Source organism: Triticum urartu, chromosome 5A, assembly GCF_056163025.1.
Source record: "Triticum urartu cultivar PI428250 chromosome 5A, HENAU_Tu73, whole genome shotgun sequence".
Classification (NCBI taxonomy): Eukaryota; Viridiplantae; Streptophyta; class Magnoliopsida; order Poales; family Poaceae; genus Triticum; species Triticum urartu.
The window spans coordinates 307,309,183-307,381,271 of NC_141877.1; the positions used below are offsets into that span (position 1 = coordinate 307,309,183).

The 72,089-nt window shown below is 44.7% G+C and overlaps 2 protein-coding genes, 1 long non-coding RNA gene and 1 pseudogene across 15 annotated transcripts; 2 read left to right on the plus strand and 2 right to left on the minus strand.

Moving 5' to 3' along the window:
* The first annotated feature begins 18,372 nt into the window (after positions 1-18,372).
* Positions 18,373-20,699, plus strand: LOC147971168 (protein MAINTENANCE OF MERISTEMS-like; annotated as a pseudogene).
* An 8,306-nt stretch (positions 20,700-29,005) lies between these two features.
* LOC125508665 (uncharacterized) lies at positions 29,006-37,633 on the minus strand. Of its 13 annotated transcripts, none has more exons than XR_015604564.1 (9): positions 37,119-37,633; positions 36,927-37,033; positions 35,943-36,266; positions 35,649-35,761; positions 35,457-35,563; positions 33,599-34,796; positions 33,038-33,429; positions 30,131-32,930; positions 29,006-29,570 (listed from the first exon to the last, which is right to left on the minus strand). It is a non-coding gene; the product is annotated as an uncharacterized LOC125508665 (long non-coding RNA). The 13 variants fall into 13 exon arrangements; XR_015604562.1 differs by having other exon boundaries at positions 30,131-31,209; positions 32,544-32,609; positions 32,843-32,930; positions 35,457-36,266; XR_015604560.1 differs by having other exon boundaries at positions 35,457-35,761.
* Positions 37,634-38,045: 412 nt separating this feature from the next.
* Positions 38,046-43,846, plus strand: LOC125508620 (U3 small nucleolar ribonucleoprotein). The gene is made up of 12 exons (XM_048673377.2): positions 38,046-38,835; positions 39,144-39,202; positions 40,678-40,825; positions 40,895-41,005; positions 41,116-41,253; positions 41,413-41,481; positions 41,573-41,614; positions 41,719-41,787; positions 42,539-42,610; positions 42,697-42,750; positions 42,834-42,975; positions 43,275-43,846. The coding sequence occupies exons 1-12, from the start codon at positions 38,134-38,136 to the stop codon at positions 43,328-43,330; spliced, it is 1,662 nt and encodes a 553-aa protein (XP_048529334.1). The 5' UTR covers positions 38,046-38,133; the 3' UTR covers positions 43,331-43,846.
* A 17,183-nt stretch (positions 43,847-61,029) lies between these two features.
* Positions 61,030-61,419, minus strand: LOC147971169 (uncharacterized). The gene has a single exon (XM_087523848.1). It carries the CDS (start codon positions 61,417-61,419, stop codon positions 61,030-61,032), a length of 390 nt encoding a protein of 129 aa, XP_087379974.1.
* Between the last annotated feature and the right edge of the window lie 10,670 nt (positions 61,420-72,089).

A 72,089-nucleotide genomic window follows, 5' to 3' on the forward strand; every position in this document is an offset into this window, starting at 1 on the left:
TACAGTAGGTATAACACCAATATAAATAAAGAATGAGTTCATTAAAGTACCTTGAAGTGGTCTTTTATTTTCTTTCGCTAACGGAGCTCACGAGATTTTCCACTTTAAGTTTTGTGTTGTGAAGTTTTCAAGTTTTGGGTAAAGATTTGATGGATTATGGAACAATGAGTGGCAAGAGCCTAAGCTTGGGGATGCCCATGGCACCCCCATGACCCAGAAGTATAGGGGATCAATTGTAGCCTCTTTCGATAAGTAAGAGTGTCGAACCCAGCGAGGAGCTAAAGGTAGAACAAATATTTCCTCAAGTTCTATCGACCACCGATACAACTCTATGCACGCTTAAAGCTCGCTTTACCTAGAACAAGTATGAAACTAGAAGTACTTTGTAGGTGTTGTTGGATAGGTTTGGAAGAATATAAAGAGCACGTAAATAAAAACTAGGGGCTGTTTAGGTAAAGAAGCAATAAAGTTAGTATAGCGAGTGTGGAAAAGTGGTGGTAGGAGTTGCGAAATTGTCCCTAAGCAATTGACTACGTTACTAGACCGATAGCAAGCTTTATGTGGGAGAGGCCACTGCTAGCATGTCATCCCTGACTTGGAATTCTATGCACTTATGATTGGAACTATTAGCAAGCATCCGCAACTACTAATGTTCATTAAGGTAAAACCCAACCATAGCATCAAGATATATTGGTCCCCCTTCAATCCCGTATGCATCAATTTCTATGCTAGGTTGAAGCTTCGGTCACTCTTGCCCTCCAATACATAGTCCTATCAACATACAACTAACCCTATGGTGTGATCCATGCGCGTGCTCATATGATGGGCACCAAAGGACAGCAACATAACCACAAGCAAATTAAACCAATCATAGCAATTCACCAATTACCGATAGGACAACAGAAATCTACTCAGACATCATAGTATGGCAACACATCATTGGATAATAATTGAAGCATAAAGCACCATGTTCAAGTAGAGGGTATAGCGGGTTGTGGAAGAGTGGACCGCTGTAGATAGATGGGGGAAGGTGATGAAGATGTTGGTGAAGATGATGGAGGTGTTGGTGTAGATTGTGGTGACGATGATGGCCCCGGCGGCGTTCCGGCGCCACCGAAAGAGAGGGGGAGAGAGCCCCCCTTCTTCTTCCTTGACCCTCTCCCTAGATAGGAGAAGGGTTTCCCCTCTGGTCCATGGCCTCCATGGCGGCGAAGGGGCGAGAGCCCCTCCGAGATTGGATATGTCTCTCTGTCTCTCTCTGTTTCTGCGCTCCCAGATTCTGCCCTTTCACCGTTTCTTATATTCTCGGAGATCCGTAACTCCGATTGGGCTGAAATTTGAACACGATTTCTATCCAGATATTGGCTTTCTTGCGGTGAAAGAAGGGCACCAACCGCCTTATGGGGTGAACACGAGGGTCAGGGGCGCGCCCCCTGCCTTGTGGGCCCCTCAAGCATCGTCTCGCGTTGATTCCACTTCCCAAAATACACATATATTCCAAAAAAATCTCCGGCAGTTTTTATCCCGTTTGGAATCCGTTTGATATGGATTTTCTACGAAACAAAAAACATGCAACAAACAGGAACTGGCACTGGGCACTGGATCAATATGTTAGTCTCAAAAATAGTATAAAAAGTTGCCAAAAGTATATGAAAGTTGTACAATATTGGCATGGAACAATCAAAAATTATAGATACGACGGAGACGTATCAGTCGACTAGAACACATACCACACTAGATTAGTATGGTAATCCTGTCGTGGAAGTCATGTTGCTAGTCAACGGCGAACCTAGGAACTATGAAGAAGCTATGATGAGCCCAGATTTCGACAAATGGCTTGAGGCCATGAAATCTAAGATAGGATCCATGTATGAGAACAAAGTGTGGACTTTGGTGGACTTGCCCGATGATCGGCAAGCCATTGAGAATAAATGGATCTTCAAGAAGAAGACACACGCTGATGGTAATATCACTATCAATAAAGCTCGACTTGTCGCGAAAGGTTTTCGACAAGTTCAAGGGGTTGGCTACAATGAGACTTTCTTACCCGAAGCGATGCTTAAGTCTGTCCGAATCATGTTAGAAGTTGTTGTATTTTATGATTATGAAATCTGGCAAATGGATGTCAAAACTGCATTCCTTAACGGGTTTCTTAAAGTGTTGGGGAACGCGGTATTTCAAAAAAAATCCTACGATCATGCAAGATCTATATAGGAGATGCATAGCAACGAGAGGGGAGAGTGTGTCTACGTACCCTCGTAGGCCGAAAGCGGAAGCGTTAAGTAACGCGGTTGATGTAGTCGAACGTCTTCACGATTCAACCGATCAAGTACCGAACGCATGACACCTCTGCAATCTGCACATGTACAGCTTGGTGACGTCCCTCGAACTCTTGATCCAGCTGAGGCCGAGGGAGAGTTTCGTCAGCACGACGGCATGGTGACGGTGATGATGAAGTTACCGACGTAGGGCTTCGCCTAAGCACTGCAATGATATGACCGAGGTGTGTTTCTGTGGAGGGGGGCACCACACACGGCTAAGAGAAACTTTGGTGTGCCTTTGGGGTGCCCCCTCCCACATATATAAAGGGGGGGAGGAGGAGGCCAGTCAGGGGGAGGAGGCGCGCCATGGGGGGCAATCCTACTCCAAGTAGGATTCGCCCCCCCCTTTCCTATTCCAACAAGGAGAAGGGGGAAGGTGAGGGAGGAGAGAAGGAAAGGGGGACCGACCCCCCTAGTCCAATTCGGTTTGGGCTAGGGGAGGCGCGCGCCCTGCCTTGGCCTGCCTCCTCTCTTCCACCAATAGGCTCATGAGGCCCAATAACCCCCGGGGGGTTCCGGTAACCCCCCGGTACTCCGGAAAATACCCGATACACCTCGGAATTGTTCCGGTGTCCGAATATAGTCTTCCAATATGTTAATCTTTATGTCTCGACCATTTCGAGTCTCGTCGTCATGTCTGTGATCTCATCTGGGACTCCAAACTTCCTTTGGTACATCAAAACACGTAAACTCATAATACTGATCATCATCGAACGTTAAGCGTGCGGACCCTACGGGTTCGAGAACTATGTAGACATGACCAAGACTCATCTCCGGTCAATAACCAATAGAGTAACCTAGATGTTCATATTGTCTCCCACATATTCTACTAAGATCTTTATCGGTCAAAACGCATAACAACATATGTTGTTCCCTTTGTCATCGGTATGTTACTTGCCCGAGATTCGATCGTCGGTATCATCATACCTAGTTCAATCTCGTTACTAGCAAGTCTCTTTACTCGCTCTATAATGCATCATCCCGTTACTAACTCATTAGTTACATTGCTTGTAAGGCTTATAGTGATGTGCATTACCGAGAGGGCCCAGAGATACCTCTCCGACAATCGGAGTGACAAATCCTAATCTCGATCTATGCCAACTCAAAAATCACCATTGGAGACACCTGTAGAGCATCTTTATAGTCACCCATATATGTTGTGATGTTTGATAGCACACTAAGTGTTCCTCCGGTATTTGGGAGTTGCATAATCTCATAGTCATAGGAACATGTATAAGTCATGAAGAAAGCAAAAACAATAAACTAAACGATCATAGTGAAAAGCTAACGGATGGGTCATGTCAATCACATCATTCTCTAATGATGTGATCCCGTTCATCAAATGACAACTCATGTCTATGTCTAGGAAACTTAACCATCTTTCATTAACGAGCTAATCAAGTAGAGGCATACTAGTGACACTTTGTTTGTCTATGTATTCACACATGTACTAAGTTTCCGGTTAATACAATTCTAGCATGAATAATAAACATTTATCATGATATAAGGAAATATAAATAACAACTTTATTATTGCCTCCAGCGCATATTTCCTTCAGTCTCCCACTTGCACTAGAGTCAATAATCTAGATTATATAGTAATGATTCTAACACCCATGGAGTCTTGGTGTTGATCATGTTTTGCTTGTGAGAGAGGCTTAGTCAACGGGTCTGCAACATTCAGATCTGTATGTATCTTGCAAATCTCTATGTCTCCCTCCTTGACTTGATCGCGGATGGAATTGAAGCGTCTCTTGATGTGCTTGGTTCTCTTATGAAATCTGGATTCCTTTGCCAAGGCAATTGCACCAGTATTGTCACAAAAGGTTTTCATTGGACCCGATGCACTAGGTATTACACCTAGATCTGATATGAACTCCTTCATCCAGACTCCTTCATTTGCTGCTTTCGAAGCAGCTATGTATTCCGCTTCACACATAGATCCCGCCACGACGCTCTGCTTAGAACCGCACCAACTGATAGCTCCACCATTTAATAAAAATACGTATCCGGTTTGTGACTTAGAGTCATCTGGATCAGTGTCAAAGCTTGCATCAACGTAACCGTTTACGATGAGCTCTTTGTCACCTCCATAAACGAGAAACATATCCTTAGTCCTTTTCAGGTATTTCAGGATGTTCTTGACCATTGTCCAGTGATCCACTCCTGGATTACTTTGGTACCTCCCTGCTAAACTAATAGCAAGGCACACATCAGCTGTGGTACACAACATTGCATACATGATAGAACCTATGGCTGAGGCATAGGGAATGACTTTCATTTTCTCTCTATCTTCTGCATTGGTCGGGCATTGAGTCTGACTCAACTTCACACCTTGTAACACAGGCAAGAACCCTTTCTTTGCTTGCTCCATTTTGAACTTCTTCAAAACCTTATCAAGGTATGTGCTTTGTGAAAGTCCAATTAAGCGTCTTGATCTATCTCTATAGATCTTGATGCCCAATATATAAGCAGATTCATCGAGGTCTTTCATTGAAAAATTCTTATTCAAGTATCCTTTTATGCTATTCAGAAATTCAGTATCATTTCCGATCAACAATATGTCATCCACATATAATATCAGAAATGCTACGGAGCTCCCACTCACTTTCTTGTAAATATAGGCTTCTCCAGAAGTCTGTATAAAACCATATGCTTTGATCACACTATCAAAACATATATTCCAACTCCGAGATGCTTGCACCAGTCCATAAATGGATCACCGGAGCTTACACACTTTGTTAGCACCTTTTGGATCGACAAAACCTTCCGGTTGCATCATATATAACTCTTCTTTAAGATATCCATTAAGGAATGCAGTTTTGACATCCATTTGCCAAAATTTCATAATCATAAAATGCGGCAATTGCTAACATGATTCAGATGGACTTAAGCATCTCTACGGGTGAGAAGGTCTCATCATAGTTAACTCCTTGAACTTGTTGAAAACCTTTTGTAACAAGTCGAGCTTTGTAGACAGTAACATTACCATCAGCGTCAGTCTTCTTCTTGAAGATCCATTTATTCTCTATGGCTTGCCGATCATCGGGCAAGTCAACCAAAGTCCAACTTTGTTCTCAAACATGGATCCCATCTCAGATTTCATGGCCTCAAGCCATTTCGCGGAATCTGGGCTCATCATCGCTTCCTCATAGTTCGTAGGTTTGTCATGGTCAAGTAACATGACTTACAGAACAGGATTACCGTACCACTCTGGTGCGGATCTTACTCTGGTTGACCTACGTGGTTCGGTAGTAACTTGATCAGAAATTTCATGATCATCATCATTAGCTTCCTCACTAATTGGTGTAGGAATCACTGGGACTAATTTCTGTGATGAACTACTTTCCAATAAGGGAGAAGGTACAGTTACCTCATCAAGTTCCACTTTCCTCCCACTCACTTCTTTTAAAAGAAACCCCTTCTCTAGAAAGGATCCATTCTTAGCAACAAATATCTTGCCTTCGGATCTGTGATAGAAGGTGTACCCAACAGTCTCCTTTGGGTATCCTATGAAGACACATTTCTCCGATTTGGGTTCGAGCTTATCAGGTTGAAGCTTTTTCACATAAGCATCACAGCCCCAAACTTTAAGAAACGATAACTTGGGTTTCTTTCCAAACCACGGTTCATATGGCGTCATCTCAACAGATTTTTGATGGTGCCCTATTTAACGTGAATGCAGTCGTCTCTAAAGCATAACCCCAAAACGATAGCGGTAAATCAGTAAGAGACATCATAGATCACATCATATCTAATAAAGTGCGGTTACGATGTTCGGACACACCATTACGCTGTGGTGTTCCAGGTGGCGTGAGTTGTGAAACTATTCCGCATTGTTTCAAATGAAGACCAAACTCATAACTCAAATATTCATCTCCACGATCAGATTGTAGAAACTTAATTTTCTTGTTATGATGATTTTCCACTTCACTCTGAAATTCTTTGAACTTTTCAAATGTTTCACACTTATGTTTCATCAAGTAGATATACCCATATCTGCTCAAATCATCTATGAAGGTCAGAAAATAATGATACCCGCCACGAGCATCAACACACATCGGACCACATATATCAGTATGTATTATTTCCAATAAGTCCGTTGCTCGTTCCATTGTTCTTGAGAACGGAGTCTTAGTCATCTTGCCCATGAGGCATGGTTCGCAAGCATCAAGTGATTCCAAAAGCCCATCAGCATGGAGTTTCTTCATGCGCTTTACACCAATATGACCTAAATGGCAGTGCCACAAATAAGTTGCACTATCATTATTAAACTTATATATTTTGGCTTCAATACTATGAATATGTGTATCTCTACTATCGAGATTCAATAAAAATAGGCCACTCATCAAGGGTGCATGACCATAAAAGATATTACTCATATAAATAGAACAACCATTATTCTCTGATTTAAATGAATAACCGTCTCGCATCAAACAAGATCCAGATATAATGTTCATGCTTAACACTGGAAACAAATAACAATTATTCAGGTCTAACACTAATCCTGAAGGTAGATGTAGATGTAGCATGCCGACCGCGATCACATCGACTTTGGAACCATTTCCCACGCGCATCGTCACCTCGTCCTTAGCCAATCTTCGCTTAATCCATAGCCCCTGTTTCGAGTTGCAAATGTGAGAAACAGAACCAGTATCAAATACCCAGGCGCTACTGAGAGCATTAGTAAGGTACACATCAATAACATGTATATCAAATATACCTTTCACTTTGCCATCCTTCTTATCTGCCAAATACTTGGGGCAGTTCCGCTTCCAGTGACCAGTCCCTTTGCAGTAGAAACACTTAGTCTCAGGCTTAGGTCCAGACTTGGGCTTCTTCACTTGAGTAGCAACTTGCTTGCCGTTCTTCTTGAAGTTCACCTTCTTCCCTTTGCCCTTTTTCTTGAAACTAGTGGTCTTGTTAACCATCAACACTTGATGCTCCTTCTTGATTTCTACCTCCGCATCTTTTAGCATCATGAAGAGCTCGCGAATTGTCTTATCCATCCCTTGCATATTATAGTTCATCACGAAGCTTTTGTAGCTTGGTGGCAGTGATTGAAGAACTCTATCAATGATACTATCATCAGGAAGATTAACTCCCAGTTGAGTCAAGTGGTTGTGGTACCCAGACATTCTGAGTATATGTTCACTGAAAGAACTATTCTCCTCCATCTTGCAGTTGTAGAACTTATTGGAGACTTCATATCTCTCAATCCGGGCATTTGCTTGAAATATTAACCTCAACTCCTAGAACATCTCATATGCTCCATGACATTCAAAACGTCGTTGAAGTCTCGGTTCTAAGCCGTAAAGCATGGCACACTGGACTACCGAGTAGTCATCAACACGCGTCTGCCAGGCATTCACAATGTCTGCAGTTGCTGGCGCGGGTGGTACACCTAGCGGTGCTTCCAGGACGTAATTCTTCTATGTAGCAATGAGGATAATCCTCAAGTTACGAACCCAGTCCGTGTAGTTGCTACCATCATCTTTCGACTTAGCTTTCTCTAGGAACGCATTAAAATTCAACGGAACAGTAGCACGGGCCATTTATCTACAACAACATAGACATGCAAAATACTATCAGGTACTAAGTTCATGATAAATTAAATTTCAATTAATCATATTACTTAAGAACTCCCACTTAGATAGACATCCCTCTAATCATCTAAGTGATCATGTGATCCATATCAACTAAACCATGTCCGATCATCATGTGAGATGGAGTAGTTTTCAACGGTGAACATCACTATGCTGATCATATCTACTATATGATTCGCGCTCGACCTTTCGGTCTCAGTGTTTCGAGGCCATATCTGCATATGATAGGCTCGTCAAGTTTAACCCGAGTATTCTGCATGTGCAAAACTGGCTTGTACCCATTGTATGTGAACGTAGAGCTTATCACACCCGATCATCACGTGGTGTCTCGGCATGACGAACTGTAGCAATGGTGCATACTCAGGGAGAACACTTGTACCTTGAAATTTAGTGAGAGATCATCTTATAATGCTACTGCCATACTAAGAAAAATAAGATGCATAAAGGATAAACATCACATGCAATCAAAATAAGTGATATGATATGTCATCAACTTGTGCCTTTGATCTCCATCTCCAAAGCACCGTCATGATCACCATCGTCACTGGCTTGACACCTTGATCTCCATCGTAGCATCGTTGTCGTCTCGCCAACTATTGCTTCTATGACTATCGCTACCGCTTAGTGATAAAGTAAAGCAATTACATGGCGATTGCATTTCATACAATAAAGCGACAACCATATGGCTCCTGCTAGTTGCCGATAACTCTGTTACAAAACATGATCATCTCATACAACAATTTATATAATCACGTCTTGACCATATCACATCACAACATACCCTACAAAAACAAGTTAGACGTCCTCTACTTTGTTGTTGCAAGTTTTACGTGGCTGCTACGGGCTTAGCAAGAACCGTTCTTACCTATGCATCAAAAACCACAACGATTTTTCGTCAAGTGTGTTGTTTTAACCTTCAACAAGGACCGAGCGTAGTCACACTTGATTCAACTAAAGCTGGAAAAACACACGCCCACTAGCCACCTGTGTGCGAAGCACATCGGTAGAACCAGTCTCATGAACGCGGTCATGTAAAGTCGGTCTGGGCCGCTTCATCCAACAATACCGCCGAATCAAAGTATGACATGCTGGTGAGCAGTATGACTATTATCGCCCACAACTCTTTGTGTTCTACTCGTGCATATAACATCTACGCATAGACCTGGCTCAAATGCCACTGTTGGGGAACGCAGTATTTCAAAAGAATTCCTACGATCACGCAAGATCTATTTAGGAGATGCATAGCAACGAGAGAGGATAGTGTGTCTACGTACCCTCGTAGACTGAAAGCGGAAGCGTTAAGTAACACGGTTGATGTAGTCGAACGTCTTCGCGATTCAACCGAGCAAGTACCGAACGCACGGCACGTCCGCGATCTGCACACGTGATGAAGCTACAGGCGTAGGGCTTCGCCTAAGCACTGCAACGATATGATCGAGGTGTGTTTCTGTGGAGGAGGGCACCGCACTCGGCTAAGATAAACTTTGGTGTGACTTTGGGGTGCCCCCCTTCCACGTATATAAAGGGGGGAGGGAGGAGGAGGCCGGCTAGGGTGAGGAGGCGCGCCATTGTGGGGGGGGGGGCAATCCTACTCCAAGTAGGATCCGGCCCCCCTTTCCTATTCCAACAAGGAGAAGGGGGAAGGTGAGGGAGGAGAGAAGGAAAGGGGCCGTTCCCCCTAGTCCAATTCGATTTGGGCTAGGGGCGCACGCCCTGCCTTGGCCTGCCTCCTCTCTTCCACCAATAGGCCCATGAGGCCCAATAACCCCCCGGGGGGTTCCGGTAACCCCCCCCCCCCCCCCCGGTACTCCGAAAAAACACGATACACCTCAGAACTGTTCCTGTGTCCAAATATAGTCTTCCAATATATCAATCTTTATGTCTCGACCATTTCGAGACTCCTCGTCATGTCCGTGATCTCATCTGGGACTCCAAAACTACCTTCGGTACATCAAAACACATAAACTCATAATACCGATCGTCATCGAACGTTAAGCGTGCGGACCCTACGGGTTCAAGAACTATGTAGATATGACTGAGACTCATCTCCGGTCAATAACCAATAGCGGAACCTGGATGCTCATATTGGCTCCCACATATTCTATGAAGATCTTTATCGGTCAAACCGCATAACATCATACGTTGTTCCTTTTGTCATCGGTATGTTACTTGCCCGAGATTCGATCGTCGGTATCATCATGCCTAGTTCAATCTAGTTACTGGCAAGTCTCTTTACTCGTTCGGTAATGCATCATCCCGTAACTAACTCATTATTTACATTGCTTGCAAGGCTTATAGTGATGTGCATTACCGAGAGGGCCCAGAGATACCTCTCCGACAATCGGAGTGACAAATCCTAATCTCGATCTATGCCAAATCAACAAACACCATTGGAGACACATGTAGAGCATCTTTATAATCACCTAGTTACGTAATGATGTTTGATAGCCCACTAAGTGTTCCTCCGGTATTCGGGGGTTGCATAATCTCATAGTCATAGGAACATGTATAAGTCATGAAGAAAGCAATAGCAATAAACTAAACGATCATAGTGCTAAGCTAACGGATGGGTCATGTCAATCACATCACATTCTAATGATGTGATCCCGTTCATGAAATGACAACTCATGTCTATGGCTAGGAAACTTAACCATATTTGATTAACGAGCTAGTCAAGTAGAGGCATACTAGTGACACTCTGTTTGTCTATGTATTCACACATGTACTAAGTTTCCGGTTAATACAATTCTAGCATGAATAATAAACATTTAGCATGATATAAGGAAATATAAATAACGACTTTATTATTGCCTCTAGGGCATATTTCCTTCATAAAGAGTTGTATATGATGCAACCAGAAGGTTTTGTCGATCCTAAAGGTGCTAACAAAGTGTGCAAGCTCCAGCGATCCATTTTTATGGACTGGTGCAAGCATGTAGGAGTTGGAATATACGCTTTGATGATGTGATCAAAGCATATGGTTTTATACAGACTTACGGTGAAGCCTGTATTTACAAGAAAGTGAGTGGGAGCTCTGTAGCATTTCTGATATTATATGTGGATGACATATTATTGATTGGAAATGATATAGAATTTCTGGATAGCATAAAAGGATACTTGAATAAGAATTTTTCAATGAAAGACCTTGGTGAAGCTGCTTATATATGGGCATAATTATCTATAGGGATAGATTGAGAAAGTTCTGAAGAAGTTCAAAATGGACCAGTCAAAGAAAGGGTTCTTGCTCGTGTTGCAAGGTGTGCGACCATGGCAGAAGATAGAGAGAAAATGAAAGTCATTCCCTATGCCTCAGCCATAGGTTCTATTATGTATGCCATGTTGTGTACCAGACCTGATGTGTGCCTTGCCATAAGTTTGGCAGGGAGGTACCAAAGTAATCCAGGAGTGGATCACTAGATAGCGGTCAAGAATATCCTGAAGTACTTGAAAAGGACCAAGGATATGTTTCTCGTTTATGGAGGTGACAAAGAGCTCGTCGGAAAGGGTTACGTCGATGCTAGCTTCGACACAGATCCAGATGACTCTAAGTCACAAACCAGATACTATTTATATTGAATGGTGGAGCTGTCAGTTGGTGCAGTTCCAAGCAGAGTGTCGTGGCGGGGTCTACGTGTGGAGCGGAGTACAGAGCTGCTTCAGAAGAGGCACATGAAGGAGTCTGGATGAAGGAGTTCATATTCGATCTGGGTGTAATACCTAGTGCATCGGGTCCAAGGACAATCTTTTGTGACAACACTGGAGCTATTGCCCTAGCGAAGGAATCTAGGTTTCACAAGAGAACCAAACACATCAAGAGACGCTTCAACTCCATCTGTGAAAAGGTCAAGGATGGAGACAGAAATTTGCAAAGTACATACGGATCTGAATGTGGCAGACCCGTTGACTAAACCTCTTCCATGGGCAAAACATGATAAACACCAAGACTCCATGGGTGTTAGATTCATTACTATGTAATCTAGATTATTGACTCTATTGCAAGTGGGAGGCTATTGAAAATATGCCCTAGAGACAATAATAAAGTGATTATTATTATATTTCCTTAATCATGATAAAAGTTTATTATTAATGCTAGAATTGTATTTACTGGAAACTTAAATACATGTGTGGATACATAAACAAATACCATGTCCCTAGTGAGCCTCTACTAGACTAGCTCGTTGATCAAAAGATGGTTAAGGTTTCCTAACCATAGACATGTGTTGTCACTTGATAATGGGATCACATCATTAGGAGAATGATGTGATGGACAAGACCCATCCGTTATCTTAGCATATGATTGTTTAGTTTATTGCTACTGCTTTCTTGATGTCAAATACATATTCCTTCGACCATGAGATCATGCAACTCCCGTATACCGGAGGAATACCTTGTGTGCTGTCAAATGTCACAACGTAACTGGGTGATCATAAAGATGCTCTGTGGGTATCTCCGAAGGTGTCTATTGAGTTGGCATCGATCGAGATTGGGATTTGTCACTCCATGTATCGGAGAGGTATCTCTGGGCCCTCTCGGTAATACACCATCACAAGAAGCTTGCAAGCAAAGTAACTAAGGAGTTAGTTACAAGATGATGTATTACAGAACGAGCAAAGATACTTTCCAGTAATGAGATTGAACTAGGTATGGAGATACCGACGATCGAATCTCGGGCAAGTAACATACCGACAGACAAAAGGAACTACGTATGTTGTCATAAAGGTTTGATCGATAAAGATCTTCATAGGATATGTAGGAACCAATATGGGCATCCAGGTCCCACTATTGGTTATTGACCGGAGAAGCGTCTCGGTCATGTATACATCATTCTCGAACCCGTAGGGTCTGCACTCTTAACATTCATTGATTATATAGTATTATATGAGTTATGTGAGAAGTGACCGAATGTTGTTCGGAGTCCCGGATGAGATCACGGACATGAAGAGGAGCTCCGGAATGGTCTCGATATATAGGATGATACTATTTGGTCATCGGAAAGGTTTCAGAATGCACCGGGTATTTATCGGATCACCGGAAGGGGTTCCTGGAAGTCCATGGGGAGTTATTGAACTTACTAGGCCAACGAGGGAAGCACACGAGCCCACAAGGGCTGGTGCACCCCACCTCTAGGTCGCCGGCCCTAGGGAAGGAAAGGGGGAGGGCTAGCCCCTCCTGCCTTCCCCTCCACATGAGAGAAAGGACAGGGGGCGCCTCCCCTCCTGCCTTCTCCCAAGGCGCCAAAGAATGAAGGGGGGGCAACCAGGGCAGGAGCCCAGGGTGGGCATCGGCCCTCTTGGGGGCGCCCTAGGCTGCCTCCCCTCCCACCCCACCTATATGCATGAGAGGAGGGAGAGGGGCAACACACACCACAATCCCCAAGCCGTGTGCGGCGCCCCGTCTCCCTCTAGTTCTATTTCCTCCTCCATACATGTCCGTTGTGCTTGGCGAAGCCCTGCGGATAGTTTCACCACCACCGTCACCACGTCATCATGTTGCCGGAACTCATCTACTACTTCGCCTCTCTTGCTGGATCGAGAAGGCGAGGACGTCATCGAGCTGAACGTGTGCTGAACATGGAGGTGCCGTACGTTCGGTACTTGATCGGGACGGGTCGTGAAGGTGTACGACTACATCAAACGCGTTGATAAACGCTTCCGCTTAGCGATCTACAAGGGTATGTAGATGCTCTCCCCCCTCGTAGCTATGCACTTCCATGGATAGATCTTGCGTAGAAATTTTTTGTTTTCCATGCAACGTTCCCCAACATCAACTTTATCCTTTATTTATTCTTCTTCATCTCTTCTTTTCTGCAAACGACTTTCCCAATCTGAACAGATCCACTGGCATAGGAATAAAACAAATCCGTTGGCCCGTCCATGATAGAGAGCTACTATTTTTCTGGACACCTCGAACCGCCACGAAGCGTTTGCACCATGTGTTCCCAAGTAGCAGATGGCACGACAGCATGGGCATAGGATAAACGTAAAAATACTCTGCACAACAATCTTTTTCCAAAGTGAAAAATAGCAAAATACAATGTGTAATTTTGATTTCACCTTTGAACCACTTCACTGTGTACGGTTTTTCAAGATGCGCCATATTCAGCCCAAATTTTCTCACCACCTCGATGCTCATCATGTTGACCGCAACAAAATGTATATACATGAAAACACACACATATAGATAGATGGGATTTGTGCAACTAAGGAATGAGCAACCACGAAAAAAGCCCGTGCTACACAAACACAAGAGAGACGCTAGCCTGATTGCTCAAATGGCCTAGATATGTACTCGTGCACCAACCTATGAGAACAAACATGTCATCTTCTATTCCGAGTATGCTTGTATGTATGATCTAAGAGGATATACACTCCAAGGTAATGGATGTGAAATGCCACGACTATTGCTATCGAAGCTCTTTTATATCTTTTTCTTTTGCTTAAAAGTTCTTTTTATATGCTTCATTTACCGCTATGTTTGATGCTTGAACCGATATGCAAGACACGCACGCAATTGTTGCTATGCGGGGATTGTATCACTAAATGCACAAGTAGCGTGGTCCGATAATTCTGAAATCGCTAGTCGCAATGGGTAAGGAACACAACATGCTTGGGGCTATCAAGTGTAATGGAAAGGGAAGGTGAATGGTGACGAATGGATACCTTGGTCGAGGTCGGAGAGGTTACCAGCCTTGCTTCCGGTTGTGGTGTCAAAGAATGAAGTGATCGTTGTCGTTGAAGTATTCAATGATGATGCTGTCGATGTCTTAGTCATCCCTAAGTAGCCGAAAAATGTTAGGAAAATGCAAGCCGCGAACTCTAAAACCGCAAAAGGAAAAATGGGTAAAAAAATTGGGTTTGGTAGCGGAAGGTGGGTTGTGGTTACAAAAGCTTAGGCGTGGTTTGCCAAAATTGGAGTAGAGCCGCAAAAGAGATGGTGGTAAGGCGTGCTGGGGTTTTCTTTATTTTTGCTTTCTTTTTGTTGGACAGGGTTGACTCGATGTCTGGTGTGTCGATCGGTACGGGATGTCCGGTGGCTGGGGAAAGTCCGTGGTTGAATTGGAAAATCTAGATCTCGCCAATTTGGTGGAAGAAGAAAAATTGCAGGGATGTGTGGGGTGGGTTTTATGGGGGAAAGCGGAGGGAAGGTGGAAAAAAATATCTAGATCCACTCATAACACAAGAAATCCATGGATCAAATCCAACAAAATCTCATCAAAATCAAAAAATTGCAAGATTTTTGGTATGACTATTTTTGGTGGGGATTTTTGAAGTTGGGTAAAAAACAAAATTGGCTAGAAAAGGTGAAGAGGGAGAACTCCAATATTTGCTCGACGTTGCTCTGATCCAACATAATGTAGGGTAAGGTACACTAGTGCGCAATCTTCCAAAACTTGGAGGGGACTCGAGAGGAACACAAATCATGAGGAACACTCAAGACAAGTCTGATCACACATCCACTAGATAGACAAACACATGAGTTCCACAAGCATACACAAACAATCCGAGGAAAAAGAGGAACACGGTAAAGTTCATCCCAAATCCAAGAGGAAGTGGGGTCTTGATGGTAGGTAGTTCTTCCTAAATCTCTAAGAGAGATGGGGGCTTGAATCCATGGCGGAACTTCCCTTGCAGGGGTCTTGAATCCACTTAGGATCTTTTCCAATGGAGGTCTTGGCCTCCAAAGATGGGTGGGGGGTAAAGGAGCAAAGATCTCTCTAGTTCTTCATCATACTTTGACAACCTTAATTCACCCAAGGGGAAGGATATTTATGGTCTTGGGGGGAGGGAGGTACATGGGCCGAACCCCTTGAATCTACGCGCAGGCGGTACCGAATGTTCGGTGGCTATCGGATGCCCGGTAGCTTTGTGGTACCGGATGTCTGGTGGATCACGAGGGACCGGACGTCTCATAGGCATCGGACTTCTGTTAATTTCTTCTTTGGACATTCTGGACAGTGGCACTGGATTTCCAGTCGCTCAGGACCTGTCAGATGTTCGCTACTTGTCGGATGTCCAGTCATTGTAGGTTTCATCTACGAGTGGTTATTTCGGTCGTTGGTCTTCATGTTGCACCAGATGTCCGACAGATGATGCAGTTCAATGACTCCTCTGCTTGTGTTACTTGCCCCGCTTCCACGCCGTCTTGTCCATTGCTCTTAGTATTCCATGGTCGTTTGCTTGGTACCTAAGTACACATAGCATTTCTATTTGAGGTAGTAGCCATGTATTGCATGTAGAGAAGTGAGATTCGATAAGGAGTGATCTCACCTCATGTTCAATGGCGCGCACATGAGCTCTTTTTATAGGACCACCTAGTGTTTGGGGAGTTGGTGTAGTGTCCATGGGATGACCGTAGGGGTGCTCTGCACCACAATGTGAGGAGGGGAACTTTTGCAGCTCTGTATAATTTCACTCTAGCAACCACCCACTCTATGCGGGGTTATGGGGCTATTTATAGCCGACACAATAGTTGCATACAAAGTTGTTATCGTCTCAACAGCAGACATCTTCCAGTCCAGTGTCGCCGGCCTCATCTCTCTGGTAGTTTGGATGTCCAACACGACGACAAAGTTGTCATCCAAGGTCCAACCGATGAAGGCGAGGAGTTTGCATGAATGCTATTAGTTAATCCATGATTTTCTAAATAAATTTTGTGTTCATGTTGTTCGCATGATAGGTATAATAGTATGTCTCTTCGCAACATTTATCAATATATTTTGTCAATTTACGGTACGAGCCTGCTCTCGTTTCTACTCTAAATCCATAATCTCATACGCATTCGAATCATTATAGAATTATTATCTGCTTCGCTCTAAATTCGACTAATAAAGATGGTAAATGATACAGAGTGAGCTTCCGGGGACAGGGAGTTTCTGCTCCCAGGCTCAACTGCACCCGCATTGACGAAAAAAAATCAAAACAAATAGTAGAAAAATTAAAAAAATCCATTTTTATGTGGTAGATAATCTGATGCATGAGGTTCGCTTCAAATTTCAACCCATTTGGACATTTGAGCAGCTCTCGGTAAAAAAGACAAAATCGTGGTCTGTAAAAAAGTTTACTATTCACACGCTGTTCTGATCCGATTTGTCTTTTTGGCGAGAGCTTCTCAGATGTCCAAATGAATTGAAATTTGGAGCAAACCTCATGCATCAAATTATCTACCACACATTTTTTTTGATTTTTTTTGAAATTTTCTAGTATTTATTTTGTTTTTTTTTACCGGGAGCAGATGAGTGTGGGCACCAAGTTGGATTTCAGCTTCATGTGATCCTAATCTTATCGTTGTATTATTAGAGCATCTCCAACAGGCGCCCAAAAAAAGCTCCGCGCACTAAAAAATCGTTTTTTTTTGCGCCCAACAGCTCCAGCAGATGCTGTAGCGTTAAAAGGTTTTGGGCGCGCGCTGAAAAACGCTATCGCGCATAGCATATTTTGGGCTCCTGATTGGCTGCGCTTCACAATTTGCACTGTCTGCTTTTTAGGCGCGCGTCTTTGGGCGTCTGCTAAAGTAATGTTGGTTCCGGCGCATTAAAAGTGCTATAGTGGCGCGCTATAATTTTTATTGGGCGTGAGATTTTTGTGCGGCCGTTGTGAAAAATCACAAAACTGGCCCTTTGGCCAAAGTTCAGCACAAAATAAATCCTTTTTCAAAATATTTCACAAAATGGCCCTTTCCTCATGGCGCCCGCACTCGGGGCGCCATGCTAGACATCATAACGCCCCAGTCAAGAGCGCCATGTCGCGGCGCTGACCAGCCACGTCGGTACGCCTGGGCCCATCTGTGGTTGCATGACGCCCCAGGGACGAGGGCGCTATGGGCGTGACCATGACGCCCTGGACGGGGGCGCCATGCCCCTTTGATGAAATTACCCCTGCCGCCGCGATTCACTACAGGGAGAGACAAAGGCTCGTCTCTGTTCTTCCTCTCATCGCCCAGCCCGCCGCCCCTCCCTTCCCTCCTCCAAATCCACGGCCAAGAAGGACAAATCGAAGGGGAAAACTGGTGGATCTTCTTCCCCTCCTAATCCTCTAAGTGATCCCCCAACTTTCTCCTCTTTTTATTGGTTAATTTTGTTGCATTCACCCCATGTGTAGAAACCCTAGTTCATCCCCTTTTTCAAAATTTGTTGATATTTGCATTTGTATTAGAAATGTATGGGTAGGGATATGTATGGTATGATTAGTATTTGGTATTTATAGTAGTTTTTTTAGTTTTTATGTATTTGGTAGCAAATTTGACATAGAGGATAGAAGGTTGTGTGCAAATGTGTATGTGCATAATCACTTGTATGGATGATTTGGCTTAGGTACAGATTTGTAGTTGTATGTATCCATTTGTTGTATGTATATGGATATTTGCACCTGTATGTATGTTTATATTTCCATTATTTTGGATATTTACAAATTAAAAGGAGGCTTACGATGTACATTGTAATTTTGTAGGATGGCTTCTCTGATCCATCCATCGTACGATCTACTTCATCGTGCACGGTTCATGGCAGATGAAAGAAAGGTTTTTGATCAGCTTCACTTGAGGTCTGGTGTAGTTCATGAGAAGATGGAATATGATGAGCGATACACGGAGTATATCTGGAAGACTGGGCTTCTCCCATTTGTCTCACTCGTGTCTCGTTCGATGCCGAAGATGAATCCTTGTGCGATCACGGCACTAGTTGACCAATGGCGCCCTGAGACACATACTTTCCACTTCTTTGCTGGAGAGATGACGGTGACTTTGCAGGATGTTACAATGATCATTGGAATTCCTATCAAAGGAGAGCCTATTTGTTTTAGCACAGATTCAGAGGGATGGCATGAGACTATGGTGGGACTCATTGGGAAGGAGCCGGGGGTGCAAGGAAAGTCCGCTGGTGCAAGTTATCATTGGATTACTGAGAACTTTAGTAAGTGCCCGGATGATGTTGATGATGAAACGGTGCAACAGTATTGCAGGGCATACTTGTGGTATGTAGTCAGCCAGACTCTTTTCTCGGATGGCACGGGCGTGAATGCTTCCTTTATGTGGTTAAAGTTGTTTGCTGGGTGGGAACATGGACTGAGTTGGGGTACGGCGACACTGGCTTATTTGTATCGGCGAGTAACTAGTTTTGCATAGTATCTTAACAATGTAGATATTTTATATGGTTTGTACTGACATATCTACTATTTGTGTGTAGTTGGACGAGGCTTGCCGTAGGGGCGTGGATCCAAAGAACACCGCCAAGGCAAAGGAAGCCAATATCGGTGGTCCCATGCTTCTCTTGTCGGTCTGGAGTTGGGAACGCTTGCCAGTTGGGATGATCATGATGACCCGGACCGTATGCCTACATGGGCATATAAGTGGGACAAGGTTGAAGGTTCTGTTGGCAATTCAAAGACCATGTATTTGCACTATTGCAACGAGCTCAACATCATGACCCCGAAGCAGGTGAGTTTGTTGACTGTGTTGCCCCTTCGGTTTTCCAAAAATCATAGTAAGCATCTATTTTATTATTTGACGCTACAGGTGACCTGGGAGCCATACGGAACGGCAGGCAATATTGGTAGAAGTCTCACTTTCAAATTGAACCGAAAATGTTATGAAGAAGCAAACCTATGGCGGATGCGTTGCCCATTGATTTGTTACTATGCCGTTGAGTTTCATCAGCCACAGCGGGTTATGACACAGTTTGTCTTATATCAGGAGACCCCGCCAAAGTATAAGGACACTTCGATACATCTGCATAGGTAAATGCTTAATACTACTTGAAGGTATTCTTTTCATTGTTTCATGCTACTGACGAACATGATGAATTTGAATAAGCAGCTTGGACAAGATGAAGCGGAAGAGTATAAAGAAGTGGAATCGTGAGCATGACATGTATATCCAGGAGTTCAAGCACAAGATCGATAAGATTGAGCTCTCATTGCGTGAACCTACTTCTAAGCCTCCCCTGTGGGCTTTCGATACGGAAGCATTCAACCACTATCTCTTGTGGTTTCGTTCCGTTACTCGTACTCAAAATAAAACCGCCGACATTTGATCCAAATGACATATTGCATGAACCCAATCTGGGGTTCGACTGGATGGCCAACATGCAGTACAACATACTAATAAGAGATGGTAGACGGTATGAATTGGCGCTCGTTGTCTGCTTTGTGGTAAGTTACCGTTATCTCTAGTTGGAACCATAAGAAATATTGAACCGAACATGATTTATTTTGTCGTTTTGAACAGCAATCCGAGCTCTCGAAGCATGTGAACGACGCTAGCGAGGCACTCAAGTACCCTCCAGGTGATGAGGTGTACAACAAGCTAAAAGCTTTTGTTGAGGTATGACGCTTTGTAAATTGATTTCCATACACACTTGTTAATGTTTATCTCCTTACTTTGACATGTTGATTTCACAGCGGAGCAAGTCTTGGGCACGTGGCCTGGGTGCTCTACTAGGCTGCCGCTCCATTGATGTCGCCATGCCTTCTACATCGAGGTCGAGATCATCATCAAGTGCCACAGAACACCCGCTCGATGACTCGGTTGATGGCGAGGGGGAGGAGGGCGATGAACAGACGCATGATGAGATCAACACCTCGCAGATGCCCGATGCACCCCAGCCTAGTCAAAGGCATGGAAAGTATACTCCGCACAAATATGACAGGAAGGCACGTAAGGCCCCGGTGATCGAGGCCGCTTCAGAGGAGGAGGAGGTGGAGGTGCCGCTGCAGAGGAGAAGGCGCTTAGTGAAGGGGAAGGATGTTGCACCGGCTAAGAGGGGGAAAGGAAGGAAATGATGCATTTGTCTTAAACTATGTAGGAAACTTGATGCATTTGTGGTGAACTATGTATGAAACTTTATCTTGAACTATGTATGAGACTTGATGCATTTGTGGTGAACTATGTATAAAACTTGATGCATTTGTGATGGTTCTCTTCCACTTAATGTTCTTGAAGCATTAGCAAAACTCCAGCAACAGCAACAGCAGTACTCAGCAAGTGGCTAGTTGACAGCATGGCACCCCGGGGCAGGGCGCCATGCCTGTTGACAGCATGATGCCTTGGGGAAGGGCGCCATGCCTATTGACAGCATGACGCCTTGGGGAAGGGCGCCATGCCTGTTGGCTGCAGAAACGGCTAAGGACCCTAATTTTTGCTCTCTGATGTTCAGGGCGTCATGCTAATTAAGTCAGCGCGCCATGCATGGCGCCCCAGGATGGGGCGCTGTGCATACTTACATGACGCCCTTTCCCAGGGCGCCATGGTACTGCACATTTTTTAACTTAGTTTCCCGCAGATTAAGAACTTAGTTTGATCCATATTATTCAACAGAAAAAAGACATCAAATCATACATAAGTTCACACATAAATGCGGGACATAGAAAGTTTCATGGACATACAAATGGTTCATGTCACACATAAATGCGAGACATACAAAAGGATCACGTCATACATAAGTTCACACATTCCACACACCTAACATGACCAACACATACATAAGATTCACGCCCTAAGCCAGTAAGCAAAGCCACGTCCTTGAGCTACACCTTCACCACAGCCACGTCCTCGAGCTCCACCGTCACCACGGCCACGTCCTCGAGCTCCACCGTCACCACGGCCACGTCCTCGAGCTCCACCGTCACCACGGCCACGTCCTCGAGCTTCACCATCACCACGGCCACATCCTTGAGCTACACCATCACCGTGGCTCACACCACCATCACCACCATCACCATCTCGTTTTGATCTCTTTCTTTTGCCCCTTGAGCTACAACCTCTACTATTGTGCCCCTCGTTGTTACATTCACCGCAACGGCTGATATCATGAGGCTCTGCGAAATGTTGGCTCCCCCATTCCTTACGGAATCCACCACCCCAATCATCCATGTCACCCAAGAAACACTTTGTCTTCCGTCTTCCACGTGTCACCACCTCCATTTCCAAATCAGGGTATAGTGGGGGTCCATGGTATTCCGGCCATTTAGATTGGTCTAGATAGGGATGAACCCTCGCAACCCATGTATTTTTGACTGCATTGATTGAATACTCCTCCAATCTTACATTGTTGGTCATGTTGACACTCACATTTCTAGTGCGAGATGCAGCCATCAAGTGAGAGCACGGGAGATGATACAATGTAGGCCTCTCGCATGAACACGCACCCATCTTAAGATAAACCTTGAAGGAGCCACCTCCATATGGCACGCTGTCACGTGACATTCCACCGTGCTCATCAACTTGGTAAATCAATTCTATGTTATCAAAGGACTGGATTTTGTGTGAATCCGCCTTCCTTGCTTGGTATTCCATCCAATCGTCGACCTTTGGTGGATACTTGTACATCTTTTTGGCCTTGTTTTTCCCGGACATCAAGTTGGATGTTTCTTCACTATACTTTTGAAAATAGACATTCAACTTCTGGAGTGTATACTCTACTATTGCTGTCACCGGCAATGCACGGACACCCTTTAGCACCATGTTGAAACATTCAGCCATGTTGTTTGTCATGTTACTGTACCTCACTCCATCGTTGTCAAAAGCCTGTGCCCACTTTCCTTTATCGGCAAGATTCCTATTTAGGAAATCTTTGCCACCATTGTTTGCTTTGGCATACACTTTGTCCCACAATTTCTCAAAATGTCTAGTGGTGAATGCGAGACAACAATCATAAAGAAGGTCAGACAATTCCTTGTCTCCACATGCTCGGTAAAAGTTGGAAACAAAATGCCTCATGCACCACCTATGGTGCACGCGAGGATGTCCTGGAATGTCAATCTCCACTGCATTGAGTATCCCTAGGTGGCGGTCCGAGATGATGCAAACCTCTCTTTCAGTTCCAATTACCTTGGTCCTCACTAGACTAAGAAACCACTCCCAGTTGTCATTGTTCTCCGCCGACACCAAAGCAAACGCCAATGGAACCAATTTTTCACCACCATCATTAGCCACGACGATCAACAATGTGCCCTTGAACTGGCCGGTCAGAAATGTGCCATCCACGGACATAACCGACCTACAATGCTTGAAGGCCCTAATGCATGGCTCAAAAGTCCAGAATGCACGTCCAAATATACGAACGTTTGCATCGTTGTATATCCTTATTCTCACGCCATCTGGCTCCACCATATAGTACATGCCAGGATTTTCTGCCGCCATCGCTTTCAACACCATCGCGAGGCGGTTGTATGATTCTTCCCAACCACCATACAATATCTCAAAGGCAGCTTTCCTGGCCTTCCATGCCTTCCCATACTTCACATCGTACCCAAAAACCTCCTTCACCATCTCCATTAAAGCCCGAATGGGATATGTCGGGAGTATCTTTATGGAGGCTGAAAATCGATATGCAATGAATTTGGAGGTTAATTGACGGTGATCATCCTTTACATTAGCATCATCAATATCCTTGCCACTACATCGATGGTGAAACACGGAACTTGTAATCTTCCATTGTGGCCCGCCTTTGACACATCTTGCACGGATAACCCAAGGGCAATGATTCTTGTGTTCCTCACATTTGACCACATAACGCACTTTCGAGTTTGACTTCTCCACAATGAATGGCCGATGAAACTTAACCGCATAGTCCTTGGCCCATATTTGAAGTTCTGTCAAGCTTTCAAAGATTGTACCTTCACTAACACCATACACACTTGCTTTGGTAGCTCGCTTTGAAGTTAACCTTAGTGCAAGAATTTTACTTGTGCCACCATCAACAATCGCCTTATCGGCTAGGCTTAGATCACGAAACAATGATGTCTTGTGACTATGGCCTATTACCTTCTTGAAAGCATTGGCTTCTTTAGCCGTCAAACCATCCTCATCTATTTCTTCATCCGGGCCTTCATCCTCCGAGTCCTGCGCATAGGACCTATTGTATGGAATCTCATGGTCCATGTCCTCTTCCATGCAATTTTCCTCAACATCACCAACATAATGGTCATGAAGATAAGCCTCCGATTCATCACCCTCAAACTCACCACCATCCATGTGCAAGTCTTCATTATCAACTTGGTCATTCCCGCCGGGGCTCAAACATTGGGTCATTGGAGGTTGTCTCATTGTTGTGTCATGCACATCCGGAGTGACATGTGTTGAATCTCGAACCGGGCTTCTAGCATCATATGAAGATGCACACCGATTCAAATCAATGTGCAAATGAGCACGAACAACCTTTGTGGCAAATAACTCAAATGATTTATCTTGTGAGGCCAACACACTCTCTTTATATGCTTCCCAATGAAACTCGGAGTCAAGAGGCATTATCTTCCAACGAATATGTTGCCCGTACCCAACATTATACCTTCCGATTAAGTCTACTCCATCGCTTTCTTCCATCCAATTCAACCTTCTTCGAAGCTCAACCAAAACCTCCTCAAGGCTAGGACTTGTGGGAAACACCATCACTACCGGCTTCTTCTTCGGGTCACCATACTCCGCGTCTCCCTTCTCAAAGGAGACAAAGTCCACATGATGCACATTGACGATCCTCACCATCTAGAATCATAAACACCAAAATTCATCAACAAAAATAGCAAAATTGGATGACCTAGGGTTTCCCCAAATCCCCACAATGTGGAGATTTCAACCAACAAAAAGAGGAGGAATGATGGAGAATACCTTGAGGGGTCGAAGGGAAGGATAAATCACCGATTTGGAGCACCGATCCACGAAATTTTGTGGGCATTAGATAGGGGCTTGAGTGGGGCGGCCGAGATGGAGAAGGGGAAAAGTGAGGGTTTGTGGAGGGGAAAACAGGGGAGACTCTGTTTTCTTCAGGCAAGGGGCATGGCACCCTGAGCAGGGGCGTCATGACCATCAGCACGGCGCCCTGGCCTACGGCGCCATGGTGGCATGCCCATGCCAACGTGGCAAGTCAGCGCTGACCAGTATGACGCCCTTGACGAGGCGTTATGATATCTAGCATGGCGCTCCGGGTGCGGGCATCATGCGTGTAGTGCCATTTTATGAAATACTAGTAGAGTGCCCGTGCGTTGCCACGGGCTCTTGAAATAGTTTACCAGAGTTAAATGTTAAATTCCACATATACAAACAATATAACACAAACACAATTATTTAATAACTGAAGTCCATTGTTGCAATGTAATTTGATAACATAAAGAAAAATTAACGACATGTCCATGTAACAAACTGAGCGATGTTCCAACTAAACATCTATTACAAAACTATTAATATCTAGATGATGCGCTTAAGAAATTCTTTCACAATATCAGGAAAGTTTCATCTAGCTTCATTCCCATGATGTTTTAGCAAGTATAATAAAAAATGCTTCCTCAATTCATACCCATCCTGCACAAACAATACATGTAGTTAGTATGAAAAATTCATGCCGAAGGTCTTAAAACATGTAACGCACAATACTCACCGCGCAAACCGGCTTGACCAATTCTTTACCGTTCCACCAGAGCATAAAATGAAAAACAAAATAGCCAGACACATTCTCGCAAAACTTTAAATTAATAATATAAAGAATATAGTGATAACAAAAGTAAATGTTTTTGTTATTAATTCATTACCTGTCTATACTCGTTGGAACACTGAACGGAAATAAACGTTGCCATTTAGATATACCAGAATTCCAACCAGACAGCTTTATTTCGAGTGCTTCTTTGGAATCCCTTGCAAAACTTTTTAATTTCAGTGCATGCCTCAATTTTTATCCTCTGACGATTGTGATGTTTGAATAGGATCCATAATATATAGACAATGTGCTCATTTGTCGATGTCGTACAAGATGTATCGGCCGATGGATGCATAGGGAAGATAAATCTACAAGTGGAGCTATTAGAAACAACAATAAACCATATCTTGTTGGGTAAGGCAAAAACTAACCATATCTTGCTGTAGATAAATCTACATAAACTGCTCTACAACCGTCCATTTTGTAACATTGAGATCGGGCCACTTATGACCTCTGATAAACTCTGGACTACGCTCTGCAAGTTTCAGCCATTTCTTGAGTCCTAGTAAATATTTTATATATAAGAAATATTAGGGATCAAGCCAAACAAAACATGTGTTAAGATGAGTAAAAAAATAGATAGTTACTGTAGTAGCAAGGTCATTGCGTTTGACCCGAGAACCAAGTGAGTCCAATACTTGGATCTCACGTTTTCTGGCATTGGCGACTGCTAGATACCAATGGTAGCCTGGCATGTTAATCGGAATAAATAACTGGTGTAAATATCATACAAGTCACGGTCACAATTAGATATAAATTTTAATAAATAGTTATACATATGAATTAAATAAAAACAATCCATAATTATATGCATGGATAACGAGACAAAAACTAACCATATCTTGATGTAGATAAGTATTAACATGACGCACGATGCGACGATATTTTGATGGGTCTATGTCTCTTTCCCCGTCTTCTTTTATCTGCCAGATACAAACGTGCTAATAATGTGTACCTTTTCACCCGCTCTGTCTTATAGATGCTTGTGAGCAAGAATGCAATATATGTAAGCATTTATCACCTATAATCAACATTTAGATCATATTTATATTTTATGATATTATATCTTATTCATTTATTAATTACAAAGTTTGTGCAAATTGGTCTTACACCGTCATGTAAGAACATATCATCTTTCATAAGGCATTTCAAATCGTCGGTTGCTAACAAGGCATCTCCAATGTCCACGAACTGGGTATTCTTGGGGGCAGACTTGATTGATTCGATGACTGTAATATCTCTAGGGGTACAAACATAGTCTGGCGAATTCATAAAAAAATGAGCCAACTTAGTAAACAAAATGAGACAAATTAGTTGAATACAAAAGGCAATATCACAAAAAAATATTAATAATAATATTAAGAAATACCTTGTGGGATAACATGTAAATTAGCATCCTTTTTTGGTTTGTTATGAGATATAACCTCTTCGACATTATTATGTTGTGAATTTTCGTCCCCGAACCCTCAATGGGTTCTTTCCGTGCATCTCCAAAGTCCATATCCATGTCTCCTGTAATCTGAAAAAATAGCCCTTCTGTATTATCATCTATAAGATACATATAGAGAAAGGTTAGCTATATGCACCTCTTCTCGTCGTGTTTCAGTGTGGTCTGTCATCGTTGCATCAGTGCATATGTCAGAACCCATCAATTTAGATCTGTGCTGAAATATAATTAATATTTTTTACTGCATCATAAAATCATATATTATATATAATAAAACTAAATGTGAAACTAACACAACTGTTTTCTCCATAATAGAAAAAGCATTTGGTTATATTAGAAAAATATGCTGCTTTTATCATTTTACTAACACAACAATTCGGGGAAAACAACAAACTATAATGTTCATATATAAGTAAGTAGGCGTCTGGAATTGCTTAAATTATTTTAAATTAATTGGATAGGCTATGGGAATTTGTCAAACAAAAACTAAAACAAACAAACCAACATTAACCAAGTACATATGTTTTTTCTATGATTTTTGTTGTGATACCCTTAGTATATGTAATAAGCATAAAAATAATTATTTTTATGAACCATGTTTAATATATATATATATACAAATTTGTTTATTTTGTGAGGTATGTATACGGTAAATGTATATGTTATTTTATGAGGTATAAAAGATAATTACAAAAAAATCATCACAGCAATAATTACAACTATACCATGATGAAATATAAATGATATTTCCTACTGCATAATATAATTATATTTTTTAGACAATTCCATGAAGCTTTATTGATTCGTCACAATGTTTACATGGACGGACGGAAGATTCCCTGGATGCCCCGGCCAAACATGGCGGCCAGCTCCCAGGGTAAGTGCATGCTTCGCTAAATTGTGAGCTTCAAAGTTTGAGCTCCTACATTCATGAACAATATTACAGAAAGTAAAAGAAAAAGAATGGTTTATAATCTCTTGAACTATAGCCCCATAACTCGACAAATTTTTCTGAATGTCGTCAACCACCACCTTGCAGTCCGATGCCACATGAATTCTTTGGGCATAGAGATCATCGGCTAGATCCATAGCTTCTCTAACTGCCAATGCTTCAAGCGTTGTTGGGTCCGAAATATATCTGAAAACAATGGCAAAGGCACCCATATAGCCACCTTGTCGGTCCCTGCAGATAACTCCGATCGCCCCAAAACCACGGCGTGATACCGCCGCATCCACGTTCAGCTTTGCACATCCGTCCTCCGGCGGAATCCAGCGAGGTATGTGCTGCGGTATGGCATTAGTCCGAGCGGTTGGAGCTCTTTCATTGATCACCTGTAACTCTGATAAATAAGAGTTGATAAAACCTTGTACTGTATGTTGTGGCTGAAATATATCTTCATGAATGGCCTTTCTCCTTGCTCCCCAGATCGTCCATAGTGTCACCACCACCCGAACAAAATCATCATTGGCTAGTATTTCATGTAAGGCAAACAACCAATCCTTTGCACTTTCCTCCAAGTGGCCGCTCATAGTCTCGACTATATTATCAGGTGCGAGCGCCCACACGCTCCCTGCCATCGGACAAGAGAGTAGAGCATGCCGCCAAGTATCACGAGCCCCGCACAACAAACATGTCTCGGTCGTAGCCATATTCCGATTGTTAAGCAGAACCCCGCAGGGTATAGATTGTCTTGCGAGCCGCCAAACTATAATTATATATAATATATAATAAAAATAACATCACAACGTTGCTACGGGCTATAATTAATGCATATATATAAATAAGACAAATGATTATGATCGTCTCCAAGGTCGAAGCTCCTTTATCCCTCATACGCACAGACGTGTTCGAACATCAAACAGATGACCAACAGGCTCCCCCAAATTCAACTGTCTGGAAGTACATGCTCTTTACCATATATCCTCCCAATCTACAAGGAATAGTTCGTAATCCCACATAATAGAATAAAAAGGTTATATACCATCTATCCTCCCAATCTGCAGAACAATTAGAATTGATACACATCGTGCCAATTCAATTACTAAATCTCATCCCCAATTTTGTTGGCAATTTCGTTTCTCAAGAGAAATGCATTCATACAATTTTGTCCACTTTGGATTATTCCCTCTAAACAGAATGCCATTGACCTTTCTGCTTTGGTAAGCCCAGCAAGTTACACATAAAAAATGGAGTACTTATAGCATGAATGATTTATATACTATATTGATAAATTAGGACATTCGTTTGAACTTACAAGTATCATTTTAAAACACATTACTACAGAATTCACTTCAAACTTTCATCTCTCATGCTATTAGACCAAAGAAGCATCCCCATTTAAATAGACCTTGTGCCTGCGCAAGCACTTGCAGTAATGTCGGCTCCTGACCAGAGTTAAAATAGCTTCCCATTAACAATAATTCTTTGTGGCCATGATACCCTAAGCCTGCTATGATTCCTTTCCAGAGCTATATTTAATCAGACCATTGAACAACAAAGTTGGTTCAAATAGACATAGTTTGTGCAAGTGAAGAATGCAACAAATCACTCATCAATCTATGGCTCAAACAGAAGTCAGTTCAGATGCAACCAAATGCCGCAAAATCTTCAATGTATGCAAGAGTGCCAACAAAAGCCAGTTCATCTTGTTGTTCCCAATCCATACTGGTTGTTCCCTTCATGCTTTGGTGGTTCCTATGATTCATGTTCATCAGTCTGTAGGGCATTCCCACATGCACCTGTGATGTCAAGCACCAGTCAAGAAATGAACAAGCTAACAAAAACTATACTAAACGGAGGCCAACAAAGATATGTTGAAAGAAAGGTCCAATAGTTGAGCACTATTTTCATATTACAAGTTTGGCAATATCAATTTCAATATCTACATCAAACAAAGCCTTTTAAGAAAAATAAATCATATCAACGGATTTAATATGGAGGGAGGATTCTAGATAGTTGGTCTCACTGAAAATAGAGGTGAGGGGCTGTGCTTTATACTGAAGCGATAGTAAAACAAAGACCGTCAGACTATTATAATGTAAGGCATGCACTGACACGTCATTGGTGTTGTAGCCCTTCACCGTATGTGTGATTTCAGATTTATATGTGTTTGATAGAAGAAAGATGATTGACTGAAATGCAATACAACCATCAGGTTGGGCATTGTTTATGCATTGGAAGGTAACTACAACGGCAAATAAAAATTAAGGACGAGTAAACAAAAATAAAAATAAACTCTAGCCGTTATTGCCCAATTAGAACCGTTGGATAATGTACAACTCTCATATTTTCAACATACCTTGAGTAACGGTAGAGAGAAGATGGCCACATGTCAGTTCTGAATGAGAACAGAATGCAAAACGTTATTTTTCAACTGGCTGATTTTCTGGCTGTTTAAACCGCTCGGGACGCACAACACGTGTCCGGCCCCACGCACCACTTCCTTCCCTTATCTCCCGAAGTCGCTCGTCCTCTGTTCGTCTTGCTCCCCGCTCGTCCTCTATTCGTCTTCCTCCCCCAATCCCAATCCCTTGAACGCTCTCTTTCTCTCCACCACCCCATCTTCCATCTCACCTTCTTCTCCAACGCCTCCCATGCTAGCCATATGTGCCCCTCCACGCGTGCTACCCCCCCTGCTGCAATCCATGGTGTCTCCGCCATTGATGCAAGCAGAGGAGAGCTGCACAACACCAAGCTCCGCTGTAGCAGCACCTGAGCTCTGGCGCGGCCGGTGTTGCCCTGCGGTTGCCGTTGCAAGCACGTCAGATGGAACGCCGCCGGTGCTACCGGGAGGGGTGCTGCAACCGATGGATCTCATCGGCGGTGGCGGATGCTTCCAATGCAGCGCGTGTGTTGTTGCGTCCTCGCAGATCTCGGAGGGCGGCAGAGCTGCAGTACACCACACCGGTGGGTGGCGGAGCTGCTGTTGCGATGGGGCATCTCTCCTCAACTCCGGCTGCTGTGGAGCTTCATCACGACACCGGTGCTGCCATGAGCGTCACTCATACGCTGCATTGGAGCTTCACCGGAGCCGACGGTGCTGCACTGGAGTCTCGCCGGACACGTCATGGCTATAGTGGAGCTCGTCCAGAGTTGCAATGGAGCTTCGCCGGAGCGTCGGTGCTGTGTTGGAGCTCCGCCGGGGCTGCAATGGAGCTCCGCCGGGGCTGCAATGGAGCTCGCAGGACGTCGTCGGTGCTGCGTTCAAGAACCGCGCGGGGTAGCAATGGCGTTGTGAAGCTGCCGCGATGCGCTGCTGTCGTGGCGTTGTTGTGATCCAACGGCCCCAGGACACGGATCTGACGGTTGAACAGGCGGATGATTTCCTAAGAAATCATCTAGCTGATTCGTAGCAGCGGCCGAACAGAATTGCATGCCCTATAGAAAGAATAGCAGGATGGGAAGTTTATGGCCCAAAATGATCGAAGAATATTTTGTACAATCTTACAACTCTAGGATTAAGATGAAGTAGAAAATATAGAGAAACATAACCACTATGAAGAAAACAATGTTATCATTTTTTAACCAACCAGTGTACTCATCGAATTCAAGGGGCACGTGAACAGTACCAAATCATGATGGTTGTGCAAATTTTCCACTAACATTACTTCTAGAAGTACATGAATCAGTAACGTGTAAATATATTTTTTTCACTCAGCTTGGAATCGGCAAACCAAAAGAATCTACAGGTTTTCTTCTTTAGCCTTTTGGCCAAGTGTTGTCATTTTTGACAGATTTTTGCGATGCCTATTTTTGAGATCCTCAATTACTACCATTTACATTGGATCTTGACTGTTGAACTTCTAGGTAGTATGTATCAGTTCGCATAATCAGGCAAACACAAAGCTCTAAAAGTAACATATCCTTTCTTAGTAGCACCAAAATTCTGTCATTTATCTCTAAAATTCTCAAGGAAATATTTTCTCCTAAAGCCTAACTCGTGATGAATTTCAGACAGCAAGTATGCAGTTGCAGACACAAAGGGCACATGCAGTTGACCATGAGGTTCTTGAAGGCAATTCATCTAACGCTTGGTGCACACCCAAGAAATTTACAGGACAACAATACTCACAGTTTGGAGAAATGAGGTGAGGTCTTTTGGCTGGAATGTAAATGGTAGTACCCATCTTTACATCCTTGCGCTAGTGTGTGGGTCGCTACTGATGCCCCATGCGATGTCACATGATGTGGCGAATGATCGAACCAAAAAGTACTGGTTTGAGAAAGATAGTTGACCTAGGCAGGTGTTTGAGTCTGGTTATTAGTCGATGATGTAGGTCCTGGGGACTCTTGGTCATATGTTTCGCCAGCGATCAGTGTCTCTTTCTTTGAGAACAAACTCCAATCCGCAGAACAAGCATCAAGCAAATGATCAACAAAAGGAAAATGTATCCAACTATGTACGCTTACATATCTCCACATGCTCAATCTGCTTTTTATGATGTTCATGGTATATGAAATGATTAAATGTCCTTATTCACCCTTAGATATATATTTGCCAAATCATGAAGTCCAGTAGCTGCCCTCAAACTCTGTAAGGATCAGGCACATGCTAAGGTATGCAGCCCACGTTAGGCTGTGACGGGAAGGATTACAGGGACTTTTTTTCCAACAAGAAAATGAAAAGATCTATTTATTCACAAAAATATAAGTGAGCATCTGATTCAAGGAAAAATACTCCTAAGGCAAGTATAACAGTTCATGATACTCACCTAGCATTCACAAATAGAGATTGGCCATGCCTTCACTGCCTGATGAGGTTGTCAATTTTATTTTTCCTTGTTCGGAAAAGATAATGAAGATTAAAATGATGGGTCTAGTATGTCACTTCAGCAATAGGATGCAGTCACCATATTTTAGTTAGATGAACACAGATTAATGCCAAACGTTTTCATTAGTAGAATATAATGGAACAATTCCATTCTCAAAATGTTGGAACATAATGCATCAAGTCCAATGAGATACACTACCAGAAAGAAATGATTATAATTCCCTAAACACATAACCATACCGTTAAACAACTATCTTCTTCTCCTTTACCGCCCCTGTTGATGGGGCATCTGGCTCACAATCCAGCCTCCACCCCCACTCAAGGTCTTCTGATCGAGATATGGAAGAGTCAATTAAAAGATGAAATTTGAATTTAAGATGATTTCAATTCTGCAATGAAGACAAGGCTAATTAATTTATAGTGTGTCGGCCCTACCAAGATTAACCGTAGGAAGCGCCTCTAGAACCAGAATGAGCAGCTCACATTCACTATGTTGAGTAGCTGCATGAGCTGCTCATTCTAGTCCTGGAGGTGCTTCCTATGGTTTTAATTGTAGTCTCAGATCTCTGTATTAGCTGTGTTTTCCAAACACCTTTGGCTTCAATAGCAGCAATGTGCTCTTCTGCATCATCATATGAAGAGGACTCCAGATATGGATGCACGGGTAGATTCACTATCATGAAGTAGCATAGGAGTGCTAAAAAGACTGACTCAGACCTTTCTACCGCCATATATTTCCCGGCGTTATTCAGCCTTCGGTAATCATAATTCTGTTAGCATGGTATCAAGTATCATACTGCAAGGCATCCTCACTACTGCTGGAGAAGCTGCAGTTTTCAACAGCATGTAAAGTGGCATTAGGGGTATACCTTAGACTCAAAACTTATAACCTGTTTATACTGATCAAAGGAATAAACAACCTATCAATTAAATCAAAATCACATGACATGGCGAATGATCAAACCAAAAAATATTGGTTTGAGAAAGATAGCTGACCTGGGCAGGTGTTTGAGGCTGGTTATTAGTCGATGATGTAGGTCCTGGGGACTCTTGGTCATATGTTTCGCTAGCGATCAGTGTCTCCTTCTTTGAGAACAAACTCCAATCCGCAGAACAAGCATGAAGCAAATGATCAACAAAAGGAAAATGTATCAAATATGCACACTTAAATATCTCCACATGCTCAATCTGTTTTTTATGATGTTCATGGTATATGAAATGATTAAATGTCCTTATTCACCCTTAAATATATATTTGCCAAATCATGAAGTCTAGTAGCTGCCCTCAAACTCTGTAAGGATCAGGCACATGCTAAGGCATGCAGCCCACATTAGGCTGTGGTGGGAAAGATTACAGGGACTTTTTTCCCAACAAGAAAATGAAAAGATTTATTTATTCACAGAAATATAAGTGAGAATCTGATTGAAGGAAAAATACTCGTAAGGCAAGTATAACAGTTCATGATGCTCACCTAGCATGCACAAAACAGAGACTGGCCATGCAATCTTCACTGCCTGATGAGGTTATCAATTTTATTTTCCCTTGTTCGGTGAAGATAATGAAGATTAAAATGATGGGTCTGCTATGTCACTTCAGCAAAGTAACATGTAAAAATACAGTACAACACTCATTTTAGCTTTCCACAATATTGGCAAATATCACTTTTAGCCATAGGGTGGAGTCACCATATTTTAGTTAGATGAACACAGATTAATGCCAAACGTTTTCATTAGTACCATATAATGGAACAATTCCATTCTCATAATGTTAGAACATAATGCATCAAGTCCAATGAGATACACTACCAGAAACAAATGATTATAATTCCCTAAAGAAGTGTGTACATAGAAATTATAGCCAGACAACTTACTGTAAGCATGGGCTCCCACATGGCAAAATCATTATTCCGTTTTGATAAGACCAGCAAAATATCATAGACAGATACCAAGAAAACGCCAGAGCGACAGAAAATATTGATCAATTATTGGTTACTGGCAAGACAAAAGGTAGAAGGAACCATAGTATAAGTAAAAAGGGAACCGCAATTTAAGTACAATGGAACCATATGAGTATATGAATGCAGTTAAGGGGGAGTTTGTGTCGTATCCATAATGCTCGTTCGCGGTGGTTGACTTGCCAGATCAGGTGGACCGATTATCCCAATCACCATGAAATCATTGTTCTCCATCAAATACTTCAAAAAAGGAAGAAGTAAAAAACACGAGTTCAATTTTTCATGCATGCCATTTAGCAACCAGTAATTCTAAGTTTTAGTTGTAACGTAAACGTATAGGACGCAAGTATCAATAGCCGGATTGTATATATGTCAAGAACAACTGTGTGCAATACAAGGTATAGCTCCACAAATAATTCTAGTGTACACTATACATATATAGGTTAAGAACTACTGTGTACTGACCAGCCCTTCTGAAATCCCTGGTCCTATGTGATAACATACACGAAAAATCCTGCTAACCTGGAAGGTTGTGGGCACTGCTGAACCAAATGTTGAATTCAGAGAGAAGGAAGCAACAAACGACTCCATTAAATATATCCAGGGAGAATACTTCAGAAAATTAACGAATCCATATGCTTAATGCTGAATGAGACATCAATGTGTGCACTGGCTCAGATCAATCGTAATCACAACATCCCTCCAGTAGTATGTAGATTTGCTAAGTTTTTGTAGTGACAGAGAATAATAGCATGACATACGTACATTCAAAACTCGACCAGTTTCCATTGCTATCATGCCCAAGGGAATTGTCACAGATCTACTGATCCTAAGTTACTTTGATCCCAGCATTATCAACGTAGCAGACACAAGCAAAATGGTAGATTCTGATTTTCCCACCTGGGTGCATCCATCTTGCCCGTCGATAGGAGGAGAGCTCTTCCTTCTGCCCTGAAAACGTCGATCCCTGGAGGAAGGACTTCCATCCACGTCCTCACCAAAGGGACCTGTAAAAGCACAAAAACACAAGCGGGAAACAACGCAAGACCAAAGGAAACATCAATTTCCACCGCTCACATCAACTTTTCTTACCATCTCATCGGTTGCGGAAGGAAAGCCTCGCGGCCCGTGCCGCGGCCGCGGACACTCCCTGCCCCGGCGACGATGGCGGACGACGAGTCAGGGGCCCCGACCAGGTAGGCGTGCTGGATGAGGTCGATGCCGGCAGGTGGGGCGGAGGGGCAGCAACGGAGGAGGAAGAGGTGGATCCGCGACGACAGCAATGGATCCACGAAGAAGTGTGTACAATGAGATACACTACTAGAAACAAATGATTATAATTCCCTAAAGAAGTGTGTACATAGAAATTATAGCCAGACAACTTACTGTAAGCATGGGCTCCCACATGGCAAAATCATTATTCCGTTCTGATAAGACCAGCAAAATATCATAGACAGATACCAAGAAAACGCCAGAGCGGCAGAAAATATTGATCAATTATTGGTTACTGGCAAGACAAAAGGTAGAAGGAACCATAGTATAAGTAAAAAGGGAACCGCAATTTAAGTACAATGGAACCATATGAGTATATGAATGCAGTTAAGGGGGAGCTTGTGTCGTATCCATAATGCTCGTTCGCGGTGGTTGACTTGCCAGACCAGGTGGACCGATTATCCCAATCACCATGAAATCATTGTTCTCCATCAAATACTTCAAAAAAGGAAAAAGTAAAAAACACGAGTTCAATTTTTCATGCATGCCATTTAGCAACCAGTAATTCTAAGTTTTAGTTGTAACGTAAACGTATAGGACGCAAGTATCAATAGCCGGATTGTATATATGTCAAGAACAACTGTGTGCAATACAAGGTATAGCTCCACAAATAATTCTAGTGTACACTATACATATATAGGTTAAGAACTACTGTGTACTGACCAGCCCTTCTGAAATCCCTGGTCCTATGTGATAACATACACGAAAAATCCTGCTAACCTGGAAGGTTGTGGGCACTGCTGAACCAAATGTTGAATTCAGAGAGAAGGAAGCAACAAACGACTCCATTAAATATATCCAGGGAGAATACTTCAGAAAATTAACGAATCCATATGCTTAATGCTGAATGACACATCAATGTGTGCACTGGCTCAGATCAATCGTAATCACAACATCCCTTCAGTAGTATGTACATTTGCTAAGTTTTTGTAGTGACAGAGAATAATAGCATGACATACGTACATTCAAAACCCGACCAGTTTTCATTGCTATCATGCCCAAGGGAATTGTCACAGATCTACTGATCTTAAGTTACTTTGATCCCAGCATTATCAACGTAGCAGACACAAGCAAAACGGTAGATTTTGATTTTCCCACCTGGGTGCATCCATCTTGCCCGTCGATAGGAGGAGAGCTCTTCCTTCTGCCCTGAAAACGTCGATCCCTGGAGGAAGGACTTCCATCCACGTCCTCACCAAAGGGACCTGTAAAAGCACAAAAACACAAGCGGGAAACAACTCAAGACCAAAGGAAACATCAATTTCCACCGCTCACATCAACTTTTCTTACCATCTCATCGGTTGCAGAAGGAAAGCCTCGCGGCCCGTGCCGCGGCCGCGGACACTCCCTGCCCCGGCGACGATGGCGGACGACGAGTCAGGGGCCCCGACCAGGTAGGCGTGCTGGATGAGGTCGATGCCGGCAGGTGGGGCGGAGGGGCAGCAACGGAGGAGGAAGAGGTGGATCCGCGACGACAGCAATGGATCCACGAAGGCGGAGGCGTCCGAGGGGTTCCGCGGCGACGGCGGCGGCGGATCCACGATGGCAGCGATGGATCCAAGAAGGCGGACGTGCGCGTCCAGATGGGGATCTATGGATCGGCTTTCGGCTCCAGAAGGGCGGCGGGTTCGTTGTGCGAGTGGGGCGCCTTTGATGTGAGACTGAGGGCGGCGGCGAAGGGATGAAGGGCGGCGGCGGCGAAGGGATGAAGGCGGCGACGAACGAGGGAAGGGAGTCTAGCATGCGAGTCGTTCTCGCTCGAGGGCATGTGACGTCGCTCGTGCGTGTGGGTTTTTTTTCGTTGGTTATTTTTCGTAGGTTCTTTTATCGCTGGTTAATTTTTGTAGATTTTTTTTCGTCGCTTGTCTCGGGCGCGATCGGTGCTTACGACCTGAAGAGCGCGGGGGCTGGTGGAGGACTCGGTACGTGGTTTTGTCGGTTCGTGGCGGGTCAGCGGGAGGTGGGAGCAAGTATCAAAGAAGTATCAAAAAAGACCGGGTGAGGTGGGACGAAAATAAAACCCGGAACGCGGACTACCAACTGAGACATTAGGAGTAGAGATTTTCAAAAGATGGCCATTTTGTGCTGAAATTTGGCCAAAGGGCCAGTTTTGTGATTTTTCACGCGGCCGTTGGAGGGTGAATTTTACATTTGGAGTGGAGTTTGAGGACCAAATCGTATAAAGGACATCGCCGCCTGCGGCTCAACGAGTTAAAACCCTAAAACCCAAACCTGCTCCTCCTGTCTTTCCCAGCGTCGCCTCCACATACTCCAGTCAACCAATTCGCTCCCGGCCACCACGGCAATGGCCATGGATTTGGACGAGCCGCTTGCCGCGGAGAAGGGCGAGGTGGCGCTGCAGCAGCTGCGGCGCGCCGACCCGTCCGTCTACCTCTCCCCGTCCGCCGACCTCGCCGCCGCCGCCCGGGCGGCTCTGAAGCACTTCCACTCCTCGCTCGCCGTCGTCTCCCCCGTGCAGCCGCCCCCGCTCCCCAACCTCCTCGCCGGCCCCAACTTCGACGCCGAGCAGATTTGGTCCCAGAGCGAGCTGCTCTCCCGCCCCCTCCTCCCCCACCTCCACCGCCAGCTCCGCCGCCTCGAGCACCAACCGCCTGCGCAGCCGTCGGCTACTCCTCCGCCGTCCAAGACCGCTGAAGCCGAGGAGGGCCCGTCAGACGAGGAGGAGGATGGAGAGGGTGACGAATCGGAGGAGGAGGAGGATGAGGGTGGCCTGGAGGACACGGATGACGAGTTGGAATCGGGGGAGGGGGAGGATGAAGAAACGGAGGAGCTAGGGGCGAAGGCAGGGAACGGGGTGGAGGACAGGTTTCTGAAGATGAAGGACCTGGAAAAGTTTATGGAGGAGGGGGAGGAGCTGGAGTACGGTGGGGGTTCCAAGGGAGGAGAGAAGAAGAAGGCTAGTGTAAACTTGATGGAGGACGATAGTGATGAGGAGGATGTGGATGAAGATGACGGGGGTGATGATGAAGATGATGACGATTTGGATGTAAGTAATTTGTACTCACACACTCTCTTTATATACATGGAATGATTGTTAGCTCTGATAGAATCTAAGATGTAGAACCATAAGTAATTCATTAAGGGAAGCCAAAATTTCTTATGGATGTGCAATATAAATGACTTAACAGCTAGTGCTAGTTCATGAAATGCATTGCACACATATGTTTATAGCTACTGCATAGACCAATGTGCTCCTTTTGACAGTTATAGTGTTAGATACCACACTTTATTGATGAAGGACATTAACCTGAATTCCTTTCTTCTTAATTTGATTGGTGGCACTATTAACTGTAGTTGGAAGATTTTGAGTCTGATGATGAAGAGGGTGCGGGGAAATCCGGCGGAGATATAAGGTAAGCATTTTATGCTAATCTCAAGTATGCGATTGTGGTGATTGTGAAAATGTGAATCAATTTGTATTATGTGCTCCTTATATCTGTTAAAGTGTGCCACAGCACAGTTCATCGATCATGTGAAGATATGACAATAGTAGCCATGTAGGATTTTAAAATTGCTTGAACAATACTTCACAACTCTTTCCCAACTTGTAACACATAGAAAATAAATTGATCTATGAAAAAAATCAAAGGGTGGATAATTGGGAATTTCTTATGCATGATATTTATGCATGTTCTAGAAATTCCACACTGTTAATATACAAGATATCACTACATGAGACTTTCCTTTCTTTAGGTGAATAGAAGGGAAGGGAGCCTTCCTTTCATTGACATAGGGGAGAAATTAAGTATTAATACTTGTGTGGAGATGGACTCAATTATAGTAGAAAAGTAAATAATGAAAAAGAGCCCCGTTTGTACATAATTTGTTGATGAGAGGGAAAAAAACTAGCCTATGAAAAATAGATTTAATGTACAGAAGCTTGCTGCCACCTGTACTGGAGATTTGAAGTAGTAATTTACCTTTGTGGGGTTGCAGTGAAACAAGTCTGAAAAGAACAGAAAAGCATGATTTTGCGTACCACCTAACATAGAAATTAACCAATGAAAAAGTTAGATTTCATACAGAACAACTTTCGTGCCACCTTTACCAAGACAGGGAAAAGGCTATTATCCAATTGCCAACCACCTCCATGAGGGTTCAACAAAAAAAATTCACAGAAAAAGGTGTCACTACTCACTTCTACATAACATAGCAAGTTGATTTTACTGGAGAGATAACCAAGTCGTACAACTTATTTGCTGGTGCAAATGTCCCTGTTGGACAGTCGTAAGCACCCATCTTTTGTAGTGCATGCATTACAGTCCTTTCCTATCCCACCTACATTTGCCCAGTAAAACCTCTACAATCCGGACATGTTCTTTTAATGCCGAGCACATGTGCTCCCTTTTAAGTGTGTGTTTGAAGCTTCAAAAATTCAAAACGGATCTTACATGTACATGTCAGAGCGCACTATGTATCTTCAATGTTTTGTGAAGGCACCACTTGATTTGTGATCTGCACTAAAACGACGACGACAACAACAAAGCCTTTAGTACCAAACAATGTGGGGGGTAGGCTAACTAAAACGACAAGAACGAGAGGCTAAAAAGCAGCTTTATCTGCTCTATTTTTTTGTTGCACAGGCCGCAGAAATGAACCAAGTTTCCTCTCATGCTTCCAAATGTTTTAAACAATTCATGCGCATCGATATTGATTATTCTGTGCACTTGAAACAGTCTGAAGCTTGAGAAATAAAAGAAAATGCAGAATTGAAACTTGAGGTTATTCTATAATCTTCCTTAGGCTGTAGAATAATGTTATATATCATGCATTTTGGTTGCCATGAATTTTGTGTTGTGCTTTTAACCAGCTAAGAGTGTCTTTTCAGGTATGAGGATTTTTTTGAGGAAAGCTGTAAGCAACAAGTCAAGAAGAGAAATGGTTTCACAAAGAAAGTCCACTTCAAGGATGAATTGCATGAAATGGAAGTGGATAACATTGAGAAGGATGATGTAAATGATGGTCCAGCATTAGAGGTACTCATTTCAGTTGAAATAAGTAATGCACATATACTTGTTTATCAACATGCTTTCCCTTCTATGCAGGATGAACAAGGTCTTTCAACTCATGAAAAGGGGCTCTTGAAGATGCGTAACCAAATAGACATAATGGAGAAAGCTAGTCTTGAACCCAGTAAATGGATCATGCAGGGAGAGGTAGCTGATAGCATGTTTTGGAAATGAGACATATTTCTGACTCACAATATTGTGCTAGTAATAGTTAATTACCATTGCAATTGTGTTTTTTAAACGAGTTCCTTTTGTAGGTTGATGCTTCCAGGAGGCCCAAAAATAGTGCCCTGGAAGTGGATCTTGATTTTGAGCATAATGTAAGACCTGCCCCAGTAATCACGGAGGAAGTCACAGCTTCTCTCGAGGAGATGATCAAGAAAAGAATTGCGGAGGTAATATTTTTCTGGATATGTCACTATGTTCGTAACTGGGTCAACACTCAACAGTAGTATACCGGGAAATAGTAGAGTGAAATTGTGAGGAGTTCTTTGGTTATTTCGTTTTGTGACTCTGCTAGTAATATTGAGATAGCTTCTCTTGTTTCCTGACAGGGTCATTTTGATGATGTTGAAAAGCCTTCAACCTTGCCGTATAAAGCTCCAAAGCAGCAAATGGAGATGGTATGGTTTTGATCGGTTGCAATAACTAGAATTCTTTCATGATAACAGTATGATAATTGTGTGATTCACTATTGTTGCTATATTTCAACAGGATGAAAACAAGAGCAAAAAGGGTCTTGCCGAACATTATGAGGTCTGTATTGTCTTACTATGATCTTATTTTAAATCCAAACGAGTTGGTAGATAGGATCAGTTTTAGTATAGTTCATCCACTAACTGATTCTTTTGCTCTTCCAGGATGAGTTTAAGGAAAAAACTGGCATTGCACCTGCCACACTTGCTATTTCAGATGAACTGAAGAATGAGGTGAGCAATCAATTGTTTTTACTAGAAAACCTGAGTGACGTTGGATTTACCTATCATGATTACAGTTTTATTCTGCTCTTGTTGGTCTTAATTGTTGTGCAACATCTGATACATCATTTGTGTTGGATTGAAAGATAATGTCCGCTAAAGAGCAAATCTTGCATTGTCTTGTTAGTAAAGGCATGCCAGATGTTATTATATCCATCTAAATTAGCAAGTTTTCATGTTCCCTGCTTGTCCTGGTGACTGTAGTGTCAATATATTCATCATCACTTTTTCGTGGTGCACAAGATGCTTGTCATAGTACGAAGTACTCCCTCTGTCCGATAATATAAGAGCGTTTTTGACACTAGTGTAGGGAGTACAATTTTAATACCGATGCTCAGTGATGGTTTATTGCCATGCGATGTATATGAAGTTCGCTATTGGAATTTCCGGTGTTAGAAAAATACTCCATTTTGTAATGAATGAGAAGAAATGGATTGCTTCAGTCACTATATGCGTTACGTTAAGCATACATATTGCGTAGGTCACACTTGATACTTTACAGTTATCTTTTTTTTTGAAGTGCCCTTACTACATTGGCCAACTTGATTTTATGCTTCTGTTTCCTGCAATCTTTCCACCGGTGCTATGTGCATATGTTCTCCTTGTCTTTATTATGATATCAACTATCAGTCTGGCTATGTGGATATTTTTGTGTTACCAAAGTGATACTTCCTGATTCTGACTAACTTCTTATTCAACTCAGGCAAATGATTTATTTAAGAGGATATGCTTGAAGTTGGATGCGCTCTCTCATTTCCACTTTGCCCCAAAGCCGGTATGTGATAGCTCTCTATTAGACAGCAGCGTATAATACCTAAAGTTTGCAATTTTTGGTAAGAAGGACAAGTGTTGTCTTTTCAGGTCATTGAGGATATGTCTATACAAGTTAATGTACCTGCTCTAGCAATGGAAGAGGTACCACAATCATTGTTTTTCTCTCGTGAAGTTATTCTATTTGAGTATTTCATTCATGTAACGACTTGTCTTCCTCCTTGCAGGTTGCACCTGTAGCTGTTTCAGATGCCGCAATGCTCGCTCCCGAAGAAGTTTTTGAAGGGAAAGGGGATATTAAAGAAGACGCGGAGCTTACACAAGCTGAGCGCAAAAGAAGAAGAGCCAACAAGAAGAGGAGATATGCAGGTATTTTTTTCTCTATTAGGTCTTTGGGGGTTTCACTCGCCTCGATGGCTTTCAAAAAGTCCTCCCAAGAAACAATGAATCCTGCTCTCTACTTCATCACCAGAGTAATTCATGGTTGTATTCAGTTGTATTACTCCCTCCGTTCCTAAATATATGACGTTTTGGTAGTTCTTGAACTACCAAAACGCCATATTTAGGAACGGAGGGAGCAGTATATTGGAAGATTTGGAGTAGCGCAATCGCACACATAGACTGAATTGTGTTGGCAACATGACAAAACCTGCTACTTTGCCATGCAGAATCACACAAGGAGAGGCCAGCCAAGCTGCGGAAAGAGAACTCATCAAATATATAGGAAGCTGCTGCTTACATGCTATGTATTTCGAATCTTTGGGGTTAGTTGGAGGGAGGACCGCCACCAACAGTGTAATGCCTTTCGTGATCTGATGCCTGGCCTGCAATTTCAAGGCTCTGATGTAGCCAGTTTTCGAGCTTTCATGCAGTGTAAAAGCATTTCCGTTTAGAATTTTTCATAGGGGAGTGAGTGTTGTCTTCTCGAGTAGCGGGGTTAGCAGTGCTGGAAAAAATGGAATTGAACTCTTGCGAGTAAAAACGGCATGCACTATATTGGTTCAATGCATCGGTGTGTACTTCCGGCACTCGAAGCCGAATTCAACCCAGAAACTGAGCAAGGTGGTACACAGTTTGACCATATTCGAATACAGTTTGACCATGTTGTACCTCCATAGTTAAAATTTTGAGATTGACTATTGAGCGCGGGAGCATCATCATCATAGTTTTTTTTGTTTTTTTTTTGCTGGGGAATCATCATCATCATTATTGTAAGTTTGCAACCATTTGCTTAGTTCAACTCCAACGGACGCTCATTTTTTTCCGTTTGGATAGTGGCGTCCGGCCGTTTTCCTAGATGCGCTAACCGTTGGGCGCATCTAATCCAGCATGGCTGCCTGGAGCCTCTATGTATACTTTTTTTGGGCCATCGGAATACATTTTTTTATTTCATTCAACGACATATTGATACATTAGAATATACAATTCACCAATTCTTCACTAGGGAAGCGAGAACAAAGAGAACACAGAATCAAAATAAGACACTTCAAAAGGTAACCAACTTTCATAAATGCTCCCACTAGTTGGATTAATATCTTCTCTATATCTTTATTGTTGATCTGCGGCTTCTCGAGTTTGCACACTTATTTCTTGTTCGATTACAAAGAATTCGATGTTGCTTAACATCTAGTCTCACCTCTAGCCTTCATTTTAGCAACGAATGCTCAAGCTTCTATCAATTTTCTTGTTATCAATAGATCAATGTAATCTTCTTCCCGATATCAAAACTTGCACCATCCTACACACAAATTTGAGCAAGCAATAAGCTATTGACAATGCGTCAAATCTGTCGTGAAAGTGTCACGACAGATGTCCTTATGGAAGGACTTAGTTGTGGAGCCATTGTGACGAGGTTAGCTTAAAGGGGTTAAACGGGACAAAGGACACGGAGAGTTATACTGGTTCGGCCCCTTGCGGTGAAGGTAAAGGCCTACTCCAGTTTGAGGTGATATTGCTAAGGTTTCGATTACCAGGGAGCAAACACGCTTTGTCTGGCTCTCGATCTGAAGTTTCTTGCCCTAAGCCGCTGTCGGGTCGTCCCTTTATATACACGGGTTGACGCCCTGCGGCTTACAGAGTCCTGGCCGGCTCATACAACGTGTCCAACTCGGTGACGTATCTTACATGCCTTACATTACAAGTCTACACATACATGTCGGTTTATACTTACGAGCCTTAAGCCGCCTCTGGGCTTGGGCCTCTTATAATCCTAACTGTGAACCGCCATCTTGTATACTCTTGGGCTTCATTTTAGATGAACCGCCATTGTGGTTGACCCGGCCCCTCCTGGGCGGGTCATATCTGATAGTCATATCTCCAATATTAGGCCCCAGGTTGATTTAAACTTGTTCATGTCAATCTTCAACATTTAGAAAAAATCCTTCTTCATCTGCTGTGACATATTGTAACCCGCCATGACGTCATCTCCAGAAATCTCGGAAACCTGCCACGACGTCATCTTTAACGGATCTTTTATCTTTAATGACCTTCCGAAAATCGAGGCATTCAATTAGTTGGATAATCATCATTTGGCCTCCTCGTTTTTCGCGCCTGCCTGTTACTCTTTTCCTTATAAATAGGGTCAAACCGCCCCTTTCTCATTCTCCTCTCTTCTCCTTCTCATCTTCTTCCTCCTCGTGACGCACCAGCCCGCACGAGCTCCGCCACCGTCGACCTTCGTCCCCTTCGTCAACTCCGGCCGCTGCATCGCCCTGAACGGACTAGAAACGCCGCGGCACTCCTCCGCTGTCAACTAGCACCAGTAAGCCCTCCCTTTTCCTCTTCATGGATATGTTCTTAGGGTTTCGGTGTTCGTCGGTGTTCATCACCGTTTCTTCCCTTTCTCCTTTCCAGATCATAGTTTAATCTGAAAATAATGTAGGTCCTGTGTGGTAGCAGCTTTAGCACCCGCTTTTGATATTAGAACATATCCTCATCACGACAGATCTCCTCTGGGGCACCTCCACTTTTCTGCTGCCGCCTCTGTAGGTTTAGAATTTATTTCCTTTTTCTGAACAGTTGCAGATCTGAATTTATAGCTTTAACTTGTGGAACCTGTTTGTCCCAACACTTAGCCAATTTTGCTCTTGTTAGATCTTGAATATGGGTGGCTTACTTTACCGGCTTATCGTTACTTCATATATCATTAGCCCTCGCTTAAGCCGCCATTCTGAATGTACACTGCAACCGTTAACTTGTGATTTCACCAACTAACTTGAGTTGGCAAATTATTCCCTTCCTTTAGGTTGTCCTTCTTTCACAATGCCACCAAAGACAGTTACTACATGTAACTGGGTTCCCTCCATCGTCACTGAGGGTACTTTGAAAGATTTTGTGAAAGTTGGATATTTGCCAGAGAAGAGTGTCATGCATTACCGCGCTCCTGACCCGGGCGAAGAGAGACCTCTGCCAAAGGATGGTGAAGTCATTGTATTCACTGATCATATGAACCGGGGCTTCTCACCGTCCGGCTAAGTTTTTTCGAGATGTTCTGCACTTCTTCAAACTCCATCCTCAAGACATTGGACCCAACTCCGTGTTAAACATCTGTAACTTTCAAGTTTTCTGTGAAGTGTACCTTCAAGAAGAGCCTAGTGTCGAGCTTTTTAGGGAATTCTTCTATCTGAACCACCAAAATGAGTTCACAAATGGGCCCAGCTTGGAACTTGGTGGAATCTCAATTCAACGCAGAAGAGACGCCATCTTCCCTCAAGCAGCTCTACCGAGCCACCCCAAGGACTGGAATCATACATGGTTCTATTGTAAAGATATCTCGCCGGCTGATGAAAATCCATTGCCGGGTGGGTGATTGTGTTGAACGTCTTGACCCAAAACATCAACTCCCTGAAAAACTAACCGCCGCCGAACGTAAGAAACTCGCCCCTACTATCAAAAAGGTCCAAGATCTTCTAGGAAACGGTTTAACCGGAGTGGATTTGGTCCGATGCTGGGTCTCGTGGCGGATCATACCCTTAAGCCGCCGATCTGGCTTGACGTGTACTTATACCGGAGAAAAAGACAATCCATTACGCCATAGCTCTCTGCGTCTGACTAAAGAGGGCATTATTGAAATGGCAACAACACTTGTAAATGGAAAATTCGAAGACTGCAGCAAAGTGGGTCTGAACCCTTTTTGCAAGCTTAACTTGCTGCCATATGTAAGTCTCTTGATTTCACTTACTTTATCTCATTATCCAAATATTATGTGAACTCAAGTATGTTACTCTTCCGCAGGCTAAATCTGATTTCTGGAAGGCAAAATATGACCACGAAGCCGCCAAAAAGGCTAGGGCTGCCGCGAAAGCCGCCAGAAAGACCAACAAGAAACCTAGGAAGAAATCAAGCACCTCTGATCTTCTTAAGATGGATGACACCTCAGAGTCGGAGGTAGCCCTTGACTCTCTTGGCTTGTTTTTCAACCATCTTATTGTTGGGGAACGCAGTAATTTCAAAAATTTTCCTACGCACACGCAAGATCATGGTGATGCACAGCAACGAGAGGGGAGAGTGTTGTCTACGTACCCACGCAGACCGACTGCGGAAGCGATCACACAACGTAGAGGAAGTAGTCGTACGTCTTCCCGATCCAACCACCGTTACTCCGGCACCTCCGAGTTCTTAGCACACGTACAGCTCGATGACGATCCCCGGGCTCCGATCCAGCAAAGCATCGGGGAAGAGTTCCGTCAGCACGACGGCGTGGTGACGATCTTGATGTTCTATCGTCGCAGGGCTTCGCCTAAGCACCGCTACAATATGATCGAGGTGGAATATGGTGGCAGGGGGCACCGCACACGGCTAAGGAACGATCTCAAGGATCAACTTGTGTGTCTAGAGGTGCCCCCTGCCTCCGTATATAAAGGAGCCAAGGGGGAGGGGTGCGGCCAGCCCTATGGAGGCGCAGGAGGAGTCCTACTCCTACCGGGAGTAGGACTCCCCCCCCCCCAATCCTAGTTGGACTAGGATTCCCCGAGGGGGAAAGATAGAGGGGGGGCCGGCCACCTCTCCTAGTCCTAATAGGACTAGGGGAGGGGGGAGGTGCGCATCCCACCTTGGGCTGCCCCCTTCTCCTTTCCACTAAAGCCCACTAAGGCCCATTTAGCTCCCGGGGGGTTCCGGTAACCTCCCGGTACTCCGGTAAAATCCCGATTTCACCCGGAACACTTCCGATATCCAAATATAGGCTTCCAATATATCAATCTTTATGTATCGACCATTTTGAGACTCCTCGTCATGTCCGTGATCACATCCGGGACTCCGAACAACCTTCGGTACATCAAAATGCATAAACTCATAATAACTGTCATCGTAATGTTAAGCGTGCGGACCCTACGGTTCGAGAACAATGTAGACATGACCAAGACACGTCTCCGGTCAATAACCAATAGCGGGACCTGGATGCCCATATTGGCTCCTACATATTCTACGAAGATCTTTATCGGTCAGACCGCATAACAACATACGTTGTTCCCTTTGTCATCGGTATGTTACTTGCCCGAGATTCGATCGTCGGTATCCAATACCTAGTTCAATCTCGTTACCGGCAAGTCTCTTTACTCGTTCCGTAATACATCATCTCACAACTAACATCTTAGTTACAATGCTTGCAAGGCTTATGTGATGTGCATTACCGAGAGGGCCCAGAGATACCTCTACGACAATCAGAGTGACAAATCCTAATCTCGAAATACGCCAACCCAACATCTACCTTTGGAGACACCTGTAATGCTCCTTTATAATCATCCAGTTACGTTGTGACGTTTGGTAGCACCCAAAGTGTTCCTCCGGTAAACGGGAGTTGCATAATCTCATAGTTATAGGAACATGTATAAGTCATGAAGAAAGCAATAGCAACATACTAAACGATCGGGTGCTAAGCTAATGGAATGGGTCATGTCAATCAGATCATTCAACTAATGATGTGATCCCGTTAATCAAATGACAACTCTTTGTACATGGTTAGGAAACATAACCATCTTTGATTAATGAGCTAGTCAATTAGAGGCATACTAGTGACACTCTGTTTGTCTATGTATTCACACATGTATTATGTTTCCGGTTAATACAATTCTAGCATGAATAATAAACATTTATCATGATATAAGGAAATAAATAATAACTTTATTATTGCCTCTAGGGCATATTTCCTTCAGTCTCCCACTTGCACTAGAGTCAATAATCTAGTTCACATCGCCATGTGATTTAACAGCAATAGTTCACATCACCATGTGATTAACACCCATAGTTCACATCGTCATGTGACCAACACTCAAAGGGTTTACTAGAGTCAGTAATCTAGTTCACATATCTATGTGATTAACACCCAAAGAGTACTAAGGTGTGATCATGTTTTGCTTGTGAGATAATTTTAGTCAACGGGTCTGTCACATTCAGATCCGTAAGTATTTTGCAAGTTCTATGTCTACAATGCTCTACACGGAGCTACTCTAGCTAATTTCCCCCACTTTCAATATGTATCCAGATTGAGACTTAGAATCATCTGGATCAGTGTCAAAACTTGCATCGATGTAACCCTTTACGACGAACCTTTTGTCACGTCCATAATCGAGAAACATATCCTTATTTCACTAAGGATAATTCTGACCGCTGTCCAGTGATCTACTCCTAGATCACTATTGTACTCCCTTGCCAAATCAGTGCAGGGTATACAATAGATCTGGTATACAGCATGACATACTTTATAGAACCTATGGCCAAGGCATAGGGAATGACTTTCATTCTCTTTCTATCTTCTGCCGTGGTCGGGCTTTGAGTCTTACTCAACTTCACACCTTGTAATACAGGCAAGAACTCTTTCTTTGACTGCTCCATTTTGAACTACTTCAAAATCTTGTCAAGGTATGTACTCATTGAAAAAAAACTTATCAAGCGTTTTGATCTATCTCTATAGATCTTGGAGCTCAATATGTAAGCAGCCTCACCGAAGTCTTTCTTTGACAAACTCCTTTCAAACACTCCTTTATGCTTTACAGAATAATTCTACATTATTTCCGATCAACAATATGTTATTCACATATACTTATCAGAAATGCTGTAGTGCTCCCACTCACTTTCTTGTAAATACAGGCTTCACCGCAAGTCTGTATAAAACTATATGCTTTGATCAGCTCATCAAAGCGTATATTCCAACTCCGAGATGCTTGCACCAGTCCACAGATGGATCGCTGGAGCTTGCACATTTTGTTAGCACCTTTCGGATTGACAAAACCTTCTGGTTGCATCATATACAACTCTTCTTTAATAAATCCATTAAGGAATGCAGTTTTGTTTATCCATTTGCCAGATTTCATAAAATGCGGCAATTACTAACATGATTCGGACAGACTCAAGCATAGATACGAGTGAGAAACTCTCATCGTAGTCAACACCTTGAACTTGTCGAAAACCTTTTGCGACAATTCTAGCTTTGTAGATAGTAACACTACTATCAGCGTCCGTCTTCCTCTTGAAGATCCATTTATTCTCAATTTCTTGCCGATCATCGGGCAAGCCAACCAAAGTCCAAACTTTGTTCTCATACATGGATCATATCTCAGATTTCATGGCCTCAAACCATTTCGCGGAATCTGGGCTCATCATCGCTTCCTCATAGTTCGTAGGTTCGTCATGGTCAAGTAACATGACCTCCAGAATAGGATTACCGTACCACTCTGGTGCGGATCTCACTCTGGTTGACCTACGAGGTTTGGTAGTAACTTGATCCGAAGTTACATGATCATCATCATTATCTCCCTCACTAATTGGTGCAGGAGTCACATGAACAGATTTCTGTGATGAACTACTTTCCAATTATGGAGCAGGTACAGTTACCTCATCAAGTTCTACTTTCCTCCCACTCACTTCTTTCGAGAGAAACTCCTTCTCCAGAAAGTTTCTGAATTTAGCAACAAAATTCTTGCCTTCGGATCTGTGATAGAAGGTGTTCCCAACAGTAACTTTTTGGGTATCCTATGAAGACACACTTTTCCGATTTGGGTTTGAGCTTATCAGGATGAAACTTTTTCACATAAGCATTGCAACCCCAAACTTTGAGAAACGACAACTTTGGTTTCTTGCCAAACCACAGTTCATACGGTGTCATCTCAACAGATTTAGATGGTGCCCTTTTAACATGAATGCAGCTGTCTCTAATGCATAACCCCAAAACGATAGTGGTAGATCGGTAAGATACATCATAGATTGCACTATATCCAATAAAGTACGGTTATGATGTTCGGGCACACCATTACATTGTGGTGTTCCAGGTGGCATGAGTAGTGAAACTATTTCACATTGTTTTTAACTGAAGGCCAAACTCGTAACTCAAATACTCTTCTCTATGATCAGATCGTAGAAACTTTATTTTCTTGTTACGATGATTTTTCACTTCACTCTGAAATTCTTTGAACTTTTCAAATGTTTCAGACTTATGTTTCATCAAGTAGATATACTCATATCTGCTCAAATTCATCTGTGAAGATCAGAAAATAATGATACTTGTCGCGAGCCTCAATATTCATCGGACCACATACATCAGTATGTATGATTTCCAACAAATCTGTTGCTCGCTCCATTGTTCCGAAGAACAGAGTCTTAGTCATCTTGCCCATGAGGCATGGTTCACAAGCATCAACTGATTCATAATCAAGTGATTCCAAAAGCCCATCAGCATGGAGTTTCTTCATGCGCTTTACACCAATATGACCTAAACGGCAGTGCTACAAACAAGTTGCACTATCATTATTAACTTTGCATCTTTTGGTTTCAATATTATGATTATGTGTATCACTACGATCGAGATCCAACAAACTATTTTCATTGGCTGTGTAACCATATAAGGTTTTATTCATATAAACAGAACAACAATTTGTTCTCTTACTTAAATGAATAACCGTATTACTATAAACATGATCAAATCATATTCATGCTTAACGCAAACACCAAATAACACTTATTTAGGTTCAACACTAATCCCGAAAGTATAGGGAGTGTGCGATGATGATATCAATCTTGGAACCACTTCCAACACACATCGTCACTTCACCCTTAACTAGTCTCTGTTCATTCCGCAACTCCCGTTTCGAGTTACTACTCTTAACAACTGAACTAGTATCAAATACTGAGGGTTTGCTATAAACACTAGTAAAGTACACATCAATAACATGTATATCAAATATACTTATGTTCACTTTGCCATCCTTCTTTTCCGCCAATCACTTGGGGTAGTTCCGCTTCCAGTGACCAGTCCCTTTGCAGTAGAAGCACTTAGTCTCAGGCTTAGGACCAGACTTGGGCTTCTTCACTTGAGCAGCAACTTGCTTGCTGTTCTTTTTGAAGTTCCCCTTCTTCCCTCTGCCCTTTTCTTGAAACTAGTGATCTTGTCAACCATCAACACTTGATGTTTTTCTTGATTTCTACCTTCGTTGATTTCAGCATCACGAAGAGCTTGGGAGTTGTTTCCGTTATCCCTTGCATATTATAGTTCATCACGAAGTTCTACTAACTTGGTGATGGTGACTAGAGAATTCTGTCAATCACTATCTTATCTGGAAGATTAACTCCCACTTGATTCAAGCGATTGTAGTACTCAAACAATCTGGGCACATGCTCACTAGTTGAGCGATTCTCCTCCATCTTTTAGCTATAGAACTTGTTGGAGACTTCATATCTCTCAACTCGGGTATTTTCTTGAAATATTAACTTCAACTCCTGGAACATCTCATATGGTCCATGACGTTCAAAACGTCTTTGAATTCCCGATTCTAAGCCGTTAAGCATGGTGCACTAAACTATCAAGTAGTCATCATATTGAGCTAGCCAAACGTTCATAACGTCTGCATCTGCTCCTGCAATAGGTCTGTCACCTAGCGGTGCATCAAGGACACAATTCTTCTGTGCAGCAATGAGGATAAACCTCAGACCACGGATCCAATCCGCATCTTTGCTACTAACATCTTTCAACACAATTTTCTCTAGGAACATATCAAAATAGACACAGGGAAGCAACAACGCGAGCTATTGATCTACAACATGATTTGCAAAATACTACCAGGACTAAGTTCATGATAAATTTAAGTTCAATTTAATCATATTAGTTAAAGAACTCCCACTTAGATAGACATCCCTCTAATCCTCTAAGTGATTACGTGATCCAAATCAACTAAACCATAACCGATCATCATGTGAGATGGAGTAGTTTTCAATGGTGAACATCGTTATGTTGATCATATCTACTATATGATTCACGCTCGACCTTTCGGTCTCCGTGTTCCGAGGCCATATCTGCATATGCTAGGATCGTCAAGTTTAACCTGAGTATTCTGCGTGTGCAAAACTGGCTTGCACCCGTTGTAGATGGACGTAGAGCTTATCACACCCGATCATCACGTGGTGTCTGGGCACGACGAACTTTGGCAACGGTGCATACTCAGGGAGAACACTTCTTGATAATTTAGTGAGAGATCATCTTATAATGCTACCGCCAATCAAAGCAAGATAAGATGCATAAAAAGATAAACATCACATGCAATCAATATAAGTGATATGATATGGCCATCATCATCTTGTGCTTGCGATCTCCATCTCCGAAGCACCGTCATGATCACCATCGTCACCGGCGCGACACCTTGATCTCCATTGTAGCATCGTTGTCGTCTCGCCAAGCTTGTGCTTCCACGACTATCACTACCGCTTAGTAATAAAGTAAAGCATTACATCGCGATTCCATTGCATACAATAAAACGACAACCATAAGGCTCCTGCCAGTTGCCGATAACTCGGTTACAAAACATGATCATCTCATACAATAAAATTCAGCATCATGTCTTGACCATATCACATTACAACATGCCCTGCAAAAACAAGTTAGACGTCCTCTACTTTGTTGTTGCAAGTTTTACGTGGCTGCTACGGGCTTAAGCAAGAACCAATCTCACCTACGCATCAAAACCACAACGATAGTTTGTCAAATAGACTCCGTTTTAACCTTCGCAAGGACCGGGCGTAGCCACACTCAGTTCAGCTAAAGTTGGAGAGACAGTCGCCCGCAAGCCACCTGTGTGCAAAGCACGTCGGGGGAACCGGTCTCGCGTAAGCGTACGCGTAATGTTGGTCCGGGTCGTCTCGTCCAACAATACCGCCGAACCAAAGTATGACATGCTGGTAGGCAGTATGACTTATATCGCCCACAGCTCACTTGTGTTCTACTCGTGCATATAACATCAAACCATAAAACCTAGGCTCGGATGCCACTGTTGGGGAACGCAGTAATTTCAAAAAATTTCCTACGCACACGCAAGATCATGGTGATGCACAACAACGAGAGGGGAGAGTGTTGTCTACGTACCCATGCAGACCGACTGCGGAAGCGATCACACAACGTAGAGGAAGTAGTCGTACGTCTTCCCGATCCGACCCATCCAAGCACCGTTACTCTGGCACCTCCGAGTTCTTAGCACACGTACAACTCGATGACGATCCCCGGGCTCCGATCCAGCAAAGCGTCGGGGAAGAGTTCCGTCAGCACGACGGCGTGGTGACGATCTTGATGTTCTACCGTCGCAGGGCTTCGCCTAAGCACCGCTACAATATGATCGAGGTGGAATATGGTGGCAGGGGGCACCGCACACGGCTAAGGAACGATCTCAAGGATCAACTTGTGTGTCTAGAGGTGCCCCCTGCCTCCGTATATAAAGGAGCCAAGGGGGAGGGGTGCGGCCAGCCCTATGGAGGCGCAGGAGGAGTCCTACTCCTACCGGGAGTAGGACTCCCCCCCCCCAATCCTAGTTGGACTAGGATTCCCCGAGGGGGAAAGATAGAGGGGGGGCCGGCCACCTCTCCTAGTCCTAATAGGACTAGGGGAGGGGGGAGGTGTGCAGCCCACCTTGGGCTGCCCCCTTCTCCTTTCCACTAAAGCCCACTAAGGCCCATTTAGCTCCCGGGGGGTTCCGGTAACCTCCCGGTACTCCGGTAAAATCCCGATTTCACCCGGAACACTTCCGATATCCAAATATAGGCTTCCAATATATCAATCTTTATGTCTCGACCATTTTGAGACTCCTCGTCATGTCCGTGATCACATCCGGGACTCCGAACAACCTTCGGTACATCAAAATGCATAAACTCATAATAACTGTCATCGTAATGTTAAGCGTGCGGACCCTACGGTTCGAGAACAATGTAGACATGACCAAGACACGTCTCCGGTCAATAACCAATAGCGGGACCTGGATGCCCATATTGGCTCCTACATATTCTACGAAGATCTTTATCGGTCAGACCGCATAACAACATACGTTGTTCCCTTTGTCATCGGTATGTTACTTGCCCGAGATTCGATCGTCGGTATCCAATACCTAGTTCAATCTCGTTACCGGCAAGTCTCTTTACTCGTTCCGTAATACATCATCTCACAACTAACATCTTAGTTACAATGCTTGCAAGGCTTATGTGATGTGCATTACCGAGAGGGCCCAGAGATACCTCTACGACAATCGGAGTGACAAATCCTAATCTCGAAATACGCCAACCCAACATCTACCTTTGGAGACACCTGTAATGCTCCTTTATAATCACCCAGTTACGTTGTGACGTTTGGTAGCACCCAAAGTGTTCCTCCGGTAAACGGGAGTTGCATAATCTCATAGTTATAGGAACATGTATAAGTCATGAAGAAAGCAATAGCAACATACTAAACGATCGGGTGCTAAGCTAATGGAATGGGTCATGTCAATCAGATCATTCAACTAATGATGTGATCCCGTTAATCAAATGACAACTCTTTGTCCATGGTTAGGAAACATAACTATCTTTGATTAACGAGCTAGTCAATTAGAGGCATACTAGTGACACTCTGTTTGTCTATGTATTCACACATGTATTATGTTTCCGGTTAATACAATTCAAGCATGAATAGTAAACATTTATCATGATATAAGGAAATAAATAATAACTTTATTATTGCCTCTAGGGCATATTTCCTTCACTTATTGACACTGATTATTACCAGGATGACACAGGAGCCAGCCAAGCAGTTGAAGAAGAGGTAACTATTATTTCCTCCGACTTAGAACTTTTGCCAAGATAGAAACTTCGGCGAGTAACCCGGAAAGTAAGGTTTTCACACCCCTTGGCTTATTTAGATCCTCACTTTCTTTTGAAATGACAGCAACACGAGAATCGACGTCAAACCCGGACTAGTGAAGGTGACGAGCTGTCCTCCAGCTTACCAAACAACCCCGCTCCTCGAAAACATCGAAATGAGGTTCTTTTTAACTTTAAACTCTTTCCACCCGTCGCGAGTCTTATCTGCCTTCCTCCTAACTCTATTGAACCAACTGACCAGGAGCTTGCTCGTTCCTCCTCTGGCGACTCATCGCAAACCGAATTGCCGGCTTTTAGAACTGCCCCTGGGTAATGGCAATTAATTTTACTCTGTACCTCTTTATACTCTTAAACTTGTACTGACTTGTCATAAACCGTGTAGTGGTCAAGCAAATCCTCACAAGAAGGCAAAAGTGATCAAGCCAACTGAGGCGCCTGAAGTTGCTGAGCCGGAGCAACAAGTTTCTGCGTCTGACGTTTCTGACAAACAACCGGAAGATTTTGTTTCGGACCCTGCACCTGAAATTCCTGACCTTTCCCATGACCACACGGATGTCAATCCTACGCCCACCGAGTCATCCAACCCACTTAAGCCGCCAGAAGAACATGGTGAATACGTTATGATTACTGGCACCAGCTTCCAAGAACTGGGACGTCCAACTGTCTTGGCCAAACACTCCGTGAAGGATGAGTTCATTGAGAAGCGGAAATTGAAACTTGACATCGCTGATTATTCTCAACTGTCCGTCAATGAAGTATTCTCTGGTTATCTTAACATAGTTCATTCCAGTCGCGATCTTGAGATTGACATGGTGAAACAGATGCACCAAAAATATGAGGTATGACATCCGGCTTACATAAGTTATGTATATCCTACTAGCCCCCAAGTCTTCTGATTATGATAAGAATGAATAATCTGTAGACTTAGAAGAATCATAAGCTTCTGTCCTAGACTCCCTCCAAGTCTGGTTTAAAATTAAACCGGAGGCTGCAATAGCGTAATTTTGCATTCGTAGTCCCCAAGGGCCAGTTTAATCAGTATGAATGAGTCGGTCCTATTTATCACTGTGTAAGAAAAAAGAGCTTAACTACATAGCCTCCATGAGTCGGCTGAGACTGTTTACAGCACATCCGGCGCATTATAACAAAGATACAAGCAATATGCATTAGCCCCCAAGTGCCAAGTAGTGTTGCTTGCAAAGTGCTTGGGACTTTATTTATAAGAGCCGTTTCTTTGAAAAATTGTTTTGACAGACATTAGCCCCCAAGTGCCAAGTAGTGTTGCTTGCAAAGTGCTTGGGACTTTATTTATAAGAGCCGTTTCTTTGAAAAATTGTTTTGACAGACATTAGCCCCCAAGTGCCAAGTAGTGTTGCTTGCAAAGTGCTTGGGACTTTATTTATAAGAGCCGTTTCTTTGAAAAATTGTTTTGACAGACATTAGCCCCCAAGTGCCAAGTGTTATTGCTTGCAAAGGACTTGGGACTTATATTGTTGTAATCCGCCATAAAATATGTTTGATAAATCTGTGTTGCATGTAGGCTGCTACTGCTGAATTGGAATCTCAACTGAACGATGCCAAGACCCGGCTGGTGGCTCAAGAAAATGAGACCCGGAAAGCTGAGTCGAAATTCCAGTTTAGTTTGGCTGAATCGGAAAAGTTGAAGACCAACTTTAAGGCGGAGAAAAGGACTTGGCTTGAAGAAAAGACTGCTTTAACGCAGCGGGCCAAGAAAGCAGAAGCAACTCATCAGGATGTGACTACTGGGCTCTCCGTCTTAAAACATCGTGTATCTCAGATGGTTTCTACTATCTTCGGTGAGTCGCCTTGTTATTCATCCAAAGTTAGTACTTGCCACAATAATGTAAGCCGCCATTTAACCAATCTGTAACTTACTCAGGTCCCCGAAGCAGCAACCTTAGCCAAGACACACTTGTGAAGCTCAAGGCGGTCTATACTCTTGTCGAGCAATTGTATACGAGAGCTTCTTGTCGAGCAATTGTATACGAGAGCTCAACGAACATTGGCTACCATCTCCCCGGCTAATCAAGGACCCAATATGTTAAGCGATGTGCTGAAGAAATTATCAATCTTGCCCATCAGGATTCAAGAGATAAAACGGTCGTGTGCGAGAGCCGGTGCCGTGACGGCCTTGAGCCGTGCTAAGGCGTGGGTACCGGAGTTAGATCTGGCTGATGTAGCTAGCGGATATCCAAGTCTGAAGGAGGATGTACTTCTTTTGATCAACATGACTTCGTGGCTTGTGTTAAAGCAATCCGTCCTCATGCGACAGTCGTTGCCGAAGAAACCAACCTCTCTAAGTATCATCCAACTTACGACACAGAGAATCAGAAGATGCATACGCCTGCATACAAAGTGATGGACTTAATCCCGCCGATTCGTAAGCACACTATCGCTCCTGAAATTGACCCATCCAATCTGATTGACAACGAAGCTGAATTCTTTGCCTTGCGTAGCTTTGATTGGTCCAAACCAAACTTCCAGACGGCGAAGGAGGAAGAAGAACCGGCAAGGGATGAACCGGAGGCCTCCCAACGGCAAGGTCAAGAAGATTGAACCGCCGTGCGATTTAGAGACTTGATCTTTGGAAAAACACTTGATCTCCTTTTGGCCCATGGAGCCATGTAATAGGGTAGTTAAAACTTGTCGTTGTCGTGCCATCATGCATGTTTCTGTTGTGCGTAATACTGCTGATCCACCGGTTTAAAAAAATTATTCTGGGTATGATAGCCTTTGATTTATGCATATTTGAATTATTATTATCTTGCACACAAAGAAAACACAAGGGCCCTGGCGGCTTACCACCGGGCGGGTCATGATACCCAATTAAAGCCGCTGGGGACGACATAACCAGAGCTGGTCTGACAACTGCTAAGTAAAACGACATACCTGTAGTATATACTTAAACTACCTGCTTATCAGCTTCGTGAAACTGAGAGGTGTTAAAGTTATACCTCCAACCATAGGATTCATCACGCTTTGGCGATTTAGAGTCTGTCCTTCTGACTGGTTGTATAAACCCAAAATATGCTTCAAATATGAGCCATAAACGGGATAGCTGCGCCCGACTTACAAAAACCAGAAAACAACGAAAAAGCCAAACACAAATAAGAAATCAAAAGAGAGAGGCTTTTGTAGGCTGCCAAGCCAAAGTGTCTTCTTCAATGAAACTAGCCCGAGCCACTGGATTATTCGTGCTGTCGTGATCCTAACTCATAGTGTGCGCAATCGACATTTGAACCCTGGAATAAGTCTGGTCTTGCTCAAAGACTTATCAGGAGTACGCGGGGCCAGAGTAACAGTATCATAAGCTGATTTATCCAAGTTCCAAGGAAGGCGGCTTATGAAGCCTGGATCCATCCTGACTATCTGTAAACCGTGCTCTCGCATGACAAGCTGCCATTTGAACCTTAATCGAGCTCAGATCTTGGTCAAATACGCCGTAAAGACTGATCGTTAAGAGTTCGGCGGGTCAATCAGGATGACCTGATGGAGTTGAAGCAGCTGGTGTACAGGTAGGATGACCCGGCCAGAGTTTGTTCTCTTTGGTCGAATACACCTGTTTTTGAACAAACCTGGTCAAGAGGGTAGTAACGCTATGCTCTCTTTGGTCGAATACGCCTATGTTTAAGCAGGAAGCCCCCAAGTGACATACTTACAAGTGTGGCGTTTGAGCCGATCAAGAGGGTACCGACAGCTATGTTCTCTTTGGTTTATATACCTATGTTTGAACAGGAAGCCCCCAAGTGACCTTATGAGTTTTGGCATTGCGCCGATCAAAAGGGTACCGACAGCTATGCTCGATGAGCAGGAAGCCCCCAAATGACCATGTAGGTTTTGGCATTGCACCGATCAAGAGGGTACCGAAAGCTATGCTCGATGAACAGAAAGCCTGCAAATGATCTTCAGGGACCTATGTTTTAGCTGTGTTGTGCATCCAACTCTCTTTGGTCCCTGAGGTTGTGGGCGTTGAGCCTCTTAAATGATGATAAAGACTCAGCTTCGAAGAAGTGAAACGATAGAGGCCCTAAATTGTCAGGGATGCCGGCTTTATTATACTGCTTATAATATATACATCAGATAACTATGTACATCGTGAGAGCCGGAGGCTCAAGTATAGTAGGGTCGAAGATGAGCAATGTTCCACGGCCGACGGGTCTCCTCCTCCGATGTGCGTGAGTCCTTGTTGTCTTGAACGTCGATAAGGTAGTATGACCCATTATGCAGATTCTTGCTGACCACAAAAGGTCTTTCCTAGGGTGGTGATAACTTATGCATATCTATCTGATCTTGGATGAGCTGGAGCACTAAGTCGCCTTCTTGAAAGGTTCTGGTTTTAACCCGGCGGCTGTGATAACACCGTAGATCTTCCTGGTAAATCGTCGAATGAGCCGCCGCAAGATCACGCTCTTCATCCAATAGGTCAAGTGCATCTTGATGCGCCCTTTCATTGTTAGCTTCAACATAAGCCGCCACCCGAGGTGAGTCGTGACAGATATCACTAAGGAGAACCGCTTCTGCCCCATAAACCATGAAGAAAGGTGTGTAACCCATAGACCTGTTGGGGGTCGTGTTGATGCTCCATAACACTGAGGGTAACTCCTCCACCCAGCAACTCGGCGTTCTCTGCAAAGGAACCATAAGCCGGGGCTTGATACCTCGCAGAATCTCCTAATTTGCTTGTTCTGCCTGTCCATTGGATTGAGGGTGAGCCACAGAGGAAACATCAAGCCGGATGTGCTCCCGTTGAAAAAATTCTTCCATAGCGCCTTTAGAAAGATTAGGGCCATTATCTGTTATAATGCTATGTGGAAAGCCAAAACGGAAGATCACTTTCTTCATGAATTGAACCACCGTTGCCGCATCACACTTACTAACCGGCTCTGCTTCGACCCACTTAGTAAACTTATCCACCGCCACCAAAAGGTGGGTCTTCTTATCCTTGGACCTTTTAAAAGGTCCAACCATATCAAGCCCCCAAGCTGCAAACGGCCAAATAATTGGAATCATTCTCAATTCTTGAGCCGACACATGAGCTCATCGTGAAAATTTCTGACAGCCGTCACATCTTCTTACCAAATCCTCTGCGTCAGCGTGAGCCATCAACTAATAGAACTCGTGACGAAAGGCCTTGGCTACAAGAGATTTAGAACCGGCATAATGACCACAATCTCCTTCGTGGATCTCTCGTAAAATCTCACAACCTTCTTTAGGAGAAACGCAACATTGAAACGCCCCTGTTACACTGTGATGGTGCAACTCCCCATTGACAATCGTCATCGACTTAGACCACCGGGTTATCTATCTGGCCAAGACTTCATCCTCTGTCAACTCACCCCAGGTCATGTAAGCCAAATACGGAATCATCCAATCAGGGATAAGATGAAGAGCCGCCGCCAATTGCGCCTCCGGATCAGGGACAACAAGATCCTTCTCTGTAGGTATTTTAACAGATGGGTTAAGCAAGATGTCCAGAAACATGTTAGGTGACACCAGCTTCCGCTGAGACCCTAGCCTACTTAAAGTATCAGCCGCCTCGTTCTTCTGGCGATCAATATGCTCAACTTGGTAACCCTTGAAGTGACCTGCAATGGCATCAACCTCTCGTCGATAAGTCGCCATAAGTGGATCTTTGGAATCCCAAGTACCAGAAACTTGCTGAGCCACCAGATCTGAATCGCCAAAGCACATCACCCGGCTTAAGCTTATCTCCTTAGCCATCCGAAGACCATGGAGTAAGGCCTCATACTCAGCCGCGTTGTTAGTACATGGGAACATTAGCCGGAGAACATAAGAAAACTTGTCACCTCGCAGAGAGGTTAAAACAACTCCAGCCCCCGAGCCCTCCAACTGTCTGGATCCATCAAAGTGAATAGTCCAATATGTGTTATCCGGCTTTTCCTCAGGTGACAGCAACTCTGTCCAATCATTGATGAAATCCACAAGTGCTTGGGACTTGATGGACGTGCGCGGTACATACTTTAAACCATGAGGACCAAGCTCAATGGCCCATTTAGCAACCCGGCATGTGGCTTCCCTGTTTTGGATGATATCTCCTAAAGGATCAGAACTAACCACGGTGATGGGATGACCCTGAAAATATTGCTTAAGCTTCCGGCTTGCCATGAAAACCCCATACACAAGCTTCTGCCAGTGTGGGTACCTCTGTTTGGACTCGATAAGTACCTCACTGATGTAATAAACCGACCGTTGGACCGGGTACTCCTTGCCTGCCTCCTTTCTTTCCACCACGATGGCTACACTAATAGCCCGGCTATTAGCAGCCACATATAACAACAGAGGCTCTTTATCAACAGGGGCAGCAAGCACGGGCAGCTCAGCCAGCTATTTCTTCAGATCCTCAAACACTTGATTAGCAACATCACTCCAAACATAGTGATCTGTCTTCTTCATCACCTGATAAAGGGGAATAGCCTTCTCACCCAGCTGGCTTATGAACCGGCTCAGAGCCGCAATACGACCTGCCAGACGCTGAACATCATTAATACACGTCGGCTTAGCCAATGAAGTAATGACTTTGATCTTCTCCGGGTTAGCTTCAATGCCTCTGTTAGAAACCAGGAAACCCAAGAGCTTGCCTGCTGGCACACCAAAGACACACTTAGCCGGGTTTAGCATCATCTTGTAGACCTGGAGATTGTCAAACGTCTCCTTCAAATCATCAATCAGGGTCTCTATCAGTGTCAAAACCGGCGGATCTCGGGTAGGGGGTCCCGAACTATGCGTCTAGGCCGGATGGTAACAGGAGGCAGGGGACACGATGTTTTACCCAGGTTCGGGCCCTCTTGATGGAGGTAAAACCCTATGTCTTGCTTGATTAATATTGATGATATGGGTAGTACAAGAGTAGATCTACCACGAGATCAGAGAGGCTAAACCCTAGAAGCTAGCCTATGGTATGATTTTATGTTATGGTTGTTGTCCTACGGACTAAAACCCCTCGGTTTATATAGACACCGAAGAGGGTTAAGGTTACACAAGGTCGGTTACAAAGGAGGAGATATCCATATCCGTACTGCCTAGCTTGCCTTCCACGCCAAGTAGAGTCCCATCCGGACACGAGACGAAGTCTTCAATCTTGTATCTTCATAGTCTAACAGTCCGGTCAATGGAGATAGTCCGGCTGTCCGGAGACCCCCTAATCCAGGACTCCCTCAGTAGCCCCTGAACCAGGATTCAATGACGATGAGTCCGGCACGCAGTATTGTCTTCGGCATTGCAAGGCGGGTTCCTTCTCCGAATACACCGCAGAAGAATTTGAATACGAGGATAGTGTCTGACCCTGCAAAATAAGTTCCACATTCCACCGTAGAGAGAATAATATTTTGGCAGCATGACGTTACATCATGGACCGGTGATTATTCGAACCGTTTCTTTTAATCAGCCCCGCACATAACGCGAGGAAGTTTTTTGACATGTCTTGTCAAAGCAGAGATCGTGTCCCCTTATTATGGGATTCTCATCAATACGGGCGTGGGTTACCCAACCGCGCCATCAATTGCGGCGCTTGAGGGATAAGCAAGTTTTACCAGGCAAGTGGGGACGCTCAGTTTCGTCCGCCCATATAAAGGGATAAGGATTCACCTTTCTATCCACGCCTTCTTCCTCCCTTACCCATTCGTTTTCGCACACTCGAGCTCTAGCGCCCAAGTCCGCACTTCCCACCTCAACCTTCTCCAATCATGTCCGGAGCGGGAGGCAAGTGGATGGTCTCCTCCGTCACGGAGGGAGACATCAAGAAACTGAGGAGAGCCGGATACCTGCCAGGACGACATCGCGCACCGGCTCCCAGATGAGGGGCAGCTCATCCCACCCCTAGGCCCCATGAGAGGGTAGTATTCCTCACCCATTTCCTCCGCGGACTGGGGTTCCCTCTCCATCCCTTCATCCGGGGGCTCATGTTTTATTACGTCTTGGATTTCCACGATCTGGCCCCAAACTTCATCCTCAACATCTCAGCGTTTATCGTCGTGTGCGAGGCCTTCCTCCGCATTAAGCCCCACTTCGGCTTATGGCTGAAGACCTTCAATGTCAAGCCGAAGGTGGTGGGCGGCCGCCAGGCAGAGTGTGGAGGTGCCATGGTGGGCAAGATGCCCAACATAACATGGCTCGAGGGCTCCTTTGTGGAAACCATAAAGGGGTGGCAATCGGGGTGGTTCTATATCACCGAGCCGCGCGACCCTGCATGGGCAGCGGCCCCCGAGTTCCGATCTGGCATCCCCACGCGGCTCACCTCCTGGAACGATAAGGGCCTGTCCTGGGGTAGTTCGAAAGAGCTGACCGGACTCCAAACATGTATTCAAAACATGGTGGACAAGAAGCTCAAGCTTGTCAACATAGTCCAAGTTATGCTCATCCGCCGGATACTCCCATGCCAACAACGGGAGTTCAACTTGTGGGAGTTCAATCCGACGCATCATCGAACTCTGAACAGGCTCTTCGACACGACTCATGAAGACGCCTGGAGGGTGCTTTTCAAAAGTGCCGATGTCCCTCCCCCTATTACTGAGGATCGCGGATTCAGCGCGAAGCGCCAAGCCAGTGCGGTAAGCTGCTTTACCTTTCATAGGATACTTATTTTTTTTATATAAATTGACTCTATGCGGGATCTAAACTCCCGTACCTTTGACAGGACTGGCAGAAGATGGCCGGACAGATTGACTGTCTGGCTCCTTTGCCTGAAGGCCCCGCAGACGCTCTTCTGGCGAAGATGCTGACTCCGGCCCCTTATAAGGTGCCGGAGAAGACCAAGAAGGCCAAGGGAACCCGAAAGAGTTCCCGATGCCAGGCGTCGTCGGACTCACCGTCCGATGACTCTGCGGCGCACTCTTCCCCTGAAGACGAGGAAGAGGAAGAAGAAGATGCTCCCCCACCAACTGGGGGAGACAAGAAAAGGAAGGCCGCCCCAACTGGGGAGGCCGGAGGGTCCAAGAAGGGAAGGACTCTCCTTCCGGACAGTTCTACTGGCGCTGACAAAGGCGAAGACGAGTGGTTGCCCAGGGTCAAGCCCCCGGGGAGATCGTAAGTATTCGGATACCAGAGTAACTCATAGGATTCCTTTGTCGCACTGCTTTCCCTAACGCCGAACGCAATTATGCAGGCCGCCACGAGCCAGTATCGATGTATCATCGGACGGCTCCTTGGGCTTGTCGGACATGGATAGCGATCCAGTCCCGACAGCCACCTCCCCTCATCCTGCCGACGACGCCGAGGTGTTGTCTCAAGAGGCACCGGATCGAGGGGAAACAGTCCTGGAGGCGCCTCAAGGCGACCTTCCGGACTCCGGGAGCCGCGGGGATGGGACCCCCGAGAGCTCCGAGTTCGGCCCTCCGCCAAACACCGCGTCGGACCCTCCAGCGGTTTCGGGCTCGGGCAGGCGGTCTCCTTCTAAGAGGGGCAAGACGCCTGTGCCGGTGACCTCTGTCCATCCAGAGGCACCGGACAATCTGCTGGAAGCGCTTCGCAACGCTTCCATCGACGAGGAGCACCGCACTATCATGAGTGCGGTCATCCAGAAGGTTCAGTCCGCCAAGAGCGGATTGACTGAAGCCTGTGCCAGCCTTCTAACAGGCTTCGAGGTAAGTGTTTTAAAATGTAGTAGAAATATTATCGCATAGACAGTAGCCCCTGATGCTTTGTTCGGTGTTCAAAAAGAAAAGCCGAACAGTGGATCAAATAATATCGCAGGAGTCTAACATAAGTATGTCAATATGCGTATGCAGGCTTCGCTGCTGGCATCCGCCGCACTGACTGCGGAGGTCGCCGTGCTGAAGCAGGACCTCGAGGGGTCTAGGAAAGAGCTCGGCCTTGCTAAGAGGCAGCTCGAGGAGAACAAGGGTAAGTAGTACCCCGTCTATAGATATGTATATATAAAAAAGGACGCGATTGCAGAATGATAGAATCATTGTATGTTTGCCAGGGGCCAAGACCGAGGTGGCGACCCTGAAGCAAGAGCTAACCGAGGCCGAAGATAAAGCGGCCAAGGAGCGCACCGAGCGAGAGAAGCACGAGGCTCGGGTGGGCGAGGTGCAACAAGAGCTCCAGGATCTCGTGGCGAAGCACGAGGCGTTGGAGCTTGACTCAAAGACGCGGGAGTCTGAGCTTGCCGCGGCCCTTGAGACTGTAAAAAGTGCCAAGGCCGAAGCCTAAAAGGCCCTCCAAGCGATCGACACGATGAAGAAGATAGCGGCGGGTAAGGCTTTCTATATGCAAAGCAAGCATGTAAAAGTAAATTACCGATTACTTGCCCGAATCCGGAGCTCTCCAAGAGCATTCGCAAATCTGCCCCACAGTGTGTTCGATGCCGCACAATTTTACCAAGCCGAGGACGGAAGCTCGATGGAGAAGCTGTTCTAGTCTCAGTATGCTGAGGCTGAACATCCGGTGCCGATGAGCGACCAGCTGAAGCAGATGGTCGAGCTACATAAGGCGGCCGATCAGGCCATGAAGAGCTTTATAGTCCGGCTGTGGCCTGGCGACGCTCTTCCGAACAGCTTCTTCGGCCTGGTGAGGCGGCTTGTGGATGCCTGCCCGCGGCTGGAGGTCGTCAAGCGATCTGTCTGCATTGAAGGTGCACGCCGGGCTTTCGCCCGTGTGAAATTGCAGTGGGTCAAGCTAGACACCATGAAGCTGATCAAGGAGGGGCCGCCGGAGGGCAAGGAGCACCGCCACCCCGAGATGTACTACGAGGGTGTTCTGCCAGGTGCCCGTCTTATCGCAGATGAGTGTTCAAAAGATGTAATATTTGAATGAGACTTGTTCGTTTTATCCTGTATGTATGAAAACTTGTTTCATATGCGCTATGCAACACATATTGGAATTTAAAATATTACCTTCTGTTTGGCTGTTTATCCAATCTGAGAGATGGCTAGTCCTCGGCTTCTGCCCCCATGCCACGAGTGCTGGGGTGTTTGGGATAAACCTGAGCACTCTTGTTCCCATGTTTGGGTCCTTCGAGGGAGGTGCTCAGCACAACGAACAAGGCAACCAGACTAATAATGCTTTATCACTCTCACTTAGCCATAGAATTCTATAATTTTAAATTTCGGCGAAGCCCCTGGTATTCAGAAGGCCGAATTCGGGGCGCGATACACGCATGTAAGCCGGACATGGCCGGCCCCTCGCCCTAAGTGGCATAAGTCTTTAGGGACTCGAAAAACCTCGCCGAACAGCGACCAGTCTCCCGCCTTATCATGACAGTCAGTTTTAGCTTTCTCTACTGAGGTGCTAAGCCCGGCAGAACCGGGGCACAATCGCAGTAGTTGTCCTAGCGGTACCTTAGCCGATAGAGAGGAACGTAAGGTACCAAAACATAGGAGCCGGGCAAACCCAACATTTGACCAAAGACATGATTCGGAGCTGATGCATATAATGCTATAAGTTCGGGGTGCCGCACTTGTGAAAGTGTTCAGACTTTTCACACTGCATTGTGGGGTACGTAAGCCCCTGGTGTTTTGGCCGTACCAGAGTGTACGGTTGCAAGGCGTCATTAATGAACATATATATATATAACAGAATGCAATAATAGTCGTAATGTCATGTATTGTTTATTAAAAAATTGCGTTAAAGCAGAGTGATACAGATAGTGCGATAAGCAAAGAGTAGGACTAAGTCCCTTCCAAGGGAAAGCTGAGGAATGATATTAAATTGAATATTTCACTCGTTACTGTAATCAACCTGGGAATTCCGTGGTATGACGTAGCTGTCTGCCTCCTTGGTTGCTGCATCATGTGTTTGGCAATAGTGCTGCCGGACAGTGTTTCCAAAGATTAAGGTCCTGAAAGAAAAAGAAAAATAACCAAACGGGAAGCCCCTAGTGCGGTTTAGGCCACGTCTTGGGGCGTGCCGCAGTTGTGCCCCCTCCCCACCTGTGCCCATGGTATTTTTAATGCGTAATTATGTACGCGCGGCACGAATATCGCCATTGGGCTGGGATTGGGGTGGCCACCGTATTGCTACGCGAGCTCAGATCGCACCAGGCGGTCTATTTGCCGATTGCCCCGAGCACGCTTGAAGGTGTCCGGGCTTTGAAGCGCCGAACTGGTTGATTGCCTTGAGAGGCTTCTTTGCGCTTCTGCTGCGAGGGCCGCGGTGTGCTCCTCTGTTCAGAGAGAGCGCTATGTGTTTCCATTGACTGTAATAACTCCGTGAGGTCCTGGCATCTTGAGCTTGAGTTATGCATAATGCGGTACCGCATTGAATCTAGCAAATGCGGTTCGCCCGAGCAGCGCGTGATAACCACTGCGGAACGGGACTATATCGAAGATTAACTCTTCGCTTCGGAAGTTATTCGGGGATCCGAAGACCACTTCCAGTGTAATTGAGCCTGTGCAATGGGCCTCTACACCTGGAATGACGCCCTTAAATGCCGTTTTTTTGGGTTTGATCCTTGAGGGGTCTATACCCATTTTGCGCACTGTGTCCTGATAAAGCAGGTTCAGGCTGCTACCACCGTCCATAAGGACTCGAGTGAGGTGAAATCCGTCGATGATTGGATCTAGGACCAGTGCGGCGAATCCGCCATGACGGATACTAGTGGGGTGGTCCCTGCGATCGAAGGTGATCGGACAGGAGGACCAAGGGTTGAACTTTGGGGCGACTAACTCCAACGCATATACGTCCCTGAGCGCACGCTTCCGCTCCCTCTTGGGGATGTGGGTTGCGTATATCATGTTCATCGTTCGCACTTGCGGGGGAAACCTCTTCTGTCCTCCAGTGTCCGGCTGCCGGGGCTCCTCCTCGTCATCGCTATGCGGCCCCTTGTCCTTGTTTTCGTCAATTAACTTCCCGGCCTGCTTGAACACCCAACAATCCCTATTGGTGTGATTCGCTGGCTTATCTGGGGTGCCGTGTATTTGACACGAGCGATCGAGTATACGGTCCAAGCTGGACGAACCCGACGTACTTTGTTTGAATGGCTTTTTCCGCTGACCGGGTTTAGAGCCTTTGAATCCAATATTGACTGTCATATCCTCAGTATTTTCACTGTTAATGCGGCGCTTATGCTTGTTGCAACATGACCTGCTATTGCCGTCCTTGGTATCTGAGGTACCATGGTTCTTTGATATGTTATTATTGTGAGCTAGCCAGCTATGTTCTCCCACACAAAAGCGGGTCATTAGCGTCGTGAGGGCTGCCATAGATTTCGGCTTTTCCTGACCAAGGTGCCGGGCTAGCCACTCATCTCGGATGTTGTGCTTGAAAGCCGCTAAGGCCTCCGCATCTGGACAGTCGACGATTTGATTTTTCTTTGTAAGGAACCGAGTCCAGAATTGCCTGGCCGACTCTTCTGGCTGCTGAATTATGTGGCTCAAATCATCGGCGTCTGGTGGTCGCACATAAGTGCCCCGAAAGTTGTCGAGGAATGCGGCTTCCAGATCTTCCCAACAGCTAATGGAGTCGGCTGGCAAGCTGTTAAGCCAATGCCGCGCTGGTCCTTTGAGCTTTAGTGGGAGGTATTTGATGGCGTGTAAGTCATCGCCGCGGGCCATGTGGATGTGGAGGAGGAAGTCCTCAATCCATACCGCAGGATCTGTTGTGCCGTCGTATGATTCAATATTTACAGGTTTGAAACCTTCTAGGAATTGATGTTCCATTACTTCGTCTGTGAAGCATAAGGGGTGTGCGGCGCCTCTGTATTGGGCTATATCGCGACGCATCTCGAATGGGTCTTGCCCGTTGTGTTCGGCCCGGCCGGATTTGCTTTTACTGTATCCGGCATGACGTTTGTCGTCTCGCAGAGTGGTGCGCCCTCGTGATCCATAGATCGATCTTGAATGTTTTGCCTTGTCCTCCAATATGTCTCGCAGGTCTGGCGTATCTCCCCATGCCTTTTTATTTGATTGGCGTTGGGGTGGAGGCTGAGCTTTTGGCTGGAATGCCTCTCTATCGCGGCCACGAGGTGGCCGATCAGCCGTATCATACGCTTCTTCCTCCAGTCGGGGTAGTAACCTGCGCCTTGGGTAACTCTTGGAGGGGCGCTCGAGTTTATATTCCTCGGCCGCTAGGACTTCAGTCCATTTGTCAGCTAGCAGATCTTGATCAGCTTGAAGCTGCTGCTGCTTTTTCTTCAGGCTATTTGCCGTGTCCATAAGCCGGCGCTTGAAGCGCTCTTGTTCGACGGGATCCTCTGGTACGGCGAATTCATCGTCGCTGAGGCTTGCCTCATCTTCGGAGGGGGGCATGTGATCATCCTCCTCCTCTCCGTCTACCGCTCTCTCAGGAGAGCTGGCTCCTTCATCCTCCTGCTCTAAATCTTGCTGCAGGGGATTGTTGTTGTCTTCGGCACTATCCGGAGTGTTATTATCTCCTGTGCCGGTATCACCACTTTTGCTTTGGCGGGACTTAGAGCGGCGCCGCTGACGTCGGCGTTTGGGTTGCTTCTTGGAGGGGTCATCCTCCGCTATCCCGTCGCCATTGCCTTCTTTGGGTGTATCCACCATGTATATGTCATATGACGAGGTGGCTTTCCAGTGCCCTATAGGTGCTGGTTCATGTTCGTCTCCTACATCGTCGTCCATACCATCAATGTCTTCGGAGTCGAAGTCGAGCATGTCGGTTAAATCATCGATAGTGGCTACGAAGTGGGTGGTGGGTGGGTGTCGAATTTCTTCGTCGTCCGCATCCCAATCCTATTGGCCATAATCTGGCCAGGGCTCTCCTGACAAAGAGAGAGACCTTAGTGAATTCAGAATGTCGCTGAAGGGCGAGTGCTGAAAGATATCCGCGGCAGTGAATTCCATGATCGGTGCCCGATCGGATTCGATTGGCAGGGGCGCAGATGGTTCGGAGTCAGAAAAAGAGTCTGACACCTTGGAGTCACGGGCTGCGGAGAGGATTATGCTGGTGTTTGGCTCGATCTCCATTGAGACTGCAGCCCCTGAGGCAGTGTCTAACCACCCGTCCTCGATTGGCGTAGTTGGCTCCGGGCTAAGGGTCGAAGCTGATGCGGGCGCGGCCTCTGGGGTACTGTTCGGCGGTAGAGCTAGGTCATACCCATCGCGACAGTGCGGCGCGCCCGGCTGTGGCTCGAATCCGTCGAAGATCAAGTCTCCGCGGATGTCAGCCGTGTAGTTCAAACTTCCAAATCTAACCTGATGTCCACGGGCGTAGCTTTCAATCTGCTCCAGATGGCCAAGCGAATTAGCCCGCAGTGCAAAGCCGCCGAATACGAAGATCTGTCCGGGGAGAAAAGTCTCACCCTGGACCGCATCACTATCGATGATAGTAGGAGCCATCAAGCCTAACGGCAACGACACAGAGGAACTCTTAATGAAAGCACCACTATCGGTGTCAAAACTGGCGGATCTCGGGTAGGGGGTCCCGAACTGTGCGTCTAGGCCGGATGGTAACAGGAGGCAGGGGACACGATGTTTTACCCAGGTTCGGGCCCTCTTGATGGAGGTAAAACCCTACGTCCTGCTTGATTAATATTGATGATATGGGTAGTACAAGAGTAGATCTACCACGAGATCAGAGAGGCTAAACACTAGAAGCTAGCCTATGGTATGATTGTATGTTATGGTTGTTGTCCTACGGACTAAAACCCCTCTGTTTATATAGACACCGAAGAGGGTTAGGGTTACACAAGGTCAGTTACAAAGGAGGAGATATCCATATCCGTACTGCTTCCACGCCAAGTAGAGTCCCATCCGGACACGAGACGAAGTCTTCAATCTTGTATCTTCATAGTCTAACAGTCCGGCCAATGGAGATAGTCCGGCTGTCCGGAGACCCCCTAATCCAGGACTCCCTCAGTCTCCTTCTCTCTTGACTTCACCACAATGTCATCTACATAAGCATGAACGTTGCGCCCAATCTGATTGTGAAGGAAATTTTGCACACACCGCTGATAAGTCGCCTGGGCACTCTTGAGCCCAAAAGGCATAGACACATAGCAGAAGGCTCCAAACGGAGCAATGAAGGTTGTCTTCTCCTGGTCCTTAACTGCCATCTTGATCTGATGATAACCAGAATAAGCATCCAAAAAACTTAAACACTCACAACCTGCCATAGCATCAATGATTTGATCAATACGAGGGAGAGCAAACGGATCAACCAGACAAGCTTTGTTTAAGTCCGTGTAATCCACACACATTCGCCAAGTGCCGTTCTTTTTGAGTACCAGCACCGGATTAGCCATCCACTCAAGATGAAAAACTTCAATGATAAACCCGGCCGCCAAAAGTCGGGCCACTTACTCACCAATGGCCTTCCGCCTCTCCTCATTAAACCGACGAAGAAATTGCTTGACCGGCTTAAACTTCGGATCAATATTAAGAGTGTGCTCAGCGAGTTCCCTCGATACACCCGGCATGTCTAAAGGCTTCCATGCAAAGATG

Bases quoted from the DNA above. Each gene is read 5' to 3' on its own strand.
- LOC147971169 (XM_087523848.1), bottom strand. From the start codon at position 61,419: ATGTGCTTTGGCGATTCAGATCTGGTGGCTCAGCAAGTTTCTGGTACT.
- LOC125508620 (XM_048673377.2), top strand. From the start codon at position 38,134: ATGGCCATGGATTTGGACGAGCCGCTTGCCGCGGAGAAGGGCGAGGTG. The intron at 41,254-41,412 runs GTAATATTTTTC...GTTTCCTGACAG, and splicing joins TCAAGAAAAGAATTGCGGAG to GGTCATTTTGATGATGTTGA. The intron at 41,482-41,572 runs GTATGGTTTTGA...ATATTTCAACAG, and splicing joins CAAAGCAGCAAATGGAGATG to GATGAAAACAAGAGCAAAAA.